The sequence below is a fragment of the Silene latifolia genome, chromosome Y (assembly GCF_048544455.1).
Source record: "Silene latifolia isolate original U9 population chromosome Y, ASM4854445v1, whole genome shotgun sequence".
In the NCBI taxonomy this organism is placed as follows: Eukaryota; Viridiplantae; Streptophyta; class Magnoliopsida; order Caryophyllales; family Caryophyllaceae; genus Silene; species Silene latifolia.
This window is the reverse complement of record NC_133538.1, coordinates 22,842,008-22,914,096: the sequence shown is the minus strand read 5'-3', so window position 1 is coordinate 22,914,096 and position 72,089 is coordinate 22,842,008. Positions and strand designations below refer to the sequence as shown.

Here is a 72,089-nt window from a genome sequence, read left to right as displayed (position 1 = left end):
ATTTCTTTTTTTTTTTTTTTTATTTCTTTACTTCATCTTCCAACATTCATCTCAACCGAGCATATGCCACCAAAAATGGATAACAATCCCAAGAACACAGACTACTAGCTTGACAAAGGACAGGCTAAATGTAGGATGTAGTAAATGGGACAAAAAGGGATATTTTTGGCAGTGTGGAGCTTATGGGCATAATGAATAAAGGAAAACCTCTACCACATGTGTCAACAAACCACAAACCGAATGCATACAGGTATTAAGTAGATCAAGTTCATATTTATGCAAATTAAGGAAACATGTCTCATAAGGAGTACTACTCACATTCCTACATAACCCGGTCATGAATGACACCAGTTATGGGCTCTAAATCTCAAAAAGTATAAGTAGTTTGCCAATTATTAAAGTCAAGTCTCAAATCCAGCAAGAAATTTAACGAAAACTCGTAGATATGCATAAGTGATTCTACTAATAACATGTTAATCTAGCAAGGCTCAGGCAAAACAGATGCAAATGCAAAATCATCATGGAAATACTACCGTTTCGACTCGACCTATATGCTAAAATAAACGTGCATTTTATGGGAATTTTTGAAATTTTTCAAATTTTTTTTTTAAATTTTGATGTGTATAAGAGAAATGAAATGAAACAATGCAAAACAAAATGTAAACGTGAATGCAAGCGAATGATATGCGACGCAAAACCCTTCCCCAAACCAAATCGTACAATGTCCCCATTGTGCAAAATCATGTAATGAAGAAAAGAGAAATGGGAATTTGCGAGAAATGAAATAAAAATATGACTTAAAGTAGACGCAAGGAACTCACAAGACTTTAAGCGCAGCAAAGGAAACCTCCCCAAACCAGCGTGAGCTAGGAGGTTTCAGTAGCCAGCAGTGCTACCATTAAGTACCTGAAAGACAGACAAAAACCACGCATAAAACCGAGAAAGACAATCATGAAGCGGTAAAATTGTGCACAAATGGGAAAATCAGAAGAAATAAATAAAACGACGGAAGATAAAGTGGAGTAGAAAACTCCCTTAAGTCCGCATATCGACCAAACACAGCAGGGGAGAGGTCGTGAACAAATACAGCAGTGTCTATGGTCGATCGACCTACATGGGCAGTCGATCGACTAGATGAACAGGAACAGAAGCTCCTGGAAAGCGCAACTCAGTCGATCGACCATGATGGCCAGTCGATCGACTGAAAGCACTGCGGTACTCATTATTTCTTCGTATTTGCTCAATGATTTGAGCTAACAAGCTCAAAATACCTGCAAGCACACAATGATACGCGCCCAAAATTGCGCAAAACCCAGAAAAAAGTCTAAGTGCTTAAAATCCTAGATAAACAAAAGAAAATGCGAAGTTTTCGCGCACACAAAAGCAAGAAAATTGTTCGAGGGCAATAAAATGTTTGTAAAGCTTTTGATCAACTAGTGGTTTATCAAGAAAGGCCAAGGTATGGCCCACTTCGTCGGCTTCTGGCTACTAGAGGTAGCCTCAATGGTGCTCATCTTATCAGTTGCACCCTTCTCAGCTTCAACAGTTGGAGAGCTCGATGGATCAACTTTGTCATCTCCCCAATCAAGGACTTCCTTGGAATCGTCAGAATCCAAATCAGCCCATCTCACCTTGGCTAGCTCATCTTCCACTTCCTCATCAATCCCATAGCTTAGACAACCAAGACCTCCTCTTTGAATGATAGGCTTTGTCGCGGCAAGAGTGACCTGCAGCTCATCCTTCCCCAAACCAGGTCCTACAATGTCTAAAACAACAAATTCTTCCTCTATTTTGCTCCCAATCTGGGGCGGAGGGGTTAGCACAGGAGTAGTAATAGAGATAGGCAATTCAGGGAAAGACAAAGTACGATTTCTTTTCGTAAACCGTATTACATGTAACAGCCACATGGGGTCCTTCTTTTTAGCGAGGTTGGGCGAAAATGATAGAATGTTTCCCAACTTTGAAGGTCAAAGTTCCGAGCAACGTTAATGATCGCACAAAGCAGTGTGCGAAATGGCCTACCTAGGATGATCGGTATATGGGCATCCTCGGGCATGTCAAGGACAACAAAGTCAACAGGGAAGAAAAACTTCCCTATTTGGACGGGCATGTCCTCTAGGACTCCTATAGGCTCGACCGCAGATCGGTCGACCATCCGAATGTCATGTCCGTGATAGCAAAACGGGTCGACTTAAGCTTCCTAGGTAAACTCAAGGGCATGACGCTTATGCTAGCCCCTAAGTCACACAATGCCTTCTCAATTGAGAAGGTACTTATTTTGAAAGGGGATGAGAAAAGCTGCCCGGATCCTCTAACTTATGGGGCGCGAGTTAGCAGAGAAAGATAGGAGCAAGACTCCTTAGTAAGTGCGGCGAGTGTGCACCTTTGTCTCAAGTGACCGCTTTTTGGACAAAAGTTGTTTCATAAATTTAGTATAAGCGGGCACTTGGTTAACTAACTCGAGAAAAGGACCCCGTACATTGATTACGGATAACTTTTTTAAATTTCTTTGAAAGATACCTGTTCCTTGGTCGGCACTAGCCTCTCGGGTAAGGGGCTGTAAGAAGTACCTTGGCCCTCTCCTCCAAATCTCGCAAGCATCCTTGGACTTAGGTGAAAGTCCGTCACCTTCTCTTTGTTGAAGCTAGACCCCTCCTCAGATCGTCTCAAATGAGAACCATTGACCGTTATTGGGTCGAACTTCGGGACCGGGACTGACCCATCAGCACTCGGGTCTTGTCCTAAAGTCTTCGGGACAGTGGTACCCCGAAACAAGTGGTCTCGCAGATTATTTGGCATTAAAGGACGAAATTCCTCAGCATCAGCAGCGATCTCAGTCGATCGACCACTGTCCTCAGTCAATCGACCGAGATGTACGATTCGAAGCTCCAGAACCCGTGCTTGATCGATCGACTAGGTATATCGATCGATCGATCGCAATACCGGCGACGCCTTTTCTTTGATTTGTTCGTTGAAGCTTTCTCTTGACTTGTTTCCGGCTCATCTTTTTCAACAGTGTCCTCGACCATGGCAGGACCATCAAGGGTGGACCCGCTTCTCAAAGTGATGGCATTTAGCGTCTTCTTTTGTTCAGGTTGAGTCGGTAAGTGTCCGGGGGCTCGAGTGTTACTTTTGCTAGCCAATTGAGCAATTTGGATCTCTAGTAGCTTCATCCCAGCCTCTGTTGCTTGAGACTCCTTTAGCAACAAGTTCTTCAGCTCGGAGAATTCAGAATTCTGTGATTGTTGCTGCTGCGGCACATAAGGAGGTTTCTGATATTGTTGTTGCTTTTGATGAGGGGGTATATAAGGCTGTTGCTGCGGCGGAGCTTGAGTTGGGTTAAGGACATTTTGGCTCCTCCAACTCAAGTTCGGATGGGTATTCGGCTCATAGTAGGTGTTGGTCTGCCTATAGTGTTGAAAGGCAGCACAAGATTCAAAGGGGCTAGGGCAGTTTTTCGAGACATGGCCCTCACCTCCACACCTTTCACAGACGAAAGGACCGTCTGACACAGCATTGACTTGGTACATCCCACCTTTAGAAGCTCCTCCTATCTCATACTTGTCAAATTTCGCAGTGAGAGCCTCAAGCGCAGCGACAGAGGAGGATTCAGCAGCTCTCCTCTGGTTCCCTCTAGAATTTCCATACCCGGCCTTGTGGGTAGCTAGATCGTCAATGATCTTCCACCCCTTGGTTGCTCCCAAATTTTCAGCGAATCTTCCATTGGCAAAGATCCAAAATGGCCCTCGATCGTCGTACAACCCATTGTAGAAATGATTGCACAAACTCCACTTTTCGAACCCATGGTGCGGTATGGTTCGCACCAACTTCTTGAATCGGACCCATGCTTCATGGAAATTCTCATCTGGCCCTTGTTTAAAGCCCGTGATTTGAGCTCTAATAGCGATCGTCCTTGAAGCAGAAAAGTACTTCTTGTAGAACGCCAATGCCAATGAATTCCAATCGGTAATCCCATGAACGGCTCGGTCCAGATCTCTATACCACTCCCTTGCAAAGATCACGAAGGGAGAAGATGAACATGGTCTCCTTGATCCGGTCCTCGGGTCACACCGGGCTGGTGGGGGAATGGAGCAACGAAGAATTAATAAAGGTCTCCATGTGTTTAGCTGCATCCTCATTCGCAGCTCCCCCAAACTGGTTTCTCTCAACCATGTTGATGTAAGAAGGCTTTGGTTCGAACTTCCTGGCATCTCCGGGTAGTTCGAACCCCTTGTATCAGTTTTCAGCTGTCGGCTCAGAATGACTAGCTATACTCGCTTCCTCGGCCATGACTGGAATTTCAGGAGAAGTAACTGTCTCGGCTGAAGAAGTGGAAACGGGTGAAGACTGTGGGTCTTCTTCGAACAGATTGTGCTCGTAATAGCTTGACAGAGTACTCAGCTCTTCCTCTGTCGGTAGTACTCTTTGTGTTCGTCTCAACTCGCGCAGGGATCTTTCGAGCTCAGGGTTCAACGGTACTAATTCTCCACCCTGTGACCTGCGCATAAGAAGAAACTACAAAAAGAATATAAGAAAAGTTTAAGGAACAGAAGTCCCTTAAACTAAGAAAGACTAAAAAGTAAAACAACTAAAATTAGGACTATTGCCTCCCCGGCAACGGCGCCAAAATTTGATACCCGTCGTTGTGAGTACCAAAGATAAAATTTATAATTCCTATTAAGACTAACCTAGGCTAGTGGTAACAGGGTCGAACCATAAGGAGGCAGATGTAAATTTTAGTTGATTTATGTTCGGTCTGAGGTAACTATTGTGGGGGTTGAATTGAATTGGTCTACAACTAAAAGTGAATAAAGATAATAAACTAAATAAACGATTTAAACAGATAAAAGAAGGGTACTAGGATGGTCGGTTCATTATAGCTTCGGGCAAAAAGCAAACTAAGTCGGTCTGAATCAAACAGGTAAGGCGGGAGATAAAGAGGTCCTCTCGGTCCACTCTTAACAAATAGCATCTTTCGATCTCGCTATAGGTCCCTAACGTCACTAATACTAACTTTCGTCCTGAAAAGTGACTAACGGTCTAAACTATACCTATCTTTCGATCTTAGCACAGTTTAGTCGATTTAGTTGATGGTCAAATAACTTTCCCTATCTTTCGATCTAATGGGTTAATCATAAATTAGGTATCTAACTGGTCGCATGCATTCGATTTGTTAAATACAACATTAAAACAACTAAAACGAATATAAAACCCTACGAGGTCAGTCGATCGACCTACAATGTCAGTCGATCGACCAACACGCGAGACAGTCCGTGTATGATCTATTGCCGCCTATGCCATAAATCGCCTACATCCTAGCACTATAGAATTAGCTACTCATGCTAAGGGTAAAAACAACAATAAAACTAATAACGATTACTGAATTCATGCTTAAAGTAGATAACGAATAACGATAATGCGATAATTGGCTTTGGGATACTAACTATCAAATATATACTAATGATGAAAATAAAGCAATAAACTGTAATTAGGGCAGAAAGAATACCGAGATTTCAGAGGAAAGATTAAGAACAAGAACAGAAACCCAATGCTAAAACGATGTTCCAAACCCGAGATTTCAGAGGAAAGATTAAGAACAAGAACAGAAATCCAATGCTAAAACGATGTTCCAAACCCTAATTACTCGAATGAACAAAAACTGAAGGTTACTGTATGAAACATAGATAAAAATTCCCCCCCTAAACTGAAAGTTTGTGTTACGTTATATAGCAAACAAGCGTAACAATTATTCCAAAACCTAAACTTCACGGGCTTCAAGGTTCACGGTCTTTTAATTCACGTCTGGAATAGCGATCTGGTCGATCGACTGATAGGACTGGTCGATCAACTGCTCCTCAACAAACAGTAGTTTCTGGAAACCGAACATTGGTCGATCGACCGAGGGTGATGGTCGATCGACTAATTGAGCTGCTACTTGACTTCTTAAAACACGTGGACTTGTCTTTTGGGCCTTGGAGTGCGCACCGAGCTCGTTCCTTAAGCAAATACTTCTCGTCACATGCAATGCAGGATACTCGGGGACGGATTTAGCTTGATTTCCGCTGGATTCTTCACATTTCTGCAATAATGTACAAAATGCGGAAGTAGACGGAAATAGGGAGAAATGCAGCATAAACTACATGAATGAGCTCTGAAATACGTGTAAAAAGGGATGCAAAACATCATATAAAAGACACGCATCATGTGATTTAGAAGATAGAAAAATATATTCATATGTGGGGGCTGAGGTTGTTCATGGATTGGGTTAGGTTGATTCTTATGGGTTTGGTTGGTTAGTTGGGTGAAAACGGTTGGATATAGAAAACGGTGGGTAAAGTGAGGTATTGATTGAAGAAGGTAAGAAAATAAAATTTATTTGAAAAGTGTGTTATATGAAACTAAGAAGCCGAAAAATAATATAAATATAGGCTAAAATCCTTTAAAATATCATGTATATAAACTCAATTTTGTTTCTTTGTTAGACACAAAACTAAACAATCAAATGTTATACTCTCTTCAATCCAATCCAACCCTCCCTTGTGTCGAGGCAAAAATTTTAATGTCGAATGACTTTATAGTGTTTTTTTTTGGCTGTATTCTTGGAAATAATAAGGGGTCTGTATAAAAAGATGTCATAATGTCGATTTTTAGTTCCAATGGTATCATTGTAAATACAAGAAATAGAAGAGGATAATTATGTCAACTGTTTTACCATGTAAAGAAGGAAAACAGTGGATTAGATTGTACGAAAATAGAATGTGGGAATATTGGATAAGAATGGAGGGAGTATATGTTTGTCAATATTATAACATTAACTTTTAGTTGAATTATTTTTTTTCATGATGAGAATGATTGACTCCATTATATCGTCTCAGGCATAGTGTTTGGAAACTCTGTTCCTTCACCATTTCTCTCATATCTTATTTGCTAACTAAACAAAGAATTTAATTTGCATGCTCGGTTTCTCTATCATTTCCTAACCCAACAAGGTTTTGATGATCAAGACATATTATTGTTGTTCTCTACTACTTTTCAATGTAGAAATAACGTTAACTTAGTAAGTGACTGAAATCTAAAAGAATAGTATATCAAACATTAGATGCACAATAAGTTTTACAACTAAAATAAGAAGTGCAATTTACTATAGTTACAACTTATTTTAGTATCCGTGCAACGCACGGGCGTGAAAACTAGTGGTAATGTATACGGAGTATTACTCATTGCTATTGATATATGAATTGTGGTGCACCTAACTTCCCAAATGACTAATCTTTCTTTTGATAGCTTTTATTTAAATCATAATGTAACGTGTTATTTATATTATATTATTGTACGACCTTAGTTACACAAATCATGCTACTATTACTTTTGATTATTTCATTTATCAATGAATTTACATGTTACTTGCGGCAATACTCCGTATTTTTAGTTGGAGTACTCGGTCGAGTTATTGGTTGATACTTGGTCGACTGGGTGCCACTCCGCCGAGTGCACTTGACCGAGTAGAGCGGTTCAGGTTTGACGGTTTTCTTAATTGTGTTTACTCGTGTGTTATATTATATTACGCTTTAAACACACTTCTAAACATCATTTTAAACTCTAGGTCATAAGTTTCTAAACATCTTCTCACACTTTTCCCGTATTCCTAATCATCTAAAGAGTTTAGCTTTGTTCTTCATCAAATCGATTTGGGGAAAATTCTTCTTGCTTCTAATCTAGCCTAATCTAATTGTGAGTAAACCTTTACCTTTTAATTATTCTTAATCATCTTTTAGTGTCTTAATTATCATATAGTTATGTTAGAAGGTCGTGCATAATCATCATTGATTAGATTAATTAAATTAGGTTAAATAGATAAAGGTTTCAGCAATTTACAGATTCGTTGGGTTGCCTTATTCGATTTTGTTAGCTATTTAATGTCTTTGGGTTCGAAAAAGTTGCTAAGAGACTATGGTCTATTCCACGTCTAGTTTATGCAAATCAAATTTCGTAGCCAGATTCCTTGTGGTTTGTCCTAAGTAATTTAATTATGAACGTGTCGCCAAAAAGTCCTCGAATCTGATTTGGTTGTTGAAAATGGTTTGAAACCCTAATTTATAGGTCGATTCAGTTCTGGGCCTTTTTCGTACATCATCTTTGTAGAGTCTATATGACAACCAAATTTGGAATTTCCGAAAAATGATACCTTAAACTCACTTTATGAATCGATACTCTTTATGCGACGAATTCTTTTAGCTTTTGGAAATCAGTCTGAAAAACCCTTGATAAGTTCGGAATTTGGTAAAAGTACTTTCGATAAGAGTTGTAGCTAAGGGTCGTAGGGTTTCCATCCAATTGGCCTTGCATCAATTGCATTTTTCAGGAATTAGTTATGTATTTTATAGCTAGTCAGCCCGGTGCCGGAAAGTCTCGAAAAGTTGAGTTGGTCTTTAAGTTGAGATTACTACTAAGGGCTTGCTTGGAATGAGAGTAATAATTAAGGGAGTAATAGAACTAAAATGAACTGAAAAATGGAGGGAATGGATGGGGGTTCGAGATAGAAATGGAGAAAAATGGGGAAATATAGTGTAATAGTCTCTTCATTAAGGGAGTAATTGTTAGTCCCCTCCCCCCTCATGTAATGCATTACCTCCTTGTGGAGTAATAATTCCTCCCTCACCTCTTCTTTCCACCCTCCACAATCACCAATCTTCTCCCATTTCTTCTTATTTTAGCTCTCATTATTCCCTTAGTAGTTACTCCCATTCCAAGCAAGCCCTAAATCATGATGGGTCTAGGTTATGTGGATGGTTAATTGAGCATGTAGTGATTATACATAATTATGTTATTTAGATGATGCACTTGTGAAGGATCAATAGTCGACTGCTTGTGTATGGAGTATTGCTAAAAGATAGGGTTTCCGTACTCTGTACAGTTTATGATTGTTTACCTTGTTGTGATTATTGTCATTGTGATTGTGTTATTGTGGTGGTGGTGAGTGTGGATAATGGTGGTGATGAGATGATTATCGTGAGCAATGTTGGGAGACGGTTTCACCCCTATGTTCGCTCCTTGTGGCTCCCGTCATAAGGGGGATGTGCACATTAATGATCTGGGTTCGATCATTGCGATGAGCGGGGTTTTTGGTGGCTAAACTGCGGTTTACCATTGGCAGAGGTGGGTTACCTATTGCGATGGTTAACCTCGCAGGGCTACTCACTGCGATGTCTAGTCGTGTCCAGGCCGCGGTTCGGACATTGGTTCTCGGAGTTGGAGATTGATGAATGTTATGAGAATTGAGTGGATTGCTTAATGTGTTGTACGTTGCATCTTTGTAATTGTATGTAACTGTTACTGACCCTGTATGGTGTTGTGTGTTTTCTTGTTTTATTTTACTTTTCTGCGGTGAACCATTTGATATTGCCGGCAATTGGTGAGCTGGTAGTGTTTTCAGGTGTCTTGGTGGATGGTGTGAGCTGTTGCTGGGGTTTTGGAGGGCTTTTGTCTTCTCTGAGTCTTACCTAGTTCAGACGATGGATAGTTTGGTCACTTGTATTCTTCCGCTGTTAGATAATAGATTTGGACTTGACTTGTATCAGTATTTCTAGTTTGAATTAATAAAGTTATAATTGTTCTTTTATTGTCAATTTGATATGAACTACCTCGGGAAACCGAGATGGTAGGATCCCTAATTACCAAGGAAGGTTTTGTTAAAGGCTCTTTGGTAAATGGGGGTGTTACACCCGCCTTATTATTTTTTTTAATACTTGAGTAATAATTTTAATTTTATAATTTGATTGTTTTGTACTAAATGGTATTTAATAATATTGCGTTTTCAAAGGTTGGTCCATTAATGATCATACTAAGGTAATTAATAATAAGTTTCCAAATTCATATCCTTAACCTAACCTATAAATACAAGTTAGACCTTTAACCTAGCTATTATTGATCATAAAATCTAAGAGATAACTTATTTAAGAAGTAGGAAGATATCTAGGAGAAAGGAGAAGAGAATTAAGAGCGATAATCGACAAAAGCTAAAAACTGTTTCATAATTTTATTAACTTCGTAATTGGCCTTCTATACCATGTGTTAGAACAACTATAGACAACCGTGTGACTTGAACCTGACCATGACTCTGACGTGGACCACCGTGACCTCGCTGGAATTACCCTTGAAAACATTGACCGACCTAAAGGTTGTGTAATTATAGGGTGTTCGTTTAGTGGTTGTTGGGTTTTGGCGTATGATTATACACAGGTTTAACCCTTTGTTCGCCTGACTTAAGACCGGACGTGGGGTGGGGTCAGAACAGGGCGTTGAGTAGACCACATAAGGTGGTCGTTGGTGGTTAAAGGCAGGGACTTGTGTAGTGGTGAACGGAAAACACGAAAATAGGGGATTGTGGGTGTTTGTTTGTGACCATCTTAAGACGAACGCCATGACCGTGATTGTGGTTGCGCCGGGAAGAGGGGACCACCTCTGGAGTCTCCTTGGGACAGTGGTGTCAACGGTGGTGGCCAGAGGTGGTATTGGTGGTTGTGGTAGTGTTGGCGTGGGGTTTTGTACACGGTGGTTGGGAGTTGTTGTTGTTGTCGGGTTGACTTAAGGGACATAACCCCAATTATGTCGGCCTGACCATGACCATGGGGGATTGTGTGACCAGTGGGTCCACCATGAGTCAGAGGAGGACCACGGTGGTTGCCACTGGTGGCATGGGTGGTTGTTATTGGTGGGTGTTGCGGGTTTCAGTGTATTAAGAGTGTGGAGTGTTTGTGTTTGTTGGTGTTGGACATGGGTGTTAGGGAGTGGATTGGTGACCACAAGTGGTGGTTAGAGTGGTGTTTGGATCGTGCCTGGGCTACCGGTAGTGGTATCTCTCGATGGTGGTGGTAGCTGGTTTGTTGGATGCCGGGATTAGGCTGATTTACACGGGTAATGGGTGATTAGTTCAAGGGGGACTGTACACGGGTTACAGTGTGTAATAGGGAGTTGGGTTTTGTTTTAAGACGGGTTTTGATTTGGTGATTGACGTATGGAATGTAATTAAATATAGATGATTCATAATTAATGAAATTAATTAAATGAATTAATTAGTAATTACTATTATTATAAATTGTTAGGGGATGAATTTGTTGAACGACTTTGTTGAAGATTACCTTTAGTAGATTGCGTAATTGGAGTATTTGGTTGCCAGGTAGGATAACTACTCAACTATTTGTGTGATTTGTATTATTTATCATATGGTTATAATGTGAAATATGGATGTTAGTCTTGGATGAATAATGATTGGTTTATTATTGTGGATTGGTCTTATTGAGTTATGAATGTTATATGGTACTATTGTGGCGGGTATATCCTCAGTCTCGGACTGGGATGACAGTGAGTTATGGGATTATCCTCAGTCTCGGAGTTGGACGACATTTATGCTTATCCCCGCCCCAGGAGTTGGCGGGACGGCAGTGGGGGTGGAGCCTTGGTCAGGGACCAGGACGACTGTCTGGATATGATGGAGAATTGGTGGCGGTATTTATTCTACGTGATTGCATCTGTTAAAATTGTATGTTTAATGTTGTGTGATTATCCTACTTAACCATTTGGTTGACAGTGTATTCGTTAAACACCTGTGATGAACCAATTATTGGGGAGTAGATTGATTGACAGGTACCTGAGACTGTTGATCTAGAAGCATGGGATGGCGTGAGGAGGATTGGCTGTGTGACTTAGGCGTCTAGCTCACCTAGTAGTCCATTCCATTTACGTTATAAATTTATTCAATTTAATTTCCGTTGCAAGTTGTGATTAATTATTATTCTGTTTGGTTTACACAATTCCAATAAAACCGTTTATTCATTTAAAGTTTTATTAAAGTACTTTGGTTCATTCTGTTTTGTAACATTTAACTCGGGCAACCGAGATGGTAACCCTCTCATTTACTTGGGAGGCCTAGCTAAAGGCTCCTGAATAAATGGGAGTGTTACACAGAGGGACAAAATCTCCATTCTTCCAATCTCTCCTTTTTTCTCACTTTTTCTCTCTAAAAAGTCTTGGGTGAGGATTGTGTTTGAGATTTTGTGTGGATAAGGTGGGAGGATAAGGGGTATGGTAGATTATATAAGAGTAGTTAGTAGTATACGTATATATATACATGTATCGTATTACGTATTATTATTATCATTACAACTTATTATTATTATTATTTTATTATTCCGTCTCACACATAATTCGTAGAAACAATATAAAATATATAATTATAAAATACAGGGTATTACAGTCTTCCCCCCTTAAAATGAACTTCGTCCCCGAAGTTCGCCTCACTCTCTCCTTTCCTCAAGTCTCCTCACATCACATCACTGATTTTCGGGCACTCTCTCTCGTCTCACATGCTTATCAACCGTATACTCTCTTTCTAATTATCACTCTCATCTCAAATTTCTTTGTTCCACTCTCATTGCTTTCTCACATTCTATACTTTTCTTCCTTAATTTTCCAAATTGTTACATCCGCTCCCCCAAAAGAGAACTTCCTCCCGAAGTTCAACTCTCAAACCTCATAGTGTGCACTCATACGTCCGTTACGAAAATTCAACTAATGGCTATGTTCCAGGTTCAATGCTCTCTCTTACTCATTGCAAATCCGTAATCAAATCTCATTTTTTTATAATTCCATCAATATAATCCCCCATTTACAAGCCTCCCAAAGGTCAAGTGCTAGGTCGAACCCATGGTTCCAATCTATAATCCAATAAATAACTCCCCATCATGTTGGTTATATGTATACGTATCTATCACGGGGTATAACTCGATTATTATTACGTATCTATATCACGTCAAATCTCATACATTCACATGTATGCACATCAATCACGAATATGCGAACTCCATGAAACAATTAAACAATGCCAAAAGTACTCGTAATGTGACTCGACCATGGACAACACTTCCATTTCCACACACCATGCCATGCATATACCGCGTCAAATCCACCACATGATCACACATGTGTTTTTCCATATCCGTTCCTATCCATCATCAACACTTCCACTCATACGGAATATCACAATACACAATCGTGCAAAAGATCACTATGCAACACATAATTTGCAATTTTCATCTTACTTTTTCACAACAAAATCAAATCACGTCGATTAAACCACATCAAACAAGATTATCACATCATTTCTGTCATCAACCCACTCATATCGAATCAACGATTTCCATTCACTTTCAAATTGCCACACCATATAATCAAACGTAAACAATTCACAAACTATCACCCATGTAAGGTCAACATGCACATCCAAGCACAAGTCAACTATTATAAACCGCGAAATAAGGGTACACGCTCAATATTTGGTCAAATATCAACAAAACAAGGGTCAAAACAGGTCACTCAGTCAAGTGCAGCAGGCCACTCGGTCGAGTGCATAGTGCACTCGGTCGAGTGTCACCTGGTCAAGTGTTACTTGGGCAAAATATTTAACTTCGTTCCGAACTTCCCTATTTCATCACACGATTGCTAATAGACTCCGATGGTGACTAATATACCATCAAATAACCAAATTAAAACAAACTCACCACTTTATGGTCATCCTTACAATCCAACTAAAACGAAATATGGTACGACATGATATTTTTTGTTTCCTAAGCATTGCGTTTCTCTTATACCCAGTGACGGTATCACGCTACTGTCACTAAAAACGCACAGTAGTGCGAAACTCCATAATCACATTAACACTCATCGCATCTATGCAATCTCATGGACGTGGTCCTACTATCACCTACAACCATAACAACATCTCAACTCAACTGAATACTACAACAAGATCACGATGTATACCACGGACGCTTTACCTGACAATTGCGAGTCAACTTTACAAACAACATCTATACTACCACTCATAAGGTCAGAGTTCCATAAAACCACTTTCACGCTTCATGCATACACACTCAAATTAAAAGATTACACTTTATAACACGAATGATCAAAAACTAAATCCACCATCATATATCTCAATTATTTATCAACCAAAGTTTCCAAGTCATGCTCAATAACAATGTCCCTCAACATGCAACTCAAATCTCATTCACTATTCAGAAGTTCAAATGTTCGACCTAGATTACACATCACACATTATCCAAAAATTACCTCATACAATCATTTTACTCAATTCAAGACACCTTACGCAAGCTAAAGTCACTTTCTTCTACTCCTAATTTCCAAACACGAATCACACACTTACCTAATCACACGGTATAAATACACCTCAAACGAACAAACTTACACCAATTCCAATAAAACACATATTTCACATTTATAACTCTCAAGTACAACACCACACATAACACAATATCAGCACTTGCCCATTTTTCCTGACAAGCTCGTCGACTCACTTTTGTTTCACATCCTCTCACTCATAACCACGTGCGTCTACACACCTTTACTCATCAAAACCATACAACCCAGAAGGTAATCAAAGCACTAACCCATATATAACCCAAACAACACGTTATTAACAAAGATCGTAACATTACGAAACAATGAAGCTATGTTCTAACTGCACAATTTAGAATTTATTCGCATACACCATGATGTAAAAAAAAAAAATTCGGCAAAATTCTAAGGTATGGTTCTCGATTCAAAGCAATACGTAGCATTATTAACAAAATTGAAGTTTTATTACTCAATTAAATCAAGAAAAGCTCTAAGACAAGATTTCAAATTTTATGAGCACGCTTGACATCATTAAACAACATTTGAATCTTTATGACATAATTAGACAAAAATGGGATATAAAAAGTGGATTTGTCGGTATAACTAAAATAAATGCCAAAAATTGAAACATTTTGTAAGGCAAAACCGCTAGCTTAATACAACACAATGTAACATCAACAAGTACTAAATACCAAGAAACAACTGGATCAAGTCTTGAGTGCAAAGATCAAAATCATTCATTTCAAAAATGAGATTTCAAAAGATTTGGTCAACACTTTAAGATAAAATTTTGATTCAAAGTAATACATGCCTTTACCAACAAAGAAAAATCAAAACTTAAGCGCGAGAAGATTCTTGAGCCTCATTAGGCAACTAAACTAAGTCTTTGAACACGAAAAATCAAAACTTCACTTGAACATTAAGGTTTCAAAATTTTCGAAACAAAATTTTCAAGACAATATTTAAAACATATGACAAGAGTAAGCAATAACAACCAAACATTAGTCCTTGTTAAACAATCAACCATGTAATAAACACCAAATCAATTATTGACTCGAGACGAGAATATTTTCGGGTTCATAAAATATTTGGGCAAAGTTCATTATAAAAATCTACACTTGACATCATAAATGGTATAAAAAGGTGATTTATATCATGAATCAAACAAGCATCCAATTAATTGACAAAATCTGGAGGAATTTCGTGGATTTGAAGGAAATCAAATTGGAACAAGTTTAAAGCAATGAGAAAACCACTCACATTGTTTAATTAGCAAGAATTAAGAGAATAACATGGAGTAGAAAGTTTAAATCCAAGTAACAAACATAAACAATGGAGTTTAGGGAAAATTTTAAAGACATTTTGGTATTTTTGTTATGAGAAATGATGAAGAAATGCAAGAAATAAGGTAATGATACAAATCTCGCGAATTTCACAACCCAGAAAATGGCACTCGGTCGGGTGCCTATCCACTCGGTCGAGTGACCCACTTCCAGAAATTTTCAAGCTTCTGAAAAATGGTCCACTCGGTCGAGCGCTATGGTTCACTCAGTCGAGTGACTGCTACTCGGTCGAGTACTAGCCCGCACTCGGTTGGGTGCCTCTCTATGGTTTGGAATTTCCGACTAAGGAATATTCTCTTATACTAGCGACTATTTTACTAACAATTATTACTAATCACACCCTACTATGGCACTAGTGAAATTCAAACATATATGCCGCAGTATTAACATGCCAAAGGACGGGGCTAGTGCCCCTCAGACACCAACTCGTAATAACCGCTTTCAACACATGTTATACACATTACTCTTTTTCATCCATTTTTCACATATTAACATGTACCAAATGAATAATTACATCATGTAATAATCCTATCAACTTGTTATAGAATACATGTAATCACACCATACTTCACATAGTCTTCACACACCGACACATAAAAACCGCTCCAAAACATGTTACGCTCATTGATTATTTCATCCAACTTCCATACATGGTCACATTTCATTTGACTGAGTAAATCATGCAAGATGTTCAACAAAACCATAACACACATATAATCATACAACATTTTACTTCACGTTTCCTGAGTCATAACCACCCACGTAGAGACTAACCAAAACAATAGGATCTAGTTTTGAAACGAAGGATCCTACTCACCTTAAACTAAGAAACTCTTTAAATGATTACATAAACGTAAACAAATGATAAAGGTGAACTATACAAATTTCAAGTCGATTACCATCTATGTGATCTATGCTACGCTACTCAACTCCGAATCCAAGGCGCGGCCCGAATCCCGATCACGTCAACAAGCAAACCTGTACTCAACCTGCTCCCCATATGATCGGAAATATCATATAGATCGACATAGGCCACCCCGGAAATAGGTGACAATTACACAGATACACAACACGTAAGTTTTAATAAATAAAGTGTGACACGACATAAATGTGTGAATATGCAACATAATTATGATATGAATAAAACGCTATCAAACAACCAACACGCCGGAACCAGGACACACCCCGATGTACCCATAACCACCGGTGCTAGGGATACATCCATGACACCACTCACAAACAGGTACCAGGACACGCCCAGACTTAGCGGGCCCGGAAGCCAACCGGGTCCCCTGCCAGACGTCGTGTCTCAACTACACGAGTCCCTCCAAAATCAAGTCATTAAGGTGCACATCCGACTTGGAGTGGGAAGCTCCAAGAGGCGACTGAAGCGGAAGACGGTCTCCCAACCGCCTTCCGTGTCCTCATCAACAACCAATCAATCACAAGCAGTCATATCCTCTAATACACATGACAAGTATAATAAAATCAAGGGACCACACAATATGCCAAGTATCGACACATCAAGTCGTCTCAACTAATACATGTTATAATGCATTTTCCGTAACATATGAATTTACGACAACATGTTACAATGGAATGACGACTCACATAACCATTTAAACATATTGAAACTAAGTAAGAATAGCCTACCTTTTAGCATACTCGGAAAGCAATCCGAATAATAATAATCTTCCACTAAAACCGTCACCTAAATACAATAATTAAATATATTTAATTACTAACTAATCTAGTTAAATTAAACATGAATTCAATTAATTAAATAAAACCCGTCTTAAGCTATTCAAATCCCGTCTTAATTACACTCGGTCAAAACTACACCTCACGCCATTGTGTACCACACCATTCCTAGCCACCCTAACCACCCACTGTTGCCACCGTGGGTCACCACCACAAGCCACAATGGCTCCCACAGCCGGCGACATCAACCACCACAACAACACAAACACCCGCAACAATACACACAATACATGCACAACCTCCCCTCTTGCCACCATCGACTACCACGGCCGACACCAGCCCCCACCGTGGCCTCCCCTGACCACGGTTGACCCAACCACCATCCCACAAAACAGCAACAACCGTAATAACATCCGACATAAAACCAACAACAACAACAACAATAACAACAACAACAATAACAACAACAACAACAACAACAACAACAACAACAACAACAGCAGCAACAACAACAACAACAACAACAACAACAAACACAACACCCATAACAACCCCGTGCCCCCTTTATTTAACACCCATTTCTGACCACCTAACACCACCATGATCCCCACATCACCCACAACAATGATCACCCAAAGCCTCCCCAAGTCAGCCATGACAACTATGGTAAAAGTCCGTCTTAAGATGGGCACACAACAACAACAAATACCTATATAAAATACACGGTCAAACCCGATTATGGGTGGTTATCGATGGTCAAATGGTGGGTCAAGACGGTCAGAGGTGAGTCGGGGTTAAGGCGAGTCAACGCTATAATTAAATTAATATATAAACTAGTTTAAGACGGTACTACCTTACGATCTCGAGGCGAGGGACAAAATCTCCATTCTTCCAATCTCTCCTTTTTTCTTTCTTTTTCTCTCTAAAAAGTCTTGGGTGGGATTGAGTTTGAGATTTTGTGTGGATAAAGTGGGTGGATAAGGGGTATGGTGGATTATATAAGGGTAGTTAGTAGTATACGTATATATATATATATATATATATATATATATATACATGTATCGTATTACGTATTATTATTATCATTACAACTTATTAATATTATTATTTTATTATTCTGTCTCACACATAATTTGTAGAAACAATATTAAATATATAATTATAAAATACGGGGTATTACAGATTATGAGTTTGAAACTCAGGCAAAGTGGATTTATTATTCGGTTATACGATAATTGACTTGGAGGTATTCTAGCAAACAAAGTCTCAAGGAGAAAGAGTATCTACAATGCCCTTACATACACTTGTCAAACTTCCCAATTAGACATTTTCACAAAATTTTCTAACATGCAACTACACGCCATGATGCAACCTACATATATACAAGTCTAATGCATATGCTCTTACAACCTAAATGACATATAACACTAAATATATACTCGTAACATCACATAGTTACAAGCCGCAACAACAAAATCTCACCATATTGTCATTAACATAAAAGAGTAGGGAAAAGAGATTGGAAAGATCATACCATGTGGCTCTTCATTCATCCCTTAAAGAGGTCTCGAATGTGGTGTAGTCCCTATGTGAAAAAGAGTGACAAAAGCACACAAGAGTATACAAGTCTGCAGTACTAAAGTAAAGGACATGTTTTTGGATTTTGAAATTTTGAAATTTTTAGCTTTTTTATTTTTATGAAATTAAAGAACATGTTTTTGATTTCTTTTCAAAAAATTTCAAATTTTGATAAGTTTTTTGGAATAATGATAATGATTCCCATTCCCACACTTATTCCGCACATTGTCCTCAATGTACAAAGTGGGTATAGGAATTCAATGCTAATGCATGAATGAATGAATGCATGAATGAATGCTCTAGCAATGCAATTTCTATATGACATATAAACAAGGGATGCAATCTAAGCTACACTAAGCTAAGTGATGCATGTTGTCGGTCAATTGGAGGGCTAATTTGAAATTACCTCGGGTTGCCTATGAGCAAGTCTCTCCCAAACCAAACTAAACACTACCAGTAGTGCAAAAACGGAGGAGATTTGTTCATAGGCAATGCATGAAATGCAATGCATGGAGATTTATCATTTTGGAATATTCATGGTAGGAGCAAAAACATAGACACCTCAATGGGTCCGAGATGTGAGTCCTTTGATGTTACTAGGACTCAAAAACTCATAGCCACGAAGAGTCAAAAAATGACTCTCTATGTGCGCTATTCTACTCATGATAAGTTATGACACAAATACAAGTTAAGAAACTACAACATGAGAGAAAAGTGACGCTAAAAGAGAGGTAAGAGACTCACAATGGTGTCAAGGGAACAATGCTATGGGAGCCATCATCTCCTTGTGTGTCATCCGCGTTTTGCCTTCACTTTTCCACTTGTCTTCCGCCATTGTCGCTTGCGGAACCTTCTTCTTCATCATTCGAAGCATCAACAAAAATATCCCCTTCACTATCAAGCTCAACCGTGTCGCCATTATCCGAAGCTTCAGTTCCCGGCCCCTCACTTCCTTGTTGTCTTCCCGTATTGATATTTCTTTGTGCCATACTTGGAAAGATGAAATTGGCTCTTACCCAAGAAGGAACGGTACTTTCCACACTTATCCTACCCCTAGTAGCTTGCTCATGAAAAGTTGGATAAAGAGTGTGGTACATGTCAACCCGGTATTGGTGGAGTTGCCGGTGGATACTTTGGAGTATTCAGGTGGCAAAGTCGTCGTTAGGTGATAAAAGGGGTTAGGGTGTTGATATTTTGTCATAATCAAATGGACATGGAGGGATTATGACCGCCTACTGCCACCGCCATCAGCGACTGGCGATCGTGCGATTGTGGAAACGTAACCCTAGTGCCGTGCTGCTGCACTACTACCGCCTACTACCACCGCCATCAGTCCCTTCACCCCGTCGGTGGTTGATCGTCGGTGCTGGGTTGTTAGTTTGCGGTGTTGGTTTGCGTTTTAGGGCTTTTTGTTTCTCCTGCGATCTTCAGTTAGGGCTTTGGATTTCATCGTCGAGTTGCCGCCGTTGGCTACCAACATCTACCCCACGTTGACGCCAGGGGACAGTTTTGTTGGTGGTTCCAGCGACTGTCTGCTGTTTGGGAGGGTTTTAGTTCCCTTGTAGTGTCGTCCTTTTCAGGGAGCTTTGTCGCCTGTCTGCGACCAGTACACCTGCGCCACCACTGCTGGGCCACCAGACCTCACGTCGCCGGTCCTTGACGTGCTGGCTGACGACTGTCTGCGCTATTTCCTTCCCAACACCGGTGAGTTTCTTGCTGTTTTTTTTTTACCGTGGGTTTTTTTGCGTTTTACTTTTATTCTTCCCGTGCTGCTAGTTATTGCTGCTCCATTGTCCTCCGTTGTCCGGCCACCTCTGCCACTACTGTTGGGTTGTTGTGTGGGTGTTACAGGCTAAGGCTGTTATGAGGTGTGGGTTCCTTCTCGGCTGCATTTGTGGCCGTTTTGGTTGTTACGTTGATTATTGATCTCCACCAAAGTAGGTGGTGCGTTGGAGGTCATCTGGGCTGCCCCTTTGGTTGCTAGTAGCGGGTACATTTTGAGCTCTTAGCTGCTTGTGTGTGGTGGTTTCCGCTCAGGTGGTGTTTGTGGGTGGCTCTATAGTTTTCTGTGCAGGTTGGTGGTGTGTTCCTTCATGCCCGAGCTTGTGCGGTACCATTGTCCTTTTTCGAGTCTTCATGCTTTTCGGGATGGTTTTGGGAAGGGTCTTACTAAGGCAGCTTGGCAGAAACATTTTCAGGACCGACATTGCCATAATGGTGCGTTGGAACTTACGCGTCAGACTCTTACTGGTAGTTTGACTGTTTATTCCAATGCCAAGAGTGTTTTGAGACGGATGGGGCTCTGGTTGTGTGGGGTGTGTTTTATGACCCGTACCACTCGTGCTAGATGTCGACATAGTTGGGGTGATATTATGCTGTCTCCGGAGCGTGTTGATGGCCTCTATAGTTTTCATATTTATGGTATTCCGAGACCTTTGGCTCCCTCTACTTCGGTTTCTTCTGATGATGGTGTTGAGCCTGTTCGGTGGTCTATATCTTCCCTTGATCGTTTATTGTCTTTGGGCCTCCGCACCGTAAAATCTATTCCTCCTAAGTGTCGTCTTGGGTTTGCTCGGGGTTTAAAATGAGGTCAGGATGATGTGGCTGATTCCCCTAGTGATCTCTCCCGCTGGATTAGGTTGCTTGTTTTACCGCTGTGTCTGCTTAAGACTTTCGCTCCTCGGAGTAATGTTGAGTGTAGGACGGCTATTCGGCGCCAGCGTCAGGAGGAGAGTATTGTTAGGGCTATCCTTGCTTAGGGGGTTCCTGGGGGAGGGGGGGGGGGGGTTGCAGTTTTTGCAGGAGTGTTTTGATGAGGATCCTTTTATGTTTAATGTGGAGGAGGATCTGTATTTGGGTGTGCATAACCTCCGTCAATGTCGGCGGAAGATTTCTGATGGTCACTATACTGCTGCTGTTCGGGTGCTTTCTTCCTCTGGGGTCGCCCCCTACTTCGATGCCACTCTTTTGGCCCTGCGTGAGAAGCATCCTATCGCCCCACCTCCTTCATTGCCTCCTTTGCCTGGGGATCATCATCCTTTGGTTGCCTCTTAGTCAGTGGTTTTGGATATGATTCGGAGTTTCCCTCGTGATACTTCTTGTGGGAGGGATAGTTTCCATGCCCAACACCTTATGGATTGTTTGAGTGGCACTACTGTGGCTGTTTCTGATGAGTTGATCACTTTCATTACTAGGGTGGTTAATCTTTTTCTTGAGGGTCAGTGCCCTCTTGCTTTGGGAGAGTATATTGGCTGCACCCCTCTCATGCCGCTTGTGAAACCAGGTGGTGGGGTCCGTCCTATTGTTGTTGGCACAGTCTAGAGACGGCTTGTCTCTAAGGTTGGTGCTTTTATGGTGGGTCCTTCTTCGTCGTCTTATTTTGCTGGTTTACATTTTGGGGTGGGTGTCCAGTAGAGGAGAGGCTATCTTACATGCCTTGAATCGGCTCATTGAGGCTCGGGGTGCAGAGGTGGGACTTTCCATGTTACTGGTTGATTTCCAGAATGCCTTCAACCTTGTTGATCGTACAACCATTCTTCTAGAAATCCGCCGACGTTGCTCGGTTCTCTCTCGTTGGGTGGAGTTTTGTTATTCCAGCCTTGCCCGTCTTTTTTATACGAAGCATTGCTTGTGGTCATGTCAGGGAGTCCAACAGGGTGATCCTTTGGGTTCGTTGCTTTTCGCTTTGGTTTTGCATCCCTTAGTATGCAAAATCCGGGACACTTTTGACCTCACTATGCAGGCATGGTACTTGGATGATGGGACCATTCTGGGGGATACTTTGGAGGTGGGGAAGGTCTTGGATTTGATTATGGCGAATGGCCCCCGTTTTGGACAACACCTTAATGTCTCCAAGACGGAGGTCTTTTGGCCTGTTGAGGATCCTCAGAGTCGGCTCCCTAGGGTTTTCCCCCTCTCTATTGCTCGGCCCATGAGGGGTGTTACAGTTTTGGGTGGACCTGTCAGTACTTGCCCTGGTTTTGGCAGTGAGATTGTGGCGAGGAGAGTAACTAAGACCATTGAGCTAATGGAGTTGGTTGCGAGGATTGAGGACCCGCAATGTGAGTTGCTTCTACTTCGAGCTTGTACTGGTATTTCTAAGCTCTATTTCTCCCTTCGAACTTGCTCCCCTAGTGTTTTTGGGTCCGTCCATCTTCCTTTTGATGATGCTCTTCGTTCCAGCTTGGAACGTATCGTCACCGCGTTTGGCCCGGGTTTTCGGGATTGGCAGTGGGGCCTTGCTACTTCCCCTTTTCATCTTGGTGGTCTTGGTGTCTATGCGGCGGGGGATGTTTTACATTTAGCTTTTATTGCGTCCCATTTGTAGTCTGCTGATTTGCAGGCTAAGCTCCTCGGACCCTCTGGTATTGTAGCTTCTGGCCCTGCTTTTAATGATGCCGCGCGGGGTTTCACTGTGACTACAGGCTCTGGTATCTTAGGTAACCCTAGTGAAATTGATGCCCCAAAAATTATGAAGAAATTGGCAGACATTTATTTCGCGACGGTTGCTGCTACTTCAGGGTCTGTTTTCTCTTTGACACCTCGCCAGCTTGGTATATGGCAGTCACAGCAGGGTTCCCACTCCTCTGCTTGGTTGCGTGCGGTTCCTATCTCAGGGTTGAGTCAGACTATGAATGAGAGGACTTACCATAGTGTGCTTGGGTATCGTCTGGGTGTTCCGTTATTCACGGTCTCTAGGCCCTGTCCAGCTTGCTCTCGGGTTTTTGATGATGATGTTTTTGGGGACCACGCTGTTTCTTGTCTTGAGAATGCGTGGGCGTTAAACATCGGCATAACCTCGTCTGTGACACTCTTTTCGACATCTACTATAGATCTGGTATTTCTGCGGGAAAGGAGGTTGATATCGGTTTGGTTGACGGGCACAGGGGTTCTCTTTGTTCTGCGGATTTGCTGCTTTATTCTTGGGATAGGGGGCGTGATGTGTGCGTTGACTTGACCGGGTCTTCTCCTTTGACTCAGACTGGGATGACGAATTTTGTGCCTGGCCGGGTTGTTGCTTATGTTGCTCAGCGTAAGTGTGCTAAGTACGAGGATTTGTGCGTGGCAGCGGGTTATGGTTTCCTTCCCTTCTCTTTCTCATCACTTGGGGAGTTGGGTTCGGTTTCTGTTGCCTTGCTCAAGCGGATCCAGAAATTCTCGGTATCTCAGGATGCGGAGGCTCCGGTGGCCGCTTACATTTTTACTAGACTTAGCTTTGCTGTTGCTAAGGGTATGGGAGCCCAGCTTGTTTCTCGGCTCCCCACCAATTTCATGTAAACTTTTGATTTTCTATTAATGATAGCTGCGCGCATCCTTTATATAATAATAATAATAATAATAGAATTTGCCATAAAACAAGTTATCGAATAAGGAAAAGATTCTCATACCTCCTCCTATATAAGAAGATTACCCTAAAGCTATATTCTCCATAATAATAATCTGAAAGTTTACATTAAAGAGAGAGAGGGAGATTTAGAAAGTATTAGTGACAGAATTAGCAAACGTTAATTAATTCAAGGTAACTTCTGATCTCGTTTTTTTATTTTGTTATTAAGCTTAATGAACCGATCTTAAGACGGTTAGAAACTGACCCAAACCTTGACGGAGTCAGACCAAACATTTGGTGGTTGTACATGGGATTATAAGGGTTGGATTAGGTATAGTGGTGGTGTCAGGGAAGGCGTAGGGTGGCAGTGGCAGAGGGGTTTTTGAGGGTTGTGGAGGTGGGTTTAAATCAGGGGAGCAGAGGGCTTCGACCCAATTTTGACCCACTTAGCGTGACCTATCTGACGTAGGGTTGCGGGTGGTAGTTTCTGGGTGTTAATCAGTCCTAATGGTGCTGGTAGGGTGGTGTGTGGTGGTCAAAGGTGGCGACTTTGACCGCTTTTAATTGTTTATGCGAAACATGGGTACTTTAGGGGGTTTCGACCTGAATTGGGATCCGTTAGGGTGGCGTCATGGTCTAGAGTTGGCAGGGTTGGAACATAGGGGTCATGTCGATCATCGTGGGGGTGGATTAATGGCCGTAGGTGGTGGTTTATGGCGGTGCCAGGTGTAACATGCGAAAACAGGGGGAGGTCGAGTGTCTTTATGGGTGCTGGTGTTTTGTGGATGCTGTGGTGGTTGTCGTCGGGTCAATGGTATGTGAAACCACCCCTGGAACCACCGTTGGTCAGTGGTGATGACGGTGGTGGCCAGAGGTGGTGTGGTGTTGGGTAGATGTGGTGTCGGAGTTGGTTTTGTGTCGGGTCAGGGGAGTGCTGTTAGGAGTTCGTGTGAAGGTGGAGTTAAGGGTGAGGTGTTGAGGCGAGGTGGCTGGGTTCGGTGGGGGAGGTGGTGGTGCTAGCTTACGGTGGAGGTGGTGGCTGGTGTTAATGGTGGCCGTGAGAGGGTGTTGTACTCGGGTTTTGGCGTGGTGGTTGACACGCGTTCAACCATGTTTAGCTATGGGTGTTATTGGGTTTTTGACTCGGGTTTCCAATTGAGTCGGGTTTGATTAATTAGTTGAGTCGGGATAATTAATTAATTAAATAGTTAATACATGTGTGTCGGGTTCTAAGTTGAGTTGACCCGGGTTTTCGTATATCGTAATAAATAATAATAATAGTTTATGAATAAAATATAATGATTAATAATGATAATTAATATTGAATTATAAATAAAGTATAAATAGTTAATATGGAATAAGTCATCATTTGTTTTAGGTGACGTTTTCGAGGTGGAATACTTTTGATTGATTGCTCGGATTTGCAATTGGGTTATATTGCTAGGAGGTAGGATAACTACTCAACTGGCTGTGTTATTGTTGTATTTCAAATGAGTGTTTTGGCTGAAGTATGTTGGTTATATTGTGGTGGTTGAATTGCTATATCGTAGTGGTTGGTGATGGTGGATTACGCCGGCTGATTGTTATTATTGCATTTACATAAGTATGGTTTTGATTGTGGTGGAGTATTGTTGTAATATTTACAGGTTTATTCTGGCAGACATTACTTATAGTAATGTGGACTGGTTGAACAGATTTATTCTGGCAGACGATATTTATCGTGTTTACTCGAGGCAGGCCCCAGATTGGTCTGCAGGTCATCTGGTGGATATTACTCAACTATGAGTTGAGGCAGACATTACCTTATGGTAATGTAGTGTGTGGTTACTCACCTTCGGGTTAAGGCTGCCCCGGCCAGGGATTCGCGGGATGATTAGTGTAAAGAGTAGAGCTCGACTGAAGTTTGCTAATAAGTCATATATTGCGGAGTTATTTGTCGTTGTTATTTAATGTTGTTAGTTATTCCTACTTAACCTCGTGGTTGACAGTGTATTCGTAAACACATGTGATGAACCATAATAGGGAGCAGATTTGACAGGTACTAAAGATTAGCTGACTTTGGAGCATTGGGTCGTGAGCTTGACTTGGACTATAGTTACTGTCTAGATCACTTAGATTAGTAATCACTTTATTTATTCCGCTGTAAGTTGTATCGAGTTTTATATTATATCTAGATTGAATAAGTTGTAATAATATGTAATCACTAAGTTTTAATTAAAGTACTTTGGCATTGTTGTACTTTGTTATTCACTACCTCGGGAAACCGAGATGGTAAGAATCCTATTTAGTTGGGAATGTCTAGCTAAAGGCTCCTGATTAAATGGGGGTGTTACAAGTATATTCTTACCAATGAGTCGATTGAAGGCAATCTTTTTAGCAACATTTGCAAATTCAACCTCGGGGTAGGTCTCCAATAGTGAGAGGTCAATCAATTCTTCATCTTCCCCATTTCTTATATGAGAGTTTGTGGTAGAAAAGATTTCCCTCAATCTTAGTGAATTCTATTTTGAAAGAATCTCCTTCCCTTTTCCTTTCATGTCCTCCTTTGAAAGCTTTTAAATTTACTCCTTGATGTCTTCTTTGGGGTAGTATAAAACCCTAGGTATTGGTTTGATGGGGAATTTGTTTGTTGATGTTCTTTGATGTGTGTGGATATGGACCACCTACACGCCAATCTATGGACATGCAGCAGTCGGAATGCCACGCTCAGTGACGTAGAAATGATTTCGACCGGATCGCTTTAGACCGGTCGGTTTCATCTCGGTGAAGGTCTCGAAATGATGCTAGAGATGTTCGGAGTCGCCACCAAGAAATTATGGAGTGCTTGGACACTGTTCAAGATCCACTTTGTACCTCGGTCAAACGAAGCAAAAAGCGGTGCTTGACATAGGTACTAAAGATAAGGACTCATCCCCCTTTAGCATCCTATCACTAGAATGACTCTCGTTACCATGGATAAGGTCATACACTATCCAAAGGTTCTGAGTATGGGGTGAGGGTGCGTATTGGGAAGCTCTTTAATCGAACACCCAGTCCCGCCCGCGTTAGCGGCCTCTATTGATCGATCGTGGTTGTTTAAGTGAAAAAGTTGTTAAAACGGGTTAAATGCATGAATGCGCATCAAAAAGTTTAACCTAACATGTTAGAGTTTGCTAAGTAGGTTTTTTAGGCATGTACCAAGAAATTGGTGTCGAAGTTTGATTTAGATGTATTTGCATGTGAAAACGGAAATTAAATATCCATTTACCAAATTCTGATTATGGCGCTTAACATAATCCATTTGTTTGAAAAAAGAAGTCTTTTTAAATGATAAAGTGTAAATGTGAAATGTAAACTCATCAATCTGATCCGGCACGTATTCTGTTAACCGAAGTCAAGATCGTCTTAGACAAGTGGTGAAACGAAGCAGAACAGTGCCAGGCAGCCCCATAAGGGCGCGAGCCATAGGGCGATACAAAGAGCTATGCCCATGTTTTTAAATATGAAAATAGACGGCCTCTTTGGGCGCGAGCCATGAGGCAGCCTATAGAGCCTCTCCTGGTTGTTTAAAAGGTCGTAAAAACCACTTTTGTGATTAATGATTTGCAAGTATTGTTTACATGACTCGGAATAATTACTATTATGTTAGTAATATTCGTTGTCGGATTTGCAAGTTTGAAAAGTATAGTAAAATGTGTAAAAAGTGTATGCTTAACCATTTTGTCATCGTACTTGAATTAAATCAACATGGTACATATGTTAGCGAAGGATGACATATGATATGGTCAAGATAAGGATAAAAATAAAATGAAATAAAAGTAAAAGGAAAATGTTTGATATGAACTAAGTTCATTTCTTTGTAATTAGTCAAGTTTGTCATCGTACTCGGATTAAACTGACATGGTATAAGGAACCATGGATGATTATGAATTATGACTAATATGTTTGCAAGTGTAAATAAATGAGAAAAATGGTAAATAAAAGAAAAGAGTGTTAGAATAATACCCTTTAAATCGTGATTAACCAAATAATATCACCGAGTCACGGATTAAACCGTTATGGTATAAGGAACCAAGGGTGATTACGATTTATGGTTAAAAAGTTTGTCATAAAAAAAGGTGTTTTGAAAATGTTTGAAATGATGAAAACCGTTAGAATAAAAGATGAAACAAAGAGGAAAGACAAGCATAATCACGTTTACATTCTGACCAGAGACCCCATAAGAGGCGCGAGGCTGGTTGTTGTGACTATTAGCCTCTGTCTTCAATCAAAATCTGATTTTGGCTCAATCGATCCATATTTTCGATCATGTCATGCATTGTTCATGTTTATAAAGTCATGAAAACTGTAAATATATGAAATAAGTGAAATATTTACACCCTCAAACTTACATGTTATGATGTTTACGAGGTAGACGACAATTGAGACGGTTTTCTCGTTATGCGACTACTCGGGATCAAAGAAGTTTAAAAGAGTGCCTTAAAAAAGGATTTTGTTTTGAAAAGATGTTGAAAAGATGTTGTTTGAAAACATATTGATTAATGTTGAGTTGGTCGAATGGGTCGGTTGAATGCATGGCGACGGTACCAAACAAAATGTGTAAGGCTTGTGTTTTCGAACAATAGGTCGAAAATACGTGTCGATTTTTTAACTTAAGAAGTCGAAAGGTCTAGAATTCTAAGGGAGAAGGAGGGGGCGGACTCTCGTGTCACCAAAAGAGGTGCATGTGAGGGGGTATTTATAGAGAAATGGGGGTGGTAGTGAATCGGTTGAGTTTGATTGCTGGCAAAGGATAGCCACTTGAGGCGCGAGCACACCAGCGGTGGAAAGCGACGTCTTGCCCTTTTAATTTTGGACGTGACATTTGCTCTATCTATTGTTTGGTTGATTTGAATTGTGGTATTCAAATAGGATGTCGTGTAACAATATGGTCATCTAATAAGATGGTATTTGGGTGTTATTTGGGGTGGGCATTTTGTGCTTGACTCGGTTTTGATTCATGTTGAATCGGGATTCGAATTTTGAGTCAGTTTTTGGCCCGATGTCGGTTTTGACTCTTATTACTGTCATTATAATGCAAATGACGTGATAAAGCCGTCCATGGCATTATTTTCGACATTCGAGACTCGGGTTAACTCGGGTTGACTCAGGTTGCGGGTTTCTGAGTTTGTTTTGTGGCCGAAGACGGTTTTAACTCTAAATAGTGTTGTTTTATTGCAAATGAAGTTATAAAAACATTTTTGAAATTATTTTTCATATCCGAGTAATGCATTAAATCGTCTCATATATAGCCAATCCACGCACGTATGTCAAGAACATGTTATTGTCTGATCATCGAGGGTTTTTTGGAAGGTGCAGATACTGGGTATCTACACAGCCCCCACTTTAACCGAGTATTGGATGGGGCAAAAGTCAAATTATAGCCTATAGGTCAATCGAAGATTACAACCTGAAGATCATTGCGACGTTGAGGCGACTCTAAAGGGTTTGAGCCAAGGACTTGTCGTCAGGAAGGGAGACATCGAGGGGACTCGAGGATTCGAGTGAAGTACCTTTTGTTGGGAACATTTGAGAATTTGTGGACTACCGATGCGGGCCGTTTAAAGTCCATTAGACTACGTATAAAGGCTCGCCAGCATAAGAAGGAGTCATACCTGGGGCATCTTCGGGATATGTCCTCGAATTGCTTCTTTGTTTTCTTGCTTGGAGACTCGCCAATCATTGAGAAGGAATCATACCCGAGTCATCTTCAGGATTTGTCCTTTAATTGCTTCTTGTTCGTGGGTAGAGACTCGCTAGTCATTGAGAAGGAGTCATACCTGAGTCATCTTCGGGACTTGTCCTTTAATTGCTTATTGTTCGTGCATAGAGACTCGCTAATCATTGAGAAAGAGTCATACTCGAGGCATCTTTGGGACTTGTCCTTTACTTTCTTCTTGTTCGTGCATAGAGACTCGCCAGTCATTGAGACTCGAATAATAGACTGCGGGAAATTTCCCGATTTCTCGGGCTCATTCAAGAGGTTGGATGTGTCAATTGACTTCCTGGAGTGTACTCAGCACTGCGTTTTACTTATTGTTATAGTCTCCATGGTTAGTGACTCCACAAATGCAGTCTAATAAACAAGCAGGTGGGCATGCAAGCATATAAGCACGTAAGCACATAAGCATATCGGCGATTAGCATATAAGCAACTAACATGTAATATCTCACGTCAGGGGAGATAGGAGTTTCGAAAGTTGTGAAGCTTAATATTGAGTCTTGTTGCTCGTAGATTCGTGATTTGATAGATTGGAGATAGGTGACCATTATGACATTGACTCACACGAACGCATACTGATAGACTGACCAACAAACGGTCGTGAACGTTATACAAATTCTGTATCGACAAGACACGGGGTGGACTCCGACGGACTTTGCTTATTTGTGTGCAACTCCTTAGCCAAGAAAGGGTGACAACGCGCATCAGATCCTTGAAATAGAAGTTCTGCTCGGCTGGGGAACACGAATTGATTATCTTCTCCAGACATTTTTGCCTATGTTTGCTGGTTTGAGATCCCTTCTTGAGTTTTGATGATTCGGAGAGCGGAACCAGCATCTTGTCATCGTCCAAAACAAGCACTAGGCTAATGATGGTTTATTTTGAACTTTATTTAGACTCAAGGGATGAAGGACGAGTAGCATCTTGGAAGAGAAGCCCCCAGAGTGAGAACGTGAGAATTTGGCAAAAGGAAGCATTGGGTGACGCATCCATGAAGGAGCCCCCAATAAAGAGGTATAGCATTGAACGTGTGGCTGAGTGAGCTGGGAGTGATGGATGAAGAGGGATTTGCGGTTGTGTAAGGTATGTGCGGTTGTGTCCTTATAATAGGACTACCTACGTATTCGCGTGTTGCGAAATCAAACTAGATCATAGTTCTTGTTGTGTGCGATAATTGACTTTGAGGTGTATGGTCGCGTCCTTGAAGGACTGCCTACGTATTCACGTGTTGCGAAATAAAACCAGTTCATAGTTCTGAGTGTGTTCCTAAGCTAGCCGTTAGAACCTTAAAATGTGAGGCTCACGACGATAAATTCCGTTTGGTGACTCGAAAAATTGATTTGAGAGAATTCTCCTTGATTATGAGTCGAAGAGATGTAATTTGTGAAAATGTTCCTTATCATGTGAGCACACTAAAAAGTGGACCCTAAGGGTAGACTAGGTATGTCCCATTCTGGGTAGCAAGGTTTTGAAGACTCTGTATCTGGGTCAGGGTAGAAATGGCTTCGGCATTTTGGAATGTGAAGCTTGGTTGTAAGAGGTTGATTTGATAGATAAAAATCCGGAGCTTGTATTTCGTGGTGTTAAGGCTGATCAGTTATGGCTTGCGATGTGGTGCGGAATGGGGTGCCGAGCTTGATGTGGCCCGAGCACGAAAGAGTTGGTAAATAATTGATATGTGCATTTTATATAGCCTTTTTAGTCTTATTTTGCACGTATTTATATGCACTATTGTATTGTTTTGTATTGCAATATGCCCCGAATTGGCTACTTTGGTTTGTTTTGTCTGCTTTGTAGAAATGAGCCTGGAAGTGGTGAAACCGTACTCTTTTCATCCTATTTTGCGTGCATTTTAAGGATACGAGAATGTTAGAGCGAGATTATGCCTTGAAGTGCGTGAGAGGGTGGTCAACGAAGCAGTCAATGACGAGTTAGAAGCTGACTTGGAGGAAGAACACTCGATCGATGTGCATTTTGATTCGATCGAGTGGTTTCGTGAGTAGAAGAGTTCGATCGAGTGCTTTAGAATACTCGATCGAAATGTTGTTTAGTGGGTTTCCTCGATCGAGAGATATTTTGGTTCGATCGAGAGGATTATCTCCTGAAGACCTCGATCGAGTGGTTTTATATCACTGGATCGAGAGGTTTTGGATTTTAGACTGGCTTAATTAACCCGTGTTATGTTATTTCGGGATGGACATTGTTTTGTTTATTTAAGCTTTCATTAATTAGGTTTTTAAGGACGCTACTTACGCTTCATTCATTTGAATAACTCTCTTAATCTCTCTTTCATTTTACGACTGTTAAACTCTCCATTGAATCTCTTGCGTGGATTTGGATTGTTCTCAACGCCGGAATTGCTTGAGATTGTAATCACTATTCTTCTCTTAATCTTAATCTATTTATTTGTTGCTTAAATCATTGTTCCTTTCCCTTAATGATTCTGCCCTAATTCTGTTTATGCTTAATTACTATTTTAGCATCATGTCTCTAATTAGTTTAATCATCATTATTATTATTGACAACATTAGTAATATGAGTAGCTAAATTCTTTAATGTTGGGATTAGGGAATCCATGGTAGGATTGTGATGATGTAGCAAATAGGCTAGATGATTTACTTGTGAGAATTTGTACCCATGGCAATATAATTAAAATACCGACTTATTTGAGTGCACGCTTTTAAGTTACTTTTAATCTGGTTAAATTTACTCCTGGATCGGAAGATTGGACTAAATAGACCTGCTATGAACAGTAGACTACCCTGACGAGGACGGAAGTTAAGTTAGTGGATGTCTAGGAAAGAAAGTGGACCGGAAGAACCTTTCCTATATCCGTCTCACAGTAGATTATCTAGGCTATTTGCAGCTGAGTCGATAAACTACAATGGTGAACCAAAATCCTGACATGTTCTCTCTCATTTGATCATCTTTATTATAATTTCTGTCTTTTATTACTCTCTCTTTATCGCTCTTTCCTTTAAGCTTTTATTAGTTTAGATAACCAAAATTCAAACCCCTATTTGTGACCAAATAGACGGACCCTTAACAGATATCTTGCCACCTTGTGGAGATCAACCCTGCTTATCACTAGCTTCTTGTTAGTTTTAATTAGGTTTATTTTTGGTACATAACGACCGTATCAAATTTTGGCGCTGTTGCCGAGGAGGCAATAGCCCTATCTGTTTTTATTTTCGTTTATTTTTATCCGTCTCAGGGAATTTTTATTCCTTGAGACATTTATCATTTATCTCTTTCAGTGCTGTGTATGCCCAGGTAAAACAGGTCGGTATTAGTTCCAGCTGATTCGGAGCCAGAAAGACTGTTTCGGCATAGACTCCATCTGCAAAGAGAATTTCGAAAGGAAGACTTGAGTACTTTCGAGCCTGAGCTACAACACTTTTTATTTGCAGAAGACCAGTCTTTTGAAGAAGACAATCTCATTTCTGCCAACAAGCTAGTAAAGATGCCTAACATTGCAAGTCACTCGGAGCCCAAAGCACCCTCGATTCCTAAAGGTTTTAACCTCCAAACTGAGGACGGTAACACTTTCGATATCCGTCCATCTTACATAAATTTGGTGGAAACAAACCTGTTCCGATGTGTGGCAGGTGAGGATCCGCGGAAGAATATGGAAGTCTTTACTGACTATTGCTCTACTATCCCCGCTACTAAGGGAGTAACTCAAGACAAGATAAAGGAAGTGATTTTTCCTTTTTCTCTGACTGTCTCAGCCCGTGAGTGGCTGACTGATCTTGACCGGACTGCTGCTGGTATCACCAATTGGGAGACTCTCGCACTTGCCTTCTACAAAAGATACTTCCCTCCGCAACGCACTAATCATCTGAGGGGTAAGATTACTAGTTTCAAGCAGGCACCTGATAATACTTTCTATGAAGCTTGGTGTCGGTTCAAGAAGTTGGTGAGGTCTCTTCCTCACCATGGTTTTGATCAGTGGTTTTTGTGTAACCAGTTCTACAATGGGTTGTACGATGACCACAGAGCTATAGTTGACGCCTCATCCAACGGAAGATTTCAAAAGAATATTGATGATGATAAGGGATGGAGCATTATTGAGGAGATGGAGACCCATTGTGCTGAATATGGGAACCCACTGGACGGTATTCAAACGGTCCATTCGGTTGATAAGGCAGTCGTGGCTCAGCTGGAAGCCATGAATGCTCGGTTTGATAGAATGGAGCTGCAATCTGCTGGAGATCAACATACGGTTCATCTGTTGAATAGACAGGAAACTGTCACTCGTGAGAGGTGTAGAAGCAATGACGGTCATACTGCTATTGACTGTCTTACTGAGAAAGAACAAGTCCTCGCTTTTCAGCAATATAGGCAAGGAGGAGGTTCTTATTACAGCAATCAAGGGGCAGTCCATCCCAATTTGAGGTGGACAAGTCAAAATGTTCTTAATCCCACTCCTCCACCGCAGCAGCAACATCCATATGTCCCTCCTCACAAAGCTCAACAAGGCTTCCAAAAGCCTCCTTCTTTTCCTCCACCGAATCAAGGAGCATCATCTTCAAGTGGGTAAGTGAGCTAGCTGAGTTAAAGACAATGCTTCAGTCGTTGACAAAGCAATGGCAACTAATTGACCAACAAAAAGAAGCATCCATCAAGTCACTTAAAACTCAAGTTGCTCAACTCGCCGCTAATCAGTCCACAAGGAAACGGGGTCATTTGCCGTCTCAATCCGAGAAGAATCCACATGAGACGGTAAACTTGATTAATTTGAGAAGTGGTCATTCATATGAAGGACCAAAATTGTCAACTTAAGATGACACATCAGACCCGAGGAAGACTAATAATGATGAGGAACAGACACTTGTCGCTGAAGATAAGCTTACAAGGAAGAATATACTCGATCGACTGATCTCTGGTGGTCGATCGAGCAAAATTGAAGCTGAAATCACTCGATCGAAAGGAAATTCTACTCGATCGAGTGAACTGGATAATCAAGGCATCGATCGAGAGGTGAAAACCAATCGATCGAGTGAAAATTTTGAAGAAAACGCTCGATCGAGTGACAATTTACCTCGAACGAAGACTGTGCTTATTGAGGAACTCGATCGAGAGGTTGATTTTGATCACATTACATTTAAGTGTATTCGGGTTTTCGTGTCAAAATCGGGTTTAAGCTTGGAATCAATATAATGTGAGTAGGAGAGTACGGAGGGTACGCTCATATAATCAGATTTATCGAGTTTATGGTTAAATTGGATAAGGAAGACTATTTATAAGTGTTGTTGTAATATATTGCGTCCCTTATTGAGATTATATACTCGGGGTCAAAGTATATTATTTACTTAGTGGAAACCGAGAAGCAAAATTTGACAATTCCAATATTAGTTACGTCCCCGATCGGGGTGACTTGTCCCGACAGGGGTGTGTTTGCTTACTCTGCATTTCACGCATGACAAAGTCATACTTTGGCGGTTGTATTCACTAATGATTGGTTGGAATTAAAACCAACAAATCTTATCCTCTAAATAAGTGTGCTATGCATGTGTTTATTGCATATATATATATATATATATATAAACATTTCAGATTGTGTGTAAACATACGAAAAAACACACTGGCATATTCCGTATTTGACATTTAACAAAGTATAAACCAACCCTCTTATTGTTTATTGTTCTTTGTTCTTGCCTTAGACAAAGGAATCGTCTTATCCTACAGAGATTTCGTGATACCCAAAGGCTATAGGGTCGAAATACTCTAAGGAAAGTGTGTTCAACACGATTCAATTGGGTGTAATAAACCGTCTTACAATGTTTTCATTTCTATTTTAGTGCCTTTGTTTGTATTATTTACATACTTGTAATCTTTGTAATACAAAAACTACAACATTCTCGATCGAGTGAAATATCACCTGGAAAGACTCGATCGAGTGGTAAAAAGACTCGATCGAGTGAAAGAGAGCTTGAACCTGCTGAGACGTTGGAAGAGAGAAACAAAGGGTTCGAGATTCCTATTACGGTGCCCTTCCCAAGGTGATTACATAGCACTAAATCCAATCAACAGTTCGGTAAATTTGCCGAGCTCCTGAACAGGTTACTGTTCCATTCGCCGAGTTGCTGATACAGGTACCCTCTTATTTAAAGTTTATGAAAGAATTTTGTCACGTAAAAGGCATATCAACGATCATGAGACGGTAGCTTTAACTGAGGTAGGGACTGCCCTAGTTCAAAATAAATTGCCACCTAAACAGTCAGACGTGGGCAGTTTCTCGATTCCATGTGACATAGGCACCCATTTGATTGATAACGCGCTATGCGATCTTGGTGCTAGCGTGAGCGTCTTACCTTTGTCTCTTGCTAAGAGACTTGGTTTGACCAAATTTAATTGCACAAACATGACCGTACAGATGGCCGACCGTAGTATATCACGACCGTTAGGAGTAATAGAAGACATACCTGTCAAAAACAGGAGATTCTTTATTCCCGTTGACTTCATAGTGCTTGATATTCCCAAGGACCCTCACACCCCTATTATTTTAAGGAGACCATTTTTTTTCACTTCTCGCGCAGTGATCGATATCAGGGGTAAGATACTCACGTTTCAGGTAGGAGACAAAGAATTGATTTTCCATCAATCTAAGTCTCGTAAGGCTCCCATGCAAGCTGAACCTTGCAATGCCCTCTCGTCAATTGACTCCCATATTGACACTCCAGCTGGAAATGTGGAATTTTGTGCTGCAATTGTGACCCCTCCGCCTCAGTCTAAGAGCGAAAAGGAGAAACATTCGTCTGTTTTCCTTGCTGCAGGTACAGATAAAATTGATGCAGGAGCTGTTAAAGGTCAAAATGCAATTAAAGACAATAAAAAAGGGGATCCTAACATCAAAGCTGATGGGAAAGATAAAGGGATGAGAAAAGTTTGTGCATACGTGGATGTTACCTATTCTCCCTCTACTTGTTCAAATTCAAGCTTGTGGAGAACGAAGAGGGCGGTCAAGGATGCTGAAAGGACCTCCTCGAGTCAGAAGCCCTCCTTTGGGATACAGAATTATTTTGGGAATTGAGCGGGGAATGCCCCGTATAACAAATTGTAAAAATTAATTTTAAATTTCCGTCGAATTTCTTTTTTTGCATTTTAAGAACTGCTAGATTTTTAGACTGTTTTAACTTTGTTAGAAAGACTATAGACTGATATTTTTGTGATTTGATATGTTCGGGATATGTCTGTGAGTATTTTTATGCAGGTTTGGGGAGATAATGACGCATTGTGATGAGTTGCACGAAGAAAAGAATTCGATCGAGTACTTATTGTACTCGATCGAGAGGAATGCAGAGGAAAAGGGTTCGATCGAGCCGTTTCAAGTTACTCGATCGAAATGGCAAATATAGGGAGTTCTCGATCGAGTGGAATTTTACTCGATCGAGTGGAATTTTACTCGATCGAGTGAAATGATGACAGGACTTCTCGATCGAGTGATTTAAAACCACTCGATCGAGTGAAATTGAATTTCACAAGCAGGAAGTATCTCTTTAAATTCTATTTTTTCCTTCATTTTATTATCTCCTTCATTTGTTCATCCCATTTTGCGACAAATACCTGAAAAACCTCCATTTTTCTTGCCCAACACCAAATCCAACACCCACATTCTACTCCTTGTGCTTAATTCGACTTTTGCCCCCTACTTTCCCCTTCGATTTCGTCTGTTTCATGGTCAATTAAAGGAATTAGGGTTTGCGGGGTTTTCATTCGAAAATTGGTCAATTGCATCTATTTTTGTCGATTATTTTGCTTCTTCTTGTGGGTTTTATTATCAAGTAAGTTTCCCTTTTATTATTTTGTCGATTAATTGCTTGATTTTGGTATTTTGAAGTAATTAGGGGTTTAGTGTTATGTGAAAGTCCAAAATTTCGACTGAAAATTGGGGTTTTGCGGTTTATCGATTCATTTACTTATCATTTCCCATTGCTTACTTTATTAGGATGGACAATAGTTCAATGCCTTCATCTAGTTCGATGTTTAGGTATTTTTTACCAAATTGGTTGTTTAGGGTCAATGCGGTCTTACTCGTTGGTTGATCGTATGATTGTTCGTATGTTGATACCTAAATAAAGAAACTAAGTGCTAAATATTAATTAACACGTGAGATTTGGTGACGCAGAAAACCCAATGTGGGAACAACCGCGGGAGGGACGGTACCCTTCCAAATATTGCACTTCACTTGAATAGGAGGATGATTACAATAGTGACGTAGTGCTAATCTTGCTAGCACGAGGTATCAGGCCTGCACGACCTTGGGCAGATGTATATGTGAGTATGAGAATATGCTGAGGTCTTCACGTCAATGTGTGAATATGTGGATGTGTTGAATGTCCTTCTTGATTTGCTTCCTTGGCTATTTATTGGGTGAGAACCCTAGACATATCCTACCTTGACTATGGAAAGGGAATATAATTTCCATAAGAACTCTTTCCATATTCGTCCGTCTTCCCAAATTCTCCCTGATCTCCCTAACTTCTCCCTGGCTTTTCTTTCCTTAATCTGGACGTCTCCTCTGATGGGCCCCTGGTCTTCTTTCTGTATACGCCAGCCCGTTCCCCCCTTCTCTAATTACGGGCTTCCTTCCTCCTTATCACTCCTCCCATAGCCTTTTATTTTATCAAGTGGGCCTCCCCTTTATTGTGCTATTTTTAGCCCAAACAGTTTGCCCAAAATTTCTTGTGAAGTACGCTTTGAGGTGTCGAGCAAGGAATTTACGTAATCGAATGCTAAAACCCTAAGCCGTCATTTTTACTTCTTTTCATGCAGCTCCATCACGTCAGCCACCCCACTCCTCTTTTCTCGCGCCCCACTCCCTCTCTCCTCTTTATAACCCCAACCCTCACTTTGTACTTCCATTTACTCCAAATCATTTCAAAAGCTCTCCCTCTCTCTAAACCCTCGACCTTCCTCTTCTCTTACCTCGACGGCTCCACTGTTCCGCTTTCCATCATTACTCTCATCAGGTATTCTTCCCCTTTTCCTTCTTTGATCTTATTTTTCTCTTTTCCACCATGGGTAAAACCCGATCAACCTCTGCACCCGCTGACCGCAATCTTGACCCAACCTTTCCTTCTCGGGGACTCTTGAAGTATCCCCACGACTGCGATTCTGCTTTGACTGCTGCTGACATTCCCACGATCAAGGGTTTGCTTGGTCTTGGTGACGGGGTGGATATTGCCATCCCTGAACCGGGTCATAATGCCGACGCCCTTCGTCCTGGATGGGTTTGTTTTTATTTGTACCCGTTTAAATATGGCCTCCGTTTTCTTTTTCCCAAACTCATCCAAGATTTCATTTTTACGAATAATTTCGCCATGGCACAAATTTCCGCTGCCATCTGGAGGGTTCTTCTTTAATCTCTGGCCGCCGGTCAAAACACTGGTAATTCTATCACCTTGGGTGATCTAGCCCATATGTACAACATTAGGTCCTTAGGTAGGGGCCAATTCTCATTCCGGGGCCATGGAGAGGCTCCCTTCAGGTATGTGTCCAAATCCCGTGATGAGAAATGGTTTGAGGACTTCTTCTTTGTGAGGAAGGACTCCATCTAGCCTCTTGCCGATTACATCTTCGAGAAATGGGTTATAACTTCGAGTAAGTAGCCTTCCTGTCACCTGATTTATTTATCTCGTTGCTTACTAGCTTACTTAATCATCTTCGTGCAGGCTTCTGTGACCTGACTCGCATTGGTGCCAAGACCTTCTCCCCGGTTTTTCACCTGCTTCCTCTTCCAACCCTCTTCAATCAGCTCACAGCATGTCTTCTGGTGAGATTACCACAATCGTTTCAGTTTGCAGCTTTTATTAATTCTTTAGTTGTACTGACGCCTGAGACTACATCTGCTTGTAAGCTCAAAAGTTGATCCATTAGAAATCATCCTCCAAAGCGCCAAAAGGAAGAGACCTTCTGTCAGTCCTGACGTGGCATCTGCCTCCAAGTGGAGTGCTCCCGCTGCTTCCTTCTAGACTCCTCCTACGTATTCCAGTTCTGCTGTTCCTGAGCCCTTAAAGGTTGACCAGTTGTCTTGCCATCCGCCTACTCCTCCTGTCAGTCCTCGTGCTTCATCTAGCGGAGGTATTACTGCTCATTTCCCAGAGGGTTTTGGGAATTTGGACAAGGTACCATGCTGGCCGGAGATCGACCAGCTGCTCTTCCCTCCTCTGAAGGAGACATTCTCAGAGTTCTCCCCAGAGGAGATGGCTAAGAATGATGTGCACAACGCCTTCATGGTGAATGCCCTTCATCTTCTACCTGTTTGTTTGCTTTTGCTTAGATTCTACCCTTCGACTTCCCTTGCTGACTTCTGACTTTCTTGCCCCAGACCCTCCAGTCTGTACTCTATAATAGGAAGATGATCAACATAATGCAAACCACCAGTCGTGCCACGAACTCCAAAAACCAGGAGTTGAAGGGGACAATTGCCAATTTGGCGCAGCAGCGGTCTGATCTGAATGAGCGAGTGGTGGAGTTGAAGACTGAGCTTGCTGTCACCAAGAAGAAGCTGAAGGAAAGGGCTGATCAGCTGGCTCGCACTCAAGAGGTGTGCAGCACTCTCTCTGACTCCCTCAAGCGCTCTGATGAGAAGATCAGCGAGCTGATCTCCCTGGCCACCAATGTTGTTGCCTATGCTACCTGGCGGGGAAAAATCAGTGGGATGTGTACTGCTCTTGAGGAGGCTCCTACCCAGCAAGCTATAGAGGAGGAGGAGAAACAACTGGAGATGCTCTATCCCACCGAAACTGATAGGAGAGCGCTGATGCCTGAAGTTGGTGAGGTGAATTCTCCTGCATTGGCTGAGCAAGCTTCTGGGGGTGACGCTGGAATGTCCCAGGATGCTGCTGACAGAGCTCAGGAAGCTATGGCAGCTGAGGATATGCAAGCTGGTGCGGTTCCTAAAACAGGAGGTCAGTAGGCAGAGGAGGTGCCAGAGGTGGAGGTCATTAATATGACCGATAATTAAGTTGTTTTTTTTAGTGAACGTTTTGGCAGTCTGGCCCAGAGGTGGCAGACTTGTAAGTTTTAAACATTTTCTGGCTGTTCCGCCAAGGTGGCGGTTAAAACTCAGGGGTTGTATTTTGGCCATATTTTGGAATATCCTTGCCGCGATTTTGGCAAGGTTTAATTTATATCTTGTGCTTATTTCTTAGATTTCCTTAGTTTAGGAAACTGCCGTGTCAGCGTGTCTGGCTGATTTAGGCGAGTCCTGTAGTCCAGAAAAAGTCGACTTTCTGACTCAGCTAGATGTCGTGTCAGCCTGATGGCTGATTTAGGCATATGCCGCAATGTATGGAGGAGTGGCCGTGTCAACCTAAGGCTGATTTAGACTAGTCTTGTCATCCTGAAGAGGCTGATCAAGACTAGGCTAGCTGCCGTGTCAGCCTGATGGCTGATTTAGGCGTATGCCGCAGTTTTGGATTACTTAACCTTGTTCCTGACGCAAGGTGTGTTCATCACGTTTAAAGCCAACATGGGCGTAATTTAGGCAAGTTCATCGTCATTGTAGGACCAATGGGACACTGCAGGATTCTGGTAGCGCAGAGATCCCTATGTTCCATGTTCGTGTGCATGCATACTGGGGCCCTAATTAATTACGATTAGTGCGAGCTATGTCCAGAGGCTGGTATCAGGGGTAGCTGGGTAAGCGTGTTTAGCTGTCAACCAGGCTCCCTTTCGTATGTTCCACAGTCCGCCTGGTGAGGGTGCTCCTTGTGGAGAAAATAGGTTATGCATGTTGCAGTGCCATGTGCCTTGTCACCTCGCGTTGGCAGTTGACAGTCCTGCTAGATATCCTTTCAAAGTACCATAGACACCAGGATTCAGAGTGATGTACCTAGAGAAGTCTAAAAATAGAAAAATCTACTAAAATGGTGTGAAGTACCTGTTGCCATCTCATGGGGTACCAGAGCAATTGTGGACCCAGGACGCTGCCAGACCACACCATCTAGTAGTAATTTAAAATTTGAAATAGTTAGAGATACCAGAAATAGAAGTGAAATTGGCAGTATGCCTACTACCAGGTTTTTATTTTAATTTCGAAATGTTTTAGCTTTTCATAGTATATCATTCTGAAGGCTAAAGTTTACTTATTATTAAAAGTAATTTTTCTTCAGGTGAAGTATGAACCATGGTCGTTGTATGATTTGACCGTACATAGTCATCAGTCTGTATGCACCATGGCCAACAACTCCTTCTACCTGGTATGGTCCTTCCCATTTGTAGGCAAATTTGCCTGCTTTTCGATTTTTAGTGTTTTAAAACACCTCTCGGAGAACCAGGTCTCCTACCTCCAGGAGCCTGACTTTCACATTCTTGTTATAATTCCTGGCCACTGACTGTTTGTAGGCAGCCATACGTATTTTTGCGCTTTCTCGTAGCTCGTCAATTGTGTCCAGGCTTTTGACCATCTCTGCATTGTTCAGTTCCCCTGTCATATTTTCATACCTGTAAGTGTGAAGTAGAACCTCTGATGGAATGACTGCTTCTGCGCCAAACACCAGGGTGAAGGGTGTTTGACCTGTTGCTACTTTTTGTGTCGTCATGTCTGACCACAATACAAGTGGCAATTCATCTGTCCACTTTCCTCCTAACTCCTATAACCTCCTTCTTATATTATCCATGATGATTTTGTTGTTGGACTCAGCTTGCCCGTGGGACTTTGGAGTCGTAGGTGCTGACTTTTTTAGGGTGATGTTCCACCTGGCACAGTATCCCTCGTTGTCGTTGGAAATGAATTGTGAGCCATTGTCACATATGATTTCGGATGGGATACCAAACCTGCAAATGATGTTTCGTTTTATAAACGAAATGACTTGTTTGTCCTTTATTTCTGTGAATGCTTCATCCTTTATCCATTTGGAGAAGTAATATGTCATTGCCAGCATCCAGGTTCTGTTTCCTATGGCTCGTGGCAGAGGTCCTACTATGTCCATGCCCCATGCTATGAATGGCCAGGGAGAAATGATAGGGTGCAAGGGTTCTGCCGGCTGATGAATCATTGGTGCTGAGCGCTGGCAGGCGTCACATTTGTGTGCGTACTCTGCTGCATCTGCCTTCATTGTAGGCCAGTAGTATTCCTACCTGAGGGCTTTATTTTCCAGACTTCTGCCCTCTGTATGGTTTCCACATTCACCACTATGGAGAGCATGCAAAACAGTTTGTGCTTCTTCCTTTTCCAGGCACTGTAAGTAGGGTCCTGCAAGTGATTTTCTGAATGGTGTATCGTCAATAATTATGAACCTGGATGCCTTTACTCTGAAAGCTCTCACTTCTTTCTTGTCATCTGGTAGCTTGCTATGACGCAGCCAGTCTAGGTAAGGTGTACGCCAATCCCAGTCACTTGCCTATTTATTTTTTTTTGTCGCCATTGTCCCGGTTGGCCGAGAGTTCTCGCTTCCTCTCAGAATCGCTGGACTCCTTCCCTGTTCTGTGAATCCTCCAGTTCTCCCTTATCTATTTCATTTGCCTTCTGGATGGAAGGCTCTAGCATGTGTGCTATTGGAATGCTTGATAGTTCTGTTGGCTTGAATGTTGGCCCCAGAGTTGCTAAGGCATATGCTTCCACGTTCTGATCTCTAGGGATCTGCTTAAGCTTGAAAGTTTCGAATTTTTGTTTTAATTCCTTCCCTATCTTCAGGTATGCAATCAACTTTGAGTCCCTGGCTATAAACTCATCATTCACGTGATTAACTATTAGTAGAGAGTCACTGGCTATGCGCAGGTGTCTAACTCCTAATTGCAGAGCTAGCTTCATTCCTAATATCAAGGTCTCGTACTCTGTTTCATTGTTGGTTGCCTTGAATTCACATCTTACTGCTTGTGCTATCAGGTCTCCCTGTGGTGATCGCAGGATTAATCCCACACCTGCCCCCCTTTGGTTGGAGGCTCCGTCAATGTGCATATGCCAGACCTCTGTCTCCTAGCTCCCCTTTAAGGTGAGGATTTCCTCATCTGCCAGATTCTGGTTGGCTGGGCTGAAGTCTGACGCGAAGTCGGCCAGTGCTGGTGATTTGATCGCTGTTCTGGGGTCATACTGTATATCCTATCCACTGAGGTGCACAGACCATTTTGACATTCTGCCTGATAGTTCAGGCTTCCTCATGATAGATTTCAGCGGGTAATTGGTCACAACATGTATGGTGTGGGACTCAAAATAGGGGCGCAGTTTGCGAGATGCTACTACCAGTGCTAATACTAACTTTTCAAGAGATGTGTACATGGTCTCTGCCGACAGTAGAAACTTGCTCACGTAGTACACTGGTTTTTGCTCATTTTCCTGCTCTCTGACCAGAATAGCGCTCACTGCCACCTCTAAGACGGCCAGGTATAGGAATAGTGGTTCTCCGGCTCGGCCGACAGCGATGGCGGATCGGATCGCCGAGGTAGTGTTTCAGCTCCCTGAAGGCTTGCTCGTGATCCGCGGTCCATTCAAACTTTTGACTTTTCCTTAGTACGTCGTAAAACAGCCTGCATTTATCTGAAGATCTTGAAATGAACCTGCTCAGGGCTGCTACCTTTCCAGCTAGTCTTTCAACATCTTTAGGCTTCTCAGGTGACTCTAGTTGTAAGACGGCTTTGATCTGCTCGATGCTGGCCTCTATCCCTCTTTGAGTTACAATATAGCCTAAGAATTCGGCAGAAGATACTCCGAAGGTGCATTTAGATGGGTTTAGCTTCATTTTGTATTCCCTGAGGGTGCTGAATGTTTCTGCCAGGTGCCGTATGTGATCTTGGGCTTTTTCTGATTTCACCACCATGTCATCAATATACACCTCATAGTTATTCCTATCTGCTCTTTGAACATGCGGTTAACCAGCCTTTGATATGTGGAGCCTGCGTTCTTTAGGCCGAATGGCATGACGTTGTAGCAATATATTCCTCTTTCGGATATGAATGCCGTCTTCTCTTGATCTGCAGGATCCATCTTAATCTGATTGTATCCACTCCATGCATCCAGGAATGTTAACATCTCATATCCAGCTGTCGCGTCTACCATTGTGTCAATATGAGGCAGCGGGAAGGGATCTTTTAGGGCACGCCTTGTTGAGGTCGGTGAAGTCGACACATACTCTCCACTTCCCATTCTTCTTAGGCACCACCACTACGTTAGACACCCATTCTAGATATTTTACTTCTCTTATTTTCTTTGCTGCCAGCAGACTATTTACCTCTTGGTTGATCACCTTGTTTCTTTCCGCTGCAAACTTTCTTCTTCTCTGCTGGATGGGTTTACACTTTGGGTCCACACTAAGCTTATGCGTTATGATGGACAGATCTATTTCTATCATGTCATCGTGTGACCATGCAAAACAATCCATGTTCTCCTGTAAGAACTTGATTAGTTGCTGTCTCAAGCTTCCTGTGCATCCTGCTCCAATGAGCACAGTTCTTTCTGGGTGTAGCTTATCCAAGTTGATTTGATCCAAGTCTTCTGCTGGGGGTTTGATGTATTCGTCCTGGACAGGCTGCTTCTGTAATTGCTTTGCGGGTGGACTGACAGTACACTTAAGTGCCTTCTTATAGCAGCCTCTAGCTTCCTCCTGATCTCCTCTTATTGTCTCTACTCCCCATGGTGTGGGGAACTTTATGCACTGGTGATATGTTGAGGGGACTGCTTTCATCTGGTGTAGCCACGATCTTCCCAAGATGACATTGTAGGTAGAGGGGCCGTCTATAACCAGACACCTGACTTGCTTGTTGACTCCTCCCACATAGGTTGGGATTACTATTTCTCCCAGCGAGTTAGCTGTTTCCATACTAAAGCCCACTAGCGGAATAGTCTTCTTCTGCAGATCCTCCTCGCTGAATCCCATGTTCTCTATGGTCTTCAACATGATCAGGTTGACCGAGCTACCTGTATATACCAAGACCTTCTTAACTGTGCAATTGGCCATTGATAAGGTGATAATAAGTGCGTCATGATGTTCTCGTTCGTCGTACGTATCTCCTTCATCAAAGCTGACAACTGGTAAGTCGTCGTGAGAAATTCTGAAAGAATTTGCTGGCCTGTCTCCTTTGGTCTCGGTAGAACGTCTCTTGGATGCTGAGTATGTCAGCCCGCTTAGGTTTGAGCGGCCTGTTCTCACGTTTATGATTTTGGTGCATGTGGGTGGGTTTGCAAGCTTGGCGGAGCCTACCTTATCCTGCTGCTTGCCCCCACGTGGTAATAGGTGGCTCAACTTTCCTTGTTCATACAGGCGCTTGATCTCTCTTCATAATGTGTAGCAATCCTCAGTGTTGTGCCCAATATCACGGTGGAACTCACACTTCTTTTTGTTATCCTTTCTCCATGCTTGCTCTCCTACTGGTGGGTTGGGCCACCCGACTCCATCTCCCATCTCCCGAGTACCTTCGGGATTCCTCCGATACCGTAGTGAAACCATATTCGCCGCGAGTAGGGAGTTGCTGATTTTCCTCGATTCTGTTGACTCCCCTTCCATATGGTTTGTACCTCTCGTCTTTCTTGCTGGTGGTTTGCTTTCTTCCTGATTTCTCCACGGCTGAGGTACTAGAAATACTTGGCGTGCTAAGTAAGCTGGCTCTAGCTAGGATATCTTCCTCGAATTTGATTGTGGCAGCTGCTTTCTCTTGCACCGCCTCGAAACTATGGCAGGGATGCATAGTTAGCTGCTTGTATAAGTCAGAATCGTGGTGGGGGCCTCTTTTGAAGGCTTCTACTGCTGTCGAAATGTCGCACTCTCGTACTGCTACCTTCTTATTGTTGAATCTAGTATTGTATTCTCTAATGGTCTCTTCTGCCCCTTGGACGATCCTGTAAAGATCTCCTGCGTGCTTCTGTGGTTTTCTGCTGCTTGCAAACTGTTGAGTAAACGCGTTCACCAATACAGCAAATGTAGATATCGACCTGTTGGGCAGGCTAACAAACCATCGAAGTGCCGGCCCTGCTAGGGTGGATCCAAATCCTTTGCAAATGCAAGCCTCCTTGACTTGCCCTATAGTTGTTACTGTCATCATCTTCTGCTTGTACTGGCTTATATGATCAAAGGGATCTGCTGTGCCGTCGAAGAGGGGCATATTTAGATTTGTGAATCCCTTTGGCATGGCTATGATGGTAGTGTCCACGAATGGTGAGTCGGCATAACTGTCTAGTGTTACTTTCTCGAGTCGGGGTGGCAACCATGGGACCTAACTCAGTATTTCTTTCAACTCCAAGTACTGCTGATTTGTTATCTTTGCCGAGTCCGGGGTTCGTCGTCGTCACCGCATCCGATCCAATATCCGCCTCCCGATCAAGGCTCTTAAAGGTTCTGATATGTTCCAGCTGCTAGAGGAGTTGTTGTAACGACTGTCCCCTGCTGCCAGTTCATTTGTTGGTTCGACTCCGATCCTGCTCCAGGTGTCTGATCGATCGTTGCGGGGCTGCTGACAGGGAAGCCACCTGCTCGTGTTTCCACGCAGCTGGCCGCAGGCCAGTTACCCGGCGTGAGGTATCCCAGCCCTTGCGGGGTTATCCTTCCATCTAATAGTATTGTGGACAGATCCAACCTGGTTACCAGTTCAGTCGGTATCTGTCAAAGTGGATTCCTGCTGCTTGATGCTCCCTGCGACAGATCTACTAATGGAGACCTTCCCACGTCTGCCTTGCCCGCTGGGGTGGCAGATTGCTGCTTCAGGATGTCTATCTGCGTCCAGAGCCCTCTATCCCTCTTTCTTGCTTCAGCTTCAGCTTTCTTCTGTTTTTCTCTCATGTTTTCCATGGCTTTCTGAAGATTTTCTATGCTAGTGAACAAGATTTGTGTGGCGCTAGGTGGCGGGGTGAGGCCTGAACTTGCCGCTCCCTTATCTGATCTGGCCTGGGTCGCGACAGCAGGAGTCCTAGGAGGTAGCGAGGTTTTTGCTGTTGGTATGATTCTTGAGGTGTGTCCGGGAGCCTGTGTTGCCACTGTTGATGTTGGATTTTGAGTAGAGGGCGGTGGTGGCGATGGTTGTCTACTCCCTGACATGGCGTCCGATGCTTGCTTATCCATTGTATATTTAGAGTATCAACGATTGACGACCACAATGCCCCACGGTGGGCGCCAAACTGTTTAGGTATTTTTTACCGAATTAGTTGTTTAGGGTCAATGCGGTCTTACTCGTTGGTTGATCGTATGATTGTTCGTATGTTGATACGTAAATAAAGAAACTAAGTGCGAAATATTAATTAACACGTGAGATTTGGTGACGTGGAAAACCCAATGTGGGAACAACCGCGGGAGGGACGGTACCCTTCCAAATATTGCACTTCACTTGAATAGGAGGATGATTACAATAGTGACGTAGTGCTAATCTTGCTAGCACGAGGTATCAAACCTGCATGACCTTGGGCAGATGTATATGTGAGTATGAGAATATGCTGAGGTCTTCACGTCAATGTGTGAATATGTGGATGTGTTGAATGTCCTTCTTGATTTGCTTCCTTGGCAATTTATAGGGTGAGAACCCTAGACATATCCTACCTTGACTATGGAAAGGTAATATAATTTCCATAAGAACTCTTTCCGTATTCGGCCGTCTTCCCCAATTCTCCCTGATCTCCCTGACTTCTCCCTTACTTCTCCCTGACTTTTCTTTCCTTAATCTGGACGTCTGCTCTTATGGGCCCCTGGTCTTCTTTCCGTATACGCCAGCCCGTTCCCCCCTTCTCTAATTACGGGCTTCCTTCCTCCTTATCACTCCTCCCATAGCCTTTTATTTTATCAAGTGGGCCTCCCCTTTATTGTGCTATTTTTAGCCCAAACATTCGACAGTAGTTCCGTCCTTTGTTAAGACGGTGGTCCCTGCTGCCACCACCGTCACTACGACTGTTAGTACCACTGCCGCTACCCCTGTTGTACCTGTTATTCTTCTTTGTTGTTACTCGCCGACTGTTTTGTCTCGGCCGTTCCGCTTCGACCCGTGCGGCGCCGGCTTGTTTTAGCTAGCACTCGCTAGCTCGGCAAACCATTTCTGTTTCTTTTCATCGCTACTATGTTGCAGCCACAACTAGCACCTCTGGTACGGTGACCACCCCTGCTGCGTGGTCACCAGATGTCACAGCTGCCTACATGGCCGCTCTAGTACCTCGACCCTCTACTGGGCGGGCTTCTACTTCAGGTACTAGAGGGCGGGGTCGCGGATGAGCTACACCCTTTGCTGGCCGCTTTGCTGGCCGTGTCACCATCCGCGTGGATGATTCACTTGACTTGCACCCCGACTATACCGAGGTAATCTTTGTTAATGCTATGCATCGCACTCGATTCTTTGCTTTAGCTAGCTGTGATTTTCTGTCTACCAAGTTTTTGTGCCGTCAGTCACTTGATAGGCTTGGTATTTACGAGCCAGTTGTTGAGATTTTGAGGGGTGCGAGGATGTCTGGACTAGTCACCATGAGTGCCTTGACCTTCATGGAGCTGACCCTCGAGTTTTTCAGCTCCTTTACCTTCTCTTCTGGCGCTTACGCCACTGACCCGACCTGTGCTTGTGTTTCCTTCCGGTTATTCAACCGGACTTTTTCTTGGACTTTAGAGGAGTGCGTTACTGGGTTAGGTCTTTCCTTTATGGGTGACACTGCCGCCCCTACAAAGGTCATCCGCATGTTGTGGAGGACCTTGGCACAGACTACTTATGAGGAGCGCAAGCTCGCTCAGGTCCTTCATCCCCCGGCATGTTAATTATTGCGTCTCATGGGTAGTACCATCTTTGGCCGTAAAGAACCAAACAATGTGAACAACATTGAGCTTTCTATTCTGGGTGGGTACCTGAACATTGACAGTGAGGGACCCTTCGTCCTTAACATTGCTTACTTGACCGCCCAGTAATTTCACACTGTGGGGGAGAAGAGCACGGGCACCATCGTCTGCGGTGGCATAGCTACTTTTTTTGCCCGTTCTCTCTTCCCCGTCTTCCCTCGTGACTTACAGTACATAGATACTGATAGGTACCTAGGCATTCCTGCTATGTTGTCCATGTTTTAGCTTGCTTCCGACCACCAAACTTAGAAGATTTATTGTTCCTTGTCTGAGACCCTACCTTGCACCATTCTACCCTGTCTCGTTCTCCTGCCAACTGATAGGGGCAGGTTACCTCCACCTCTACCCATATACCACCTCCCACTTAGACCACTTACTTCTATGTCCGCTTCGAGGAAGCGGATGAGACCTGAGACCGGAGAGGGATCCACACCTTCTACGGTTGGCCAAACTTCCACGACCATTCCTACCCCGATCCCTACTTCTACTCCTACTCATGCACCCGACCAGACACAGCCGGTTTACCCGGCTAATTCTGTACCCCCTCCACCTTTTGAGGCATCCGCGGTCCTTGACCAAGGGCGCAGTGACAGTTTGTTGCTTGAGCTTCTTAGCACGCAGGCTCATATGGAGCGGGACATAGCTCTTACTTTGTTCCCTCTATACGAGTATCACATGATGCGACGACATCCCGTTCCTGGGGGCTGGCCACACCCGTCTTTCTACCGGTACCCAACTGAGGGTTACCTAGAGCCAGCTAGTGACGAGGAGGAGGGCACAGCTGAAGAGGAGGCGCGTACTCAGGCTGAGGAGGTGAGGAGCAGGGAGCAGGAGAGAGACCCGGACTACACGGTGGAGGACGTGACAGACGAGGCTGACGAGTAGCTACTGGTCTACTCACTTCCCCTGGGCCAGCTGGTTTGAGGAAGTTCGTGTTTCGTATGTACATTCTTGCTCTTTTATTTCTTTTGTCTCCTTTCTATTTATTGTTTTTCATTCAATTATTGGTTGTATTTTCCCATTCTCCGGTATATATCTGCTGGTGTATGCTTGAGGACAACGAGGGCGTTATCCGTTTTGGTTTGGGGAGGGTAATGCATCCTTTGAGTCTGCATTTGCATTCATGTTTCTATTTTTCTGCTGGCATTGTTTTCATCTCTTTCAAAAAATCATAAAAATCCAAAAAATTAGAAAATTCATAAAAATTAATAAATTATTCACGTTTATTTTGCATATAGCTTGAGTCGGAACGGTTGATTTCCGTTATGATATTGCACTGTAACTTGTCATTTTTACTTTAGCCTTACAGTTTAGTGACAGTTATTAGCTGAGTTTTACGTATATCTACGAGTTTTTGTTCAAATTAAGCTGACCGTGTAGACTTGACCTGATAAATTGGCAACCTACTTTACAATTTCTAAGTTTTAGAGCCATATAACTGGTAACATTCGTGACCGTTTCATGTAGGAATTGAGAGTAGTACTCCTTGCATATCATGTTCATCATTTTTGCACATTTATGACATTTGATTTCTTGTCAATTGTATACATTCGGGTTTGTGGTCGGTGTCACATGCAGGGAGGTGCTTGCAAATTTCCCTTTCTTATATTTTTCAACCATTTAGCTCCACTTAAGCCAAATTTAGCCTTTTTTACCCATTAGCTACTCCCAAAACTAAGCCTGCCCAGTCAAGCTAGTCTAGTGTATCTTTTGTAGTATGTTGATTCATCTTGCGAGTTTGGCTCGTTTGTATTGTTGGAGTTGGTGGAAATTGAGAAAGGAGAAAAAGAAAAAGAAAAAGAAGAACTTGAAAAAAAAAGAATACAAAACGTGTGAATGAAAAAAAAAAGAAAAAATGATGAAAAAAAAGAAATTAAATCACACGGCAGAAAAACAAAAGAAGATGAGAAAAGAAAAAAATTGAGTTGTATTGGATAATTAGGACCGTATTAAAAAAGGGAAGTTTGTGACGGTCTACTCCTCTATTCTTATTCATATTTTTTTGAGGAGATAGTGTATTTGCTTAGTGAGATGTGTGTCAAATGAAGGGCACTTGTGCTTTATTTTTCAGTCAGTTGAGATTCGGATGGTTTTATATGGTCTTATTTAGGAGCTAGCTTGACGCTTTACCTTCACATTCCCATAAATTGTTTTCCCTTTCTTACCTGAGCCTCACTTTCCCATATCATTTGTAATCCCTCGGCTGTGACGGACATTGTTGGTTGGAGTGTGTGCATAGTACTTGGGCCGTCTATCATTTTTGTTGTATGCATGTTATGTAGGTCGTCGTTTAGGTGAGTGACTGTTTCTCTTTTTCTTTTATACATATATAATTCACCCTTTGCTTAATGAGAGAAGAGTGGCCACATGAGAGTTCGATTTTGTTGGTCTAGCAAGGTCGATAGGTCAGCTTTATTTATGGACATCTTATAATTCGTTTGCGTATTGACTACTGTGGCAATGGCTGTTGATTTCTGTTGCATTAAATTGGTTCAATTAGACAAGTTATAGCTAGCTCTGAGTCTTCATTTCCGTTCCATTAGTTTGCATTTAGTTACTCGAGGACGAGTAAAGGTTCAGTTTGGGGAGATTTCATAGGTGCATTTTATATAGCCTTTTTAGTCTGATTTTGCACGTATTTCTATGAACTTTTGTATTGTTTTGTATTGCAATATGCCCCGAATTGGCTACTTTGGTTTGTTTTGTCTGTTTTGCATAAATGAACCTGAAAGTGGTGAAACCGTACTCTTTTCGTCATATTTTGCGTGCATTTTGAGGAGATGGGAATGTTAGAGTGAGATTATGCCTTGAAGTGCGTGAGAGGGTGGTCAACGAAGCAGTCAATAACGAGTTAGAAGCTGACTTAGAGGAAGAACACTCGATCGATGGGCATTTTGATTCGATCGAGTGGTTTTGTGAGAAGAAGAGTTCAATCGAGTGCTTTAGCATACTCGATCGAAATGCTGTTTATTGGGTTTCCTCGATCGAGAGATATTTTGGTTCGATCGAGAGGCTTATCTCCTGAAGACCTCGATCGAGTGGTTTTATATCACTCGATCGAGATGTTTTGGATTTTAGACGGGCTTAATTAACCCGTGTTATGTTAATTCATGATGGACTTTGTTTTGTCTGTTTAAGCTTTCATTAGTTAGGTTTTTAAGGACGCTACTTACACTTCATTCATCTGAAGAACTCTCTTAATCTCTCTTTCATTTTACGACTGTTAAACTCTCCCTTGATTCTATTGTTTGGATTTGGATTGTTCTCTACGTCGGAGTTGCTTGAAACTGTAATCACTTTTCTTCTCTTAATCTTAATCTATTTATTTGTTGCTTAAATCATTGTTCGTTTCCCTTAATTATTCTGCCCTAATTCTCTTTATGCTTAATTATTATTATTGCATCATGTCTCTAATTAGTTTAATCATCATTATTATTATTGACAACATTAGTAATATGAGTAGCTAAATTCTTTCATGTTGGGATTAGGGAATCCATGGTAGGATTGTGACGATGTAGAGAATAGGCTAGATGATTTATTTGTGAGAATCTATACCCATGGAAATATAATTATAATACCGACTTAGTTGAGTGCACGCTTCTAAGTTACTTTTAATCTGGTTAAGTTTACTTCTGGAGCGGAAGATTGGACTAAATACACCTGTTATGAACAGTAGACTACCCCGATGAGGACGAAAGTTAAGTTAGTGGATGTCTAGGATAGAAAGTGGACTGGAAGAACCTTTCTTGTATCCGTCTCACAGTAGATTATTTAGGCTATTTGCAGCTGAGTCGATAGACTACCATGGTGAACCGAAATCCTGACATGTTCTCTCTCATTTGATCATCTTTATTATAATTTCTGTCTTTTATTGCTCTCTCTTTATCGCTCTTTCCATTAAGCTTTTATTAGCTTAGATAACAAAAATTAAAACCTCTATTTGTGACCAAATAGACGGACCCTTAACAGATATCTTGCCTCCCTGTGGAGATCGACCCTACTTATCACTAGCTTCTTGTTAGTTTTATTTAGGTTTATTTTTGGTACATAACGACCGTATCAATAATGTCTGGATCCTAAGGGTTAAGGTGTGATGTTTCGAGCCTGAGGGGAATCTTCAGAAGCCTAGATAGTTCTCCCTATAACAGTCTCAAGAAGGACATAGGGGTGAAGTGATGTTGGTTATGATCTTGAGGCGAATCCCCGGGTTCCAAGATAGGTCTCCATGTAACAGTCTCTAGAAAGACTTAAGGATGAAGCGATGTTGGTTATGATCTTGAAGGGAATCCCTAGGATCCTAGATAGGTCTCCCTGTAACAGTCTCCAGAAGGACTTAAGGGTGAAGAAAGTTTGGGTTTGTTGTTAGTTGACCAGTCTTGAGCTATTATGTTAGCACTTTGATATCAAATTTGGTGCCTTGGACTTATTGGTCCAGGACTTGGTGGGTAGAGAGGTTGAGGTTTTAGTGTTTGGTGTCTTGGACTCCTTGGTCCGAGATTATGGTGCCTTGGGTTCATTGGTCCAGAATTTCGGTGTTTGGACTCATTGGTCCGCGATTGTGATGTGTTGGACTCATTGGTCCGGGAGTTTGGGGTGTTGGTCTCATTGGTCTAGAATTTTGGTGTGTTGGACTCATTGGTCCAGGGTTTTGGTGTGTTGGACTCATTGGTCCGGGATTTTGGTGTTTTGGACTCCTTGGTCCGGGTTTTTGGTGTGTTGGACTCATTAGTCCGGTGTCTTGTTGTTTTGGACTCATTGGTCCACGACTTTGATGTCTTGGACTCCTTGGTCCGGGGTTTTGGTGTTCTGGACTCAATGGTCCGCGGATTTAATGTCTTGGAATCATTGGTTTGGGATTTTGGTGTTTTAGACTCATTGGTCCGCGACATTGGTGTTTTGGACTCATTGGTCCAGGGTTTTGGTGTTATGGACTCATTGGTCCGCGACTTTGGCTTTTTGCTTTTTTTTTGGCTTTGGGTTTATAGCTTTTTGCTTTGGCTGAATGGCTCTTGCATTGGCTTTGGGTAAATGGTGTTCGATCTTGGGTTTTGCTTTGGCTTTAGCCTTGCCTTTTGCTTTGCCTTCGGTTTTTCTTTGGCTTTCACTTTGTGTAATACCCCGTATTTTATAATTATATATTTTATATTGTTTATACGAATTATGTATGAGACGGAGTAATAAAATAATAATAATAATAATAATAACTGTAAGACGGTAATTATAAAAATGATAATAATACATCGTACGAATACAGGTATACACTCCCACCTACCACTATAGATATACCACCATCTTATTCATCCTCACCTATCCACTCATAATCTCAACACGATCTCCACCCATCATTTTAAAGAGAGAAAGAGGCAAAGAAAAGGAAAAGAATATAGATCGTCTTTTGTCCCTCCGCTTCGAGATCGTAAGGTAATACCGTGTTAAAGTAGTTTATTTATTATTTATTTAATACCGTTGACCCGCCGTGACCCCGACTCATCTCTGACTATCTTATGCCGAGCCATTAACCACCGTTGACCACCAAATCTCGAGTTTTTCAAAGCAGATCTAGGTTTTTTATGTGTTGTTGTGACCCGGTTTTAGGTTGGGGTTTTGACCCTCGAACTGTGGCTGACGTGGGGTGGTTGTGGGATAGTTTTGTCGGGGGTTGAGAGGGGAGTTGCATGGTGGCTAGTGGTGATGGGTAGGGTGGCTGTAGGTGGCGGTTTTAAGTGTTAAAGGGGGGGGGGGGTGCGAGTTAGTTATGGTTCTGTGTTGTGAGTTTGTTGTTGTCGGTTTGTGTGGGTGTCGTGCAGGGTGTTGGGTCGGCCATGGCGGTGGCTGCTGGTGGCTGGGCAGGCCACGAGCACCGTGGCCAGATGAGGGTGTTGGTTTGCACGGTGGTGTTTGGAGGGTGTGTGTGACGGGGGTGTGGTAGTGTTGTTCTTATTATCGTGGGTTGTTGGTAACGGTAGAAGTCGACCTAGGTAGTGGCTGCCTGGGCAAGGTGGTGTTCCACCGTGGTTAGGTGGTGGCCCACGGTGGTGGGTGGTTGAGCTTTGGCCTTGTACGAGACGGGTTTGGTTTAGTTAGTTTAGTCTTTAGTTTAATTAGTTTAGGAATAATAATTAGTTAGTATTCATATGTATTTTAATTATCTTGTTTAGGAGCGGTTTTATGTGACGGTTTGTGAGACGATTTTATGAGGTGGATCTTGGTGTATCGAGTAGCTTATGGAGATTTGCTTAAAGGTAGGTTTATCCTACTCAGTTTCACTATTGTATTTATTTATTAAGTTAGTCTTTTGTGATTCATTTGCATTGAGTGAGTCGTATCGCATGTTGTTGGTTATGACGACTCGAGTAGTCGGGATATTTGAGGAACTGTTACTTGTGACGTATTTGGCATGTCATGTGGTATATTGCATATTGTGTATTGCGATGATTGTATATGTTGGAGGAGGTTGTTGTTGTTGTTGTTGTTGTTGTTGTGGAGACGTAAGACGGTTGGGAGACCGTCTTACGCTTGGTTCGCCTCTTGGAACTTCCCACTCCATGAAGGATGTGCACATTAATCACTTGAGTTTGGAAGGACTCGTGTGGTTGAGACAAGACGTTTGGCAGGGGATCCGGTTGGGTTCCGGACCCGGTACATCTGGGCGTGTCCCAGTACCTGTTTGTGGTTGTTGGTATGTCTGGACGTGTCCCGATACCAGTGTGGTTGTCGGTATGTCTGGGAATGTCCCGGTGCCGTGGTGGTGGTTGTTTGATAGCGTCTCATTCATATCATAGTCATGTTGCATATTCACACACTTGTGTCGTGTCACACTTTATTTATTGAAACTGACGTTTGTGTGTCTGTTTAATTGTCACATATTTCCAGGGTTGCCTGTGTCGATCCATATGATATTTCAAATCATATGGAGAGCCGGTTATGTACAGGTTTTCTTGTTGACGTGATCAGGATTTGGGCCGCGTCTTGGACTCAGAGGCGAGTAGTGTAGCATGGATGAAACAGTCATAGACCGGTTGTATTTGATTTATTCATTTGCTTACATTTATGTAATCACTAAACATGATGTTTATTTAATAAAGTTTCCTAATTATAATTCCGATTTCACTGCCTCGGGATACTGAGACGGTAACTTTTCCTAATTACCTTGGCCGAGTAAGAAGAGGGTGTTACACTTTGGGTGAATAGCTTTTGGCTCCAGTTTTGTTTTTTGCTTCATGCTTTGCGTTGGGAGATCGACAGGCTTGGATCTATTCGTATTTTTCCGTCCTTTGTTGGAGGATGATGAAGGTTCAGGAGAAAACGGACATAGAGGTAAGAGGTTGGTGCTTTGTGATGAAATGTTTTGGTGATGGGATGTTTTTTTGTGGGGAATAGGCTTCCCTACCGTCATTGATCATAAACAATGAGATGTTCTGGGTTTGTTATCTGGGTTCGTCAAAAAATCCCATTTTTTTAAAAGCTCGTTCTAAATTGGTGCTAATGAAAGGTTTCTATTTCCGGACATAGAATAAGTAAAGAAAATGGACACGGAGTTTCGAGACCTGTGCTTACTCGGTACGGAACGTCACACGAATGTACTCATATTGAGTCAGAATGTGTTTGTTTTAAATCAATCTCAAACCAATTCTCGTGGTCAACAGGAAATGGTAAAGGAAGAGAAAAATATATATGAAAGTTGTGCCTTTGTTTAATTAAACAAGAGGTTAACACAGACTCGAGGAATATGCGTGACTCATGGGGACAGCCCCAGTTTGTCACTTAGGAATATAATAGTACACACTAGGATAGATATGAGAAAGCCCAAGACCCGGATTCGGAATCCTAATCATCACTTTCCTCTTCAAAGATTTCTGCTTCAGCATCCAGCGGCTTGATTGTTTGGTCTTGAGCGTTGACCCATTTGAGCACTTCACTCTCATTATTGGGGATGGTATGAGGACAATAGTCAATGAGACTTCAATGTCCGCGCATAACGATATGTCTTCATCACTTGGTAGGCCTAGGGTTGAAGCTGTCAACTCATGGTTGTCGATGATGTCCTGAATAGCAAGTTTCAGTTTGAATCATGTTTCAATATTGTGACCTTTTATCTGATGATATTGGGAATAGGCACTATGATAGGATGTCGTAACCTAATCAAAGATAAATACCCTAGACACAAATAAATGTAGTAATAGGGGTCGAATACAAGGAGACGGTAGTTGGTAAACAAGTTGTCAAGGAGTGAATTCTATCAAAGCCGATTATCGATTAATTGTTTGGTTTGGTAATGAAAGAAATCAATAATAAAAAAGAGCCTAGGGAAGTCGGGTCACACATGCAAATTATGTAAATGCTCAAGTTAAACATAGGAGTTGATGAAATTGTCAATTGTTTAGGTCTTATGACAACCACCTCTCGGCCTTATTATCAACCATAGAACGGGTCTAACTAGCTCTCTCTATGGCTAGGTCGGTCTACTAAAACATGCTTAGTCTAATCCATTTTCGTGCCTCTCGACTTATAAAAGTGAATTAACAAATTTAATCTAAGATAGTGGCACACAATCAAAGACTAACACTACAATGCAAGCATGTTAAAGAAACAATGGGTTGATATTAAAACATCCTATTTCAACAATTGCAAAGACTACTCATGCATGACTCCCTTAATCCTAGACTAGTGAATTACTCATGCATAATAAAAACTAATATAATGAAAAATGTTATAATAAAGATGAACATACTAACTAGTAATGTTAATGACAAACGAAGAACAAAATAGTACTAGAAATAATATTATCTTAACAATTGGAAATGAGCTTGGGAATAAACAAGATAGACCAAATAGAAAGCTTGAAATGTAAATTGTATGAAACTTGAATGAAGTTGTTTATAACATAAAGGAAATGCTAAAGGAAAAGCTAATATAAACTATACTAAGAACTTGAAATAGTGTATGAAAAACATGTAAAAGTAGTGTAGGAGTTATGTAAGAAGTGTGTCGATGAACACCCTTTATATAGGAATACGGGAGTAACGTAAACGGGCTAGAAGGGGGTACCACGATCGGGGACAACACACCCCGATCGGGGTCGTGGCATTCTTGATCGTTTCTCTTAATTACGTCTTAAATTTGCAAAGAAATCCAATGCTACGTCTTAATGCTCCTTAATTCGTCCGTTTAAATGCAAAATTTGGAATCCTAAGCTTGCATGGAAACTTGATCATTTCGACTTTACTTGGGCTTCTATTTCATTTCTTTATTTGTGTATCAACCCAAGTTAGTTTTATGCTTGGGATTTTCCAATTCTACCCAAAATGCCCCTATGCTCCCTGAAACACCTTTGCATGGTCAATACTTGCTCTTATTAGCCTCTTGAACTTCGGTGAATGCTAATTTGTCGGGAAAAAGCTACTTAGTGCTTTATTTCCTACAAAATGCAATGAATACGAGCAAAAACACCTAGAACACGGAATTAGCTCACAAATTCACAAATAGAAGTGCAATAATCAAATAAACCGAGTTAAAATAGGGCGTTAAAGTATAAATAAAATTGACTTATCACACAGCCATCCCAGAAACGGGTTTTCTTCTGTTCAGGCGGGTCTGGAGTGGGTCCGATTGGTCGTAGCTTCCCTTCAGTCATAATCCTTTTAAGAGCTGCGGAATAAGTTGTGTTGAGATTATTGAATGTCCGATCCTTTGAGAACGTTCAACTTTGTTGTTTGACTTGAGACATTCAGGAGGATTGTCTTGACAGAGAGGTGTGATTAAGATTTTGCCAGCTTCGATCATATCTTGAATGGCATTCTTCAGCTTGTAGCATGTTTCGGTATCATGACCTTGTTCGAGTATGTGTCCTCAACAATAGTTTGATCACATGTTTAAATCTCATATTAAGAATACGTAAGGAATGATTCATTATATAGTCAACTGATCATCATTAATCGGTAATGATTGGCTAACTAGAGTTTGACATTACTGTCGTTTGACGGTGGTGTTCAGTTGATCCCTTAAGGTCACACCTAAAGGACAATTCTCTTAATGGACAAATTGATTAATTGTATGAAATTGAACAATTCACTTGTGAGAGAGAATATTGATATCTTATTGTAATGGGATTAAATAAGATTTATTTTAGTAATAAAAATACTTTATTACCAAAATTGTTTATTGTTTGTGAAACAATTGAGATAAAAATGAATGGTTTATTATAAATACAAGATGTTGTGAATTATAATTAAATTACCCATTTTATTTGATGTGATCAAGTATCACTAGTCAATTTGTTGTATGTAATTTAATTAATTTATAAAATGATATTTATGTGATAAGTATGCATTAAATTAATTAATAACATGTAACATACTACATGTGACATATTGTGTAACAAATGACAAATTGACAAAAGAAAATGGTAGTCCATTTTATGTGATATGGACCGAATGGAGGGAGTAGTAGTGTTGTGAGGATGATATTATTTTATGAGATAAAATGCACATCATCATAGCTATTTGCTTACTAGCCTTACACCTACTCTAAATTGTCTTACACATCTATGTCTTGTGAAGACAAAAAGCAAAAGGCAAGGTGCTCCTCGTGGCCTCTTCCTACCCGGCTCCATGCTCCTCTATATGAGCATTTTGGTTCTCATTTTTATTCATTCATAACTACATGCAAAAGCTTTGCTCCTTATTCTCTCTAGCTTTCTCTAAACAAATTTTTATAAATACAAGTAATTTTTCATCAATTCTAATATCAAAATAAGGTTACTAGTGTAGTAATAATAACAATATTAGAATACATTTTAAGGAACAATAATACACTAATCTGGTTAATTAGTTTATTATTTTTAAGGGATAAGTCTTGGGTGCAATCAAAGGAGGATCTCTACATTGGGATTTTTGGAGGATCATCCAACATGTTAAGCTCAAGAACAAATAAGGAAGGTGACCTTATTTGTGCCTATAATTTCGAACCCATATACAATGTAAGGGACATTGTTTTTCTTATAAATCTTTTATTTTGTTATGCATGCACTTGATTTAAAGAACAAATAATTAAGAAGTTAATTTGTTCACTATAAGAGGAGTCCAATAATAGGTATATGAACCTAATAAGTGGTATCAGAGCATAGGATGTTGCATTCATAATCGGTTATTGTTTTTCCGAGTTAAAATGTTAACATATAAAACTAAAAATTTATGATTTATAAGATTAAGTCCCGAAATAATGAATCATATTATATATTCTGGTCCTAAAATGTTTTTAGGTCATTTTTATGATTTATGGAAATTTATTGCTCATTTTAATGATTTTTATTGATTTTATTACATTTTCATGAGTAAAATCAACTTTTATTCACTAAAATGAGTTAACCTTCGCTAATTGACATGATTTAGTATGACCTCACATGAATGTTTTATGTATTGCATGTAAAATATCATAATAATGTGATTAATATTTCATGATTTATGATTTTTATGTAATAAAATGGCATAAATGGAGGTTAAATGACTAAAAATGGTTAAATTTACTCTCTGACCTTGAAAATTTTATATGACCTCACATGCATATTTTAAAATTTGTGTGTAAAATCTCGTATTAATTTGATTAATATTTCATGATTTATGATTTTTATGAGATAAAAATGGATTAAAAGAGGTAAAATGGTTAAATATAGTTAAACTTCGAACCAGACCATGAGATTTTAATATGTTGTCACATGCATAATTTAAACACTGTATGTAATTTTTTAGATGAAATGATTTCATTTTGCATGATTTATGAATTTTTAGTGTAAAAAAGGCATAAATAGTGACTATTTTAGCATAAATGGCTAAAATGAATTTCATGGCATGAGAAAATTATTTTAGGTTGCATAAATATCCCACTTATCAGATGTAAAGTTGTAAAATTGGTTGGATTAATTTTTGGATACTTTAGATGTTTTATGAGATAAAACTGATAAATTGCAACTATATTCTCTCGAAATAAATTCGAAAATTTTAACCATGATTTTTGACATTATGAATGTCATGGAATTATTCTAGAATGTTAAAAAAATTTAAAATTCAAATTTTGAAATTATTGGAATTTAATTTGGATTTATTTCATAAATGTTATGATTTTAAGGTCAAAAAATGAGCATAAAATTAAATCAAGTTGAATTATTGTAAAAAAATTGAGTGATGACTAATTGTTGAGTCCTAATAGTGTTAGGATAATTAACTTGAGCTTAAATGTGATTTAAGTATTAATTTGTGATTTTCAGAAGTTATTATCGCGCATTTCCATAAAACCGGGTTATGTAATTGATATAAGTTAAATAGGGCGATTTGGCACATAATTTGGCATGATAGATACATATTATAATTCTTCATATTTCAATTGTTGAATGGCTTTTATTAATATAATTTTGATTTATGTAATTTTATATTAGTATGGCCTTAGTTTTAATCGATATTGCCCGTAATGAAAGGAAATATTGATTCGGTTGTAATTTAATGTGATCTCGTATCCCTTTTATTTTTACTAGTTTTTCCATAATACAAATGTATAATAGGAATAGCTTTGTATTTTTATTATTATTTGTAATTATGGAGCTTCTTCAAGACGGTCTCATTCAGGAAGGCGTTCTGACAAAGACGGTGTTCTTGGGAGGCGGCCACTTGAAGATTCAAGGGACCAAAGGAGTTGGTTTCTAAATATGTAATAGATTATATGATTTTCTATTTAAGGAAGGCCATACTAGGAATTTATTATTGCTTTGCATTTATTTTAATATGTTGCATGCATTGCCAAATAGCCATAACAACACATGCATATCATATCGAGTCATCGACCGTGTCAATTATAATTATCGTAGTTCACCGCTTTAGTTCACTTAAAACGTGATAGATAATAAATTGACAAGACCTCTCACTAAATAATAATTGAGAATTAGCCTTACCAAATAGTAGAAACCTTGAGTCCCAATTTCATGAGAAAGTAGGCTCGGCTCACCGGGGTGCTAAACTTGTTACATTGGGTAAGTGGGTAATAAGAAGTTATTAAATCGAAATTTGGATTGAGCTCAACGGAAGTATTCGTGACCGTAGTCGCATGTGTTCCGGGCAAAAGATAAATATTAATGTAATTTTATCAATCGAGAGTTCTAGAAGTAGAATCGATTAAGAGTTAATCCATCGAGTTATATTGATAAGGGATGAATCAGCTCACCGTGCCCGAATTGATATGAATTTGGATCTCGGGATCATTTATAATAGTTGGGTATAGTTTACTATATAAATGCTTAAAACTTGTTTAAAATGTTTACAAGTATTATTAAAACGATAAATGTTTATTAATTCCTTCACTTCCTATTTTGTAGTCAAAACTGTTTTCAGAATTGCAATGGCAACTCCAATTTCATCCGCAACCACTAGCTCCAACACTCTCACGAATGTTTCATGGCTCCGATCTTTCATGGATCGTTGTAAGTTAGAAAAGAATGGGTCCAATTTCGCCGATTGGGATGCGCAACTTCGCTTGGCTGCGGAGGGTGACGACAAGCTTCGCTACCTTACCGAGGCCTCTTCTTCCGAACCTAATTCTAGGTCTACCACCGCCGCTAGGAAAGCCTATGAGGTTTACCAAAAGGAGTCGGCCGCGATCAAAAATGTGTTGATCTTCTCAATGGAGGCCGAACTCGAAAGAAGTGCTATAAAGATTAGCACCGCTCATGAGATCTATACGAAACTTGTGACCATGTTTTCACGAGCTCTGAGGATCATACAATATGAAGCGGCATCTGCATTCTTTGATCTCAACATTAAGGAGGGCCAAAAAGTTAGCCCTCATGTGCTCAAGTTGATGGAGCATGTTGAGACTCTAAAAATGCATAAGGTAGAGATTCCAGAGGAACTCGTCATTGATCGAATTCTTCACTCCTTAAACAAAGTTATGGCATATGTTCAATTCAGGGTGAATTTTAATATGCAAAACAAGAAAGTTTCCCTTGATGAGTTGCACAAAATGCTTGTGCTAGCCGAGAGGGACATGGGGCTAAGTGTTAGCACCACCAAGGATGTGCTCAATGTTAGTCATAAGAGCAAAGGGAATTTCAAGAAAAGTGGCAATAAGGGAAAGAAGAAAACTCCCTACAAGAACAAAGCAAAGACTAGTGAAGCTAGTTCCTCCAAGCCCAAGTATAGTGCCCCATCCGGGGACAAGTGCTACTATTGTAGTGGTGTTGGGCATTGGAAAAGAAATTGTTCAAAATATCTTGGCGATATTAAAGCTGGAAAGGTTATTCCAGTAGGTAAATAACTATCCCTATCTTTTATGTTTCGATCTCAACTTTGGTATTTTGATACAAGTTGTGATGATTACCCTTTTTATTGTAATTAGGGCATCCTAGCAAGGATAAGGGATAAGAAAAGCAAGCCTAGAAGATCTCGATGGAAGCCAGATGTAGCCGACCATGGTGCTAGATCTATGGAAGCTTGACTTTATTTTGCTTTGTCTTTATTTTCATTTTGTATTTTGAAATTTTAGAACTATTTAGATTTCCATGTTCGACTTGGAAATTTGTTTGTATCCTTTAAACAAAGGTTTTATTTTGGATATTGGTGACTTGGTTTGCAACCCAAGTCATTTGCTTTATGGTATCGGTTGTTCTAAAATTTATCTTCATACACTACTTGCATCGTGAAACATAATATTATCGACTTAAATTGAGCAAATAGACAATTATAATAATTAGAACATTATAAGTCCATAAGCTATGAATTTGATTCTCCTTATGCTATTGTTACTAAAAGTAACAACTTACTTATGTAAGATCAATTATAAAGTTATGATGAGCTATTGAACTCTATATAGGATAATTTAATTTACCAATTTGCTACACCATTTATAAGACTTCAAACAAGTTATTGGAGGGCTTAAGATTTCTAGTTTGTTCATTACATGGACATGAGTCGATTTGAGTTGTCAAACTCACTTTTGGGAATTAGCAATCCAAAATGGACACGTTATTTTGGAAAACCACCCAAGAGATACCTAAAATAGAGAGTCCATTCAACAGATGATATGGATAAGACTCGCATATCACATGAATCAAGTTGCCGTGATAGGGTTGGTCTTTTATGAGCTAATGTGTTAGTTTAGAAAAACTTCTCATACTCCACCACATGAATGTTTGTAACTCACAAAGCTATCTCCTAAGAAGATAGAGGTATTTCTAAGAGATAGAGTGGGAGAAGATTAGATCGTCACAAACATGTCTTATAGTTAATGTGTTACTTTGTGAAAGTAATGGAACAATAATCTATAAAAATAGAGTGGGAGTATAGTTCAGTGGGAGTTTAGCACACATGTCTTGTTGTTAAAATATTGCTTTACTTAAAGGCGAGGGTCTCCTTAAAGTGAATAGAACTTTAGAGTAAATGTGAGCATAGATCGACATGAAGATGCTGATCAAAATAAATAAGGTTAGGAATTGCCACATTTCATTTGATGATAAATGGCAAGTGATAATTAAAATTCGCTTTTCTAAAATGGGAATTTAGAAAAGGAATGTGTTTGGAACACAAAACCTTAGATAAAGATCTAAGAATCCTAACATATGATGCGTAGCTTTCTTAAGTGATCCCAGAAATATCTTAAGCAGACATTAAAGGGTTATACTTTTCGTTCATGTGATAATTGAGAATGGGTTCATTCATATGATTGAAGAATCATGATTATACATGAAGTTAAGTGGGAGCTAGAATTACTTTTTCATGTCTTATATGTTGATAACATATTACTTATTGAGAATAATTTACCAATGCTCTCTGATACGTGCATTTTATATAGTCCTTTTTGGCCTTTTTATGCACGTATTCTATGCTTTTATCGTAGTTTTATGCCACGAAATACCCCGAATATGCTACTTTCGTTTGTTTTGTCTTATTTGCAGGAATGAACCAGAAAGTAGTGAAATCAAGCCTTTTACCGTCCGTTTAGCATGCATTTGGAGGAAGAGTGAATTTGGAGCGGGAATGTAGCTATTTTGAGATGCGCAAAGAAGAAAGATAGCTAGGTGAGCAAAAGAAGAACTTAAAATTGCTAGTTCCTACTTTGAAGAGCCATATCTAGAGTTCTAAAACAAATATTCAGGTGATTCCAATTGGAGATGAAATTTTGCCCTCTTAGCTTTCCAATGCCACCGGAATTGCCCTGTTTGTCCAAGTAACGAAGAAATGGCAGCCGTTTGAAGTTCAGTGCTCAAAGCAGGAAATTGTTGCTGGAAAGTACTCGATCGAGTACAATTATGTTCAATCGAGTCCTTTTTCTACTCGATCGAGTAGTTGCATTTTAGGATTTACTCGATCGAGTAGATTTTCTACTCGATCGAGTGGTTTAAGCTTTAGTTTACTCGATCGAGTGGTTTTAAATCACTCGATCGATTGGATTCTCTTATGGGCTTGGTCTTTTTAGTTTTATTCCGTCATTAGGTCAAATAAATCCTATTTTCTTATAAATAGGAAGTGAGGACGTCATGTTTAGGGGGCTTCTCCTCTCTTATTATTCAAATACACTATTTCTGTTACTTTGTTTCTCTCTTATTCCCGGATTTATTACTGTAACTCTTCTTCTCCCTCTTTCCCTTTTAATTTATTCTTGTTCCTTTATTGCTTTTATTACTTCTCTATTTAGTTATCATGTCTTATGTTATTAGATTAGCCATTGCTAGTGTAGTATCCCGAGCCATGCGTAGCTAATTTCTTTAATATGTTAGGACTAGGGAAACCGAGGTAGCAATATGTTAGGATCGACATGATTAGATTAGTTTTGCGACAAGAATTGTATTAAGCAATATAATTGTGATTAGGTTGAATGAATGCATGCAGGAGACTGATTAATTAGTTACCCCCGACCTGGATCGAAAGATTGGAAGGGAAGGCTTGCTTAATTACAATAGGTGATACCTAATTAGGGCGAAAGCTAAGTTAGGGAGACCCTAGGGCGGTTAGAGACCGAAAGGGTATAATCGTAGGTTTAAGGACCGAAAGGTGACGACCTCGCTCTTCTTATCAATAATTTAATCAACTTAGTTGACCCGATAGTGTAGCTGCCACGGTAGACCGATTCCTAGCATATTTCTCTCTTTTATCTGATTTACCCCTGTATTTCATCATTATTTTCTCTTGTTTTGATTTCTCTTGCCTTAGTCTCTTTAGTTTAGTTAAAACAATTAAAACCCCCACTGTGACCTTAGACAGACCGAATAGACAAGTAGATAGTAAACCGCCTCCCTGTGGAGATCAACCCTACTTATCGCGAGCTTCTGTTAGTTATATTTAGGTATTTATTTTTGGTACATAACGACCGTATCAAATTTTGGCGCCGTTGCCGGGGAGGTAACTATTTATTTATTTGTTTAATTCTGTCTGTTTTTAGCCTCAGGGGATTTTTCCCTTGAGGCCATTCTAATCTTTTCCTTTAGTGCTGTTTTGATAGGCCTTGCAGGAACTACCTAGACAGTTCTAGGTGAAAGATTGTCAAAGGGAAGGCTATAGTACCTTTGACCCGTCATCTATGTCCCATTATATGGCGCAGCAGGTGATTTACTGCGGGAGATGTGGTGCTGCTGAGCACGATGCAGTTTCTTGTATGGCAGAAAATGACGCGGTCTACGAGTTCAAGCTTTGGGGACGAGTTATCCATTCCTCTGCAGTTGTGCCGCCACATCCACCCTATCAATGGCCACCACAACAAGATCTTCCTGATATACAGAAAGAATAGATTGCGGAGCTGAAATATTTGTTGGAAACACTTGCATCCAAAAGGCAAGAGAGTGATAGACGTATGGAAGTTCAATTCATTCAGCTGGAGTCACAAATAGCTCAGCTAGCTGCTGAGTCGGATAATAAGTAACCGGAAGAGGTGTACTCTACCGAGGGCGGTTTTTCCCATGAAGAAACCATGTTGCCTAATGCTGAGGATGATTTTTATGACTCAAATTACGAGTTTCTATCATATTTCACTTCCTTACACGAGGATTTCAGCACTGTACAGGAAGAATCACTCGATCGAGTGACTTATATTAGTTGATCGAGTGAATTTCCAGAAAAACCGTTTGATCGAGTAGATCAAAGCACTCGATCGAGTGAAAATCAGGAAGGAAGTGGTCGATCGAGTAAAAATTCTACTCGATCGACTGAATTGACCAGTGAGAGCATTGATTCGTCATGTGGGTTTTTTTTGGATGACGAGTTTGATGATGATAATGGTTACGGTGAATCTCCCCTATTCAAAGCCGAGTTGGATGCACTTGAGGCTGCGATTTACGGGCTGAAATCCACTGAGGAGGGTGACGAGGAAGCAGCTAAGTCGGTAATTTCTCCTAGCACGGAAGAGGTAATATCTTCCTTTGTCAATGATTCCGTCATTGAGAGCGACCAACCCGAGGTAGTAAACGACAATTTTATTATTGTTTGTTTAAATAGTGCATTGCTTCATTTGTCTTATTCTTCGCATTCTAATGCTTTGCCCCTTCCTAGTAGGTCGTGTAATTTAACGATTTTCCACCGTACTTATCGTCATAAACTTGTTAATCTGAAACGGGACCCCACTTTATTGTCAATTGCTCCTGGGCTCCTCTATTTTGTGGGGAAATGTAGTAGTTCTCATAGGAAACTTGTCAGGCTTAAACGATTAATTATTTCAATTTCCTATTTTATTATTATACTTTGGTGCTACTTATGCTCTTGTGTAGCACATGCGCAGATGTACGATCTCATGCTAAGAGCTTTGAGCTGTTTTGATTATCACTGATTGAAGCAGTTGTTGAGAAAGAAGGTCGAGCTGGGACCTGACTGAAGCTAGCGCTACCCGGAAGACAATCCGGAGATTTAATGTTTTTCATTTTATTTCAGTTTTAGTTGTAATAAATGGTCTTCGCACCATAAACTATATCAGTATGCTTGCTTTGTTAGTTTTGCGGGCTGTTTTTATTGCGTCTTTTGTAGGAATATACTAAGGACCACTCCATCAAGTACAAAAAGTACTCGATCGAGAGCTTTTTGCTGCTGAAATCACTCGATCGAGTACTTATTTAACTCGATCGAGTACCTGGAAAAAAAAAAGTACTCGATTGACCAATATTCCTCTCGATCGAGCTGTTTTGTACGGCCATTCCTTGGATTAGCTTCTTGTGATGATGTTTCGGAGCTATTAGTGACCTCCCACGTTGCTGGCTGGTTTGGGGAGGTCCCTTATTCGCGCAATCTTGTGAGCTTTCCGTATTTACTCTCTTTCTTTTAGTTTGCGTTTCCTTTCCATACTTGGCTACAATGAGGGCATTACACGGTTTGGTTTGGGGAGGTTATGCATCCATATATGTGTCTGCATCTTGCTTTTATTGCATTTCTGTTGTCACGTTTAATTTCCGTTTGCATTGTTGTTTATTCTTATTAAAATTCAAAATCTCATAAAAATTTGAAAATTTCAAAAATTCAAAAATTTCACGTTTATTTTTGCATATAGGTTGAGTCGGAACGGTAGATTTCAATGATGAAATTGCAATATAATTTGTCTTTTTGCTTAAGCCCTGCATTAATTAATATCTTTCTAGCTTTGTCTTTTGCATGTCTACGAATTAATGTTTAAAATTTAGCTGAACGAATAGACTTGACCTGAAATTTTGGCAACCTACTTATAATTTCTAAGGATTAGAGCCTTATAAACTGGTGTCGTTTGTGACCGGTTTCATGTAGGATTGTGAGTAGTTACTCCTTGCATAGCATGTTCATTAATTTGCACGTATATGAAATTCAATTTCTTTTTGCCTGCATACATTCGGGTTAGTGGTTGGTGTCACATGCAGGGAGGTGCTTACAATTTCCCTTTCTTTCATTTTTACCCATTTAACTCCACATTAGCCAAATTTGCCTGTTGACCCTTAGCTACATTCCAAATTCAGCCTGCCTTGTCAAGCTAGTTTAGTGTATGTTTTGCGGTATATATTTCATTGTGCCAAGTTTGGCTTGTATCTGTTGATTCGGAGTTGGTATTTTATGAAGAAAAGGAGTTGATGAAAAAAAAACGTGAAAAATGAAAAAAAAAAGATATTCGAAAAAAAAACAGGAAAAGAAAAGAAAGAAGACGAAACCGAAAAAAAAATAGAAAAAAAAGGAAAGAAAAAAAAGATGTTGTTTGATGAGACGGTTTCACTCCTATGCTTTATTTACATTTATTGAGGAGTATTTTCAGTTCGGTTTGGTGAGTTTTGTGCCAAATGAAGGGCACTCGTGCTTAAATCTATAATTGAGTTGGAAATGGATGTTGTTATATGGTCTTGCTTAGGTACTAGCTTGATCACCTATACCTCCACATTCCCGTAAATGTTTTGCCTTTTCTTACCCAATGCCTCACTTTACCATATCTTTGTAAGCCCTCGGCTGTGTCAGGACCTCGTTCGGTTGGAATGTATGTACGGTATCTAGAATTGTTTATCATATTAGGTGCATGCATGTTTATGTGGGTCGTAGTCTAGGTGAGCGACTATTTTTTATTTCTCTCTTATATATATATGTTCACCCTTTGCTTCATGAGAGAAGAGTGACTCGTGAGAGTCCATTATTAAAGGTCTTGCAAGGTCGACGGTTCAGCTTTATTATAAACATCTTATAACTCGTTTGCATTTGACAGTTTGCTATAAGTGTTAGTTGCTAGCATTAAATTGGTTTAAGTGGGCATTTGTAGCTAGCTCTGAGTTATCTTTTCCGTTCCATTAGTTTGCATTTAGTTTACTCGAGGACGAGTAAAGGTTTGGTTTGGGGAGATTTGATACGTGCATTTTATATAGTCCTTTTTGGCCTTTTTATGCACGTATTTCTATGCTTTTATCGTAGTTTTATGCTACAAAATGCCCCGAATATGCTACTTTGGTTTATTTTGTCTTATTTACAGGAATGAACCAGAAAGTAGTGAAATCAAGCCTTTTACCGTCCGTTTAGCATGCATTTGGAGGAAGAGTGATTTTGGAGCGGGAATGTAGCTTTTTTGAGATGCACAAAGAAGAAAGATAGCTAGGTGAGCAAAGGAAGAACTTCAAATTGCTAGTGCCTAGTTTGAAGAACCATATCTCTAGTTCTCCAACAGATATTCAGGTGCTTTCAATTGGAGATGAAAGTTTGTCCTCTTACCTTTCCAATGCCACCGGAATCGTACTGTTTGCCGAAGTAACGAAGAAATGGCAGCCGTTTGAAGTTCAGTGCGCAAAGCAGGAAATTGTTGCTGGAAAGTACTCGATCGAGTACAATTATGTTCGATCGAGTCCTTTTTCTACTCGATCGAGTAGTTGCATTTTAGGATTTACTCGATCGAGTAGATTTTCTAATCGATCGAGTGGTTTAAGCTTTAGTTTACTCGATCGAGTGGTTTTAAATCACTCGATCGAGTGGATTCTCTTATGGGCTTGGTCTTTTTAGTTTATTCAGTCATTAGGTCAAATAAATCCTATTTTCTTATAAATAGGAATTGAGGACGTCATGTTTAGGGGGCTTCTCCTCTCTTATTATTCCAATACACTGTTTCTGTTACTTTGTTTCTCTCTTATTCCCGGATTTATTACTGTAACTCTTCTTCTCCCTCTTTCCCTTTTAATTTATTCTTGTTCCTTTATTGCTTTTATTACTTCTCTATTTAGTTATCATGTCTTATGTTATTAGATTAGCCATTGCTAGAGCAGTATCCCGAGCCATGCGTAGCTAATTCCTTTAATATGTTAGGACTAGGGAAACCGTGGTAGCAATATGTTAGGATCGACATGATTAGATTAGTTTTGCGACAAGAATTGTATTAAGCAATATAATTGTGATTAAGTTTAATGAATGCAAGCAGGAGACCGATTAATTAGTTACCCCCGACCTGGATCGAAAGATTGGAAGGGAAGGCTTGCTTAATTACAATAGGTGATACCTAATTAGGGCGAAAGCTAAGTTAGGGAGACCCTTGGGCGGTTAGAGACCGAAAGGGTATAATCGTAGGTTTAAGGACCGAAAGGTGATGACCTCGCTCTTCTTATCAATAATGTAATCAACTCAGTTGACCCGATAGTGTAGCTACCACGGTAGACCGATTCCTAGCATATTTCTCTCTTTTATCTGATTTACCCCTGTATTTCATCATTATTTTCTCTTGTTTTGATTTCTCTTGCCTTAGTCTCTTTAGATTAGTTAAAACAATTAAAACCCCCACTGTGACCTTAGACAGACCGAATAGACAAGTAGATAGTAAACCGCCTCCCTGTGGAGATCGACCATACTTATCGCTAGCTTCTGTTAGTTATATTTAGGTATTTATTTTTGGTACATAATGACCGTATCACTCACTTCTGTGAAAGAGTGATTGGGAGACTAGGAAAAGGTGCGATATATTCTAACATTTCTGAATCTAAGTAAGAGAATATTGGCATAGAGTTAAGTGTCTTATGATGATAAGATCATT

General features: G+C 40.7%; 1 non-coding gene across 1 annotated transcript; it reads right to left on the bottom strand.

Annotated features, from left to right (window-relative positions):
• Positions 1-33,719: 33,719 nt before the first annotated feature.
• On the bottom strand, positions 33,720-33,825 carry LOC141636374 (small nucleolar RNA R71). Its single transcript, XR_012540991.1, has one exon. It is a non-coding gene; the product is annotated as a small nucleolar RNA R71 (small nucleolar RNA).
• Between the last annotated feature and the right edge of the window lie 38,264 nt (positions 33,826-72,089).